General features: G+C 42.7%; 1 protein-coding gene across 1 annotated transcript; it reads left to right on the top strand.

Annotated features, from left to right (window-relative positions):
• Positions 1–23,644: 23,644 nt before the first annotated feature.
• LOC140731858 (cytochrome P450 2D3-like) lies at positions 23,645–61,169 on the top strand. Its single transcript, XM_073053779.1, has 9 exons — positions 23,645–24,022; positions 29,762–29,930; positions 36,343–36,495; positions 40,438–40,598; positions 44,629–44,802; positions 48,351–48,492; positions 48,792–48,979; positions 59,989–60,130; positions 60,896–61,169. Exons 1-9 carry the CDS (start codon positions 23,813–23,815, stop codon positions 61,075–61,077), a joined length of 1,521 nt encoding a protein of 506 aa, XP_072909880.1. The 5' UTR covers positions 23,645–23,812; the 3' UTR covers positions 61,078–61,169.
• Positions 61,170–72,089: the final 10,920 nt, after the last annotated feature.

Below are 72,089 nucleotides of genomic sequence, written 5' to 3'. Positions count from 1 at the left end.
TCTACTACCTGTCCCTCTTCCTGCAATGCTCATATCCTATCCAGCTCAAACTGCCTCTCTTTTTCCATTTTCTCTCTCTGCCTTTCAGCCTCTTCTCTTTGCTTCTCTGCCTCCAGCTTTCTTATTTGGAACTCATGTTCATACTTCATTTTCTCTACCTGAAGCTGAACCTCAGCCTCAGTAAGTGGTTTACACTCAACAAACGTCTCCAGCACTTCCTCATTGAATTTTCCCTTGTCCACATAATGATGTGCTATAAACAGCTGTATCTGAGCCCTCTTCATGTGAGTGGTCACCTTAATCTTTAACTTACAAGCAATTCTCATCAGTACATCCCTCTTACCCTCATCCAACACCTCAGGGGTTGGATCCACCACAACCTTACTAACCTCAAACTGCCTTTATGCTGTTTTTCCACACCAAACTAAATAAGGGAATTTACCCCAATCAATTCAAACAGCCCCCACACAAACTAAGTTCAAATCCCAGATGAGCCCCCGATTTTGTCGTGTACCCTGTGACTGGGTTAAGAACCAGCAAAAATGGAAAACACCTTGGAGTCTGTTATTACTAGTAACTAACAGTGTTTATTAGTAAACTAAGCAATACAGTACTATAAAATGCAAATATATAAAACAGATTAGCAATGATACATACGGAAGTGTGGAAATAGGAACCAAAACCAGGCTCTTTCAGAGCTAGGGGTAAATGGATACAGTCTTCCAATATTATGCAGAGTTCAGTTCAGTTCAGGTCGAGGTAGTTGTTTGAGTATCATTGGAGAGAGAGAGAGCGATGATGACAGGTGATGCCGTTGCCATTGATATTCCCATTGTCTTTTTGTTGTGGTCACCGACTATGACTATATCACGGATGACCGTTCTTCAGTGGTGGACTTGTCACTCAGGCAAGGGTGGACACACAAACAGTTCCCCACCGGTCGCACTTTCTCACACTGTGAGCCACAGATCGATTTCCCCAAATCAATCCTCCAAGACCCCCACCTTCACGTTGGTGCACCAAGCTCGTTCAGAGTCCCGTGGTGTGTCTGCTTGTGTCTTAGCAGACCTGCTTTTTTTTATCTCCCCTTTCAGGGCACCGGCTGTCCATCAACCCAGTCCCGCCTTGCTGTCTCTGCAAGAATCTTACAAGCAGGCAAAAGTGTCCTTGGAGCAAAGGTAAACAATCAACCAAGGAGCCATAATATTAAATCATGTCTCTCTCTCTCTCTCTCTCTCTCTCTCTCTCTCTCTCTCTCTCTCTCTCTCTCTCTCTCTCTCTCTCTCTCTCTCTCTCTCTCTCTCTCTCATCTGTGCGGGATGCCTCCTCCCTCTTCTTCTCTCTCTCATTAGCAGCATAGTTCATGGGGGGGGGTTCAACTCTGGACCCCATCTCAGCTTGGTTTGCTCATCACAGTGGTCACCAGGACCCACAATGGGGTCTACCAGTTCCCCCAGCATGCAGCTGCAACACATCACCTGATCTGCATCCCTATTTGATTTATTTTGTCGTGATTTTGTAACTTATTAGTTATTTAAAACTAATACTACATATCATGAAAAATCTTTTCCTGTTTTTACCTGCTACTCACCTGTGCTTCTGCCTCATCTTGCAGAAGAATCTCAAGCCAAAGCATCAGTTCTCCACTCTAACACTGCCCACAGCAACAATGGCCACTCTGCTTAAACCTCACTTCTTTTAAGTGGCTCGCTCCCAACAAAACTTTGTTGCTTTTAATGGCTCTCACTTAGTACAGATTTTGCTCTCTCTCTCTCTCTCTCTTGCTACTTCAAAGTATGGCAGAGTCCCAATGAGACATTGTTGTTTTTAATGTCTCCCACTCAGCCCAGTTCCCCCTACACCCCCAGACCTTTGTTACTCAGTTTTTTTCCCTCCTCCACCCACTGAACTTGTCCATCACCCACACACATTCCTCCCACAATTCCCATCTGTCCACCTCCCTTATTTGGTCCCAAACTGCACCTTCCTCTCCTAACAGGTGCACCATTGGCAGCTCTCTCTTATACCCACCTATCAGCCTCTGTTGCGATCTCCACTCTTCCCTCCCCTCAACTGCTGTACCCGCTGCTCAGACATGGCCAAGGATCCAAGCTTCACCAGTAACATGGCAGTGGTTGGGCTTAACGACATCAATGATGAGATGGCCTACTGAGAGGAGGAGGAAGAGCTCGAGGCCTGGAGCCAGGCAAATACCCCTTCCTCAATGCCAACAAGACAAAGCGGATGGTTATCGACTTCAGCAAAACTCACACCACTCACACCTTCCTTCACTTCAGTGGCACAGCAGTGGAAACCATGAGCAGTTTCAAACTGCAAGTGGGCACATCTCACACAACCTCTCATAGTCCTAGAACATATCCTCCACAGCCAAGAAAGGTCACCAACACCTCTACTTTCTGAGGAGGCTGAAGAGAGCTGGATCAAGCACATCAATACTCATGACCTTCTTATAGGTGAGAGCATCCTGACATCACTGTTCAAAGACTGTTCCACTCCCATCGGGGAAGAAGCTGCAGAGTATCCATGCTAGGACCACCAAACTCAAACCGAGTTACTTCCTCCAAACGATTAGGCTGGTCAATGGCTCCATCCACTCATCCACTCCACCACAAACCCCACCAGCACTACTTTATGGTTTTCTGTCAGAGACTCATTATGTACAGACACTCCCGTACCTCGCTTCACTTTATGTACGTACATACAGAATAATCAGTTAATTTATATAAACTAATCTTATGTGTTTATAGGTTCCAAGGTCATCAAGCTGAGGAGTGGTAGTGGAGGCAAGCACTACCTCAAAGTGCTCCTCACAGCATGCGTCTCTAATAGCCTCTGACAACCAAGTTCAACTCCTGGCCTTCTCATATGTCTCAGCCTCTAAGCCCAGCGGAACTGTTTCTATTGACAGGGGAAGGGGCGAAGGCAGGTCCTGGCACCTTGAAACCAGTTCTTCGGGTAGATGGAGCTCGTCAGCCTGGGAAGGCAGTCCATCTAAGAGAGGGAAAACTCTGATTTCAAACCTCCGCTGCCTTGCGGCCATACCCACTCATGGGAAAGGCTTCGGGAGTAAACCCTGAGGACAAATCTGGAGCTGGAGTCCCTAAGGCAGTCCGATGTTGCCTTCATCCTCGTTCTGGCAACTCCTGTGCCAACACTGGTGCCAAGCTGTGTTGGCCCTTGCCCTTCCCTTGGACAACATTGGTGGCATGGAGAGGGGAGACTTGCTGCATGGGCAGCTGCTGGTCTTCCATACAATCTTGCCCAGGCCTGCACGCTGGAGAGGACACCCCAGCGTCGCCTCAACACCGAAGGCAGCAGTCTACCAGCTATAAGACTGCACTCGACTGGCATAGAGCAAGGCACCAGGGGTTGCTTTTGATGGAGGGACAGACCATCACATCTCACTGGACAGCTACCGCCCGCTTCATGCTGGGCAGCCCCCAACTGATTGGGCGCTGTCCCATCACAGTCCATCTGCTCCACTGGGTGCGTGGGGCTTAACGATACAAGTAGCCGGAACTGTGGACTGTAAACACTGCACCAGGCACAACAAGAAGACAAAGAAAGAAGCCAGCACTCAGCATAGGAAGCTGGAATATACGAACCATGACCACTGGTATATCCAATGACCTTCGGGAGATCAGCAACACACACAAGACAGCAGTGATTAACAATGAACTGTTGAGACTCCAAGTGGCCATCGCAACACTCCAAGAGACACATCTCACAGAATCGGGAACCCTATGTGAGAGAGACTATACCTTCTTCTGGCAGGGGAAGGGCTCAGACGAGACCAGAGAGCATGGTGTTGGCTTTGCCGTGAAGATCTCGCTGAAGATGGTAGAGCCCAGTGAGAAAGGAACAGAACAGATTTTCTCACTTCCACTCTACACATCCGACGGGTCTGTCAACCTTGTCAGTGTTTATGCCCCAACCCTCTACTCTACACAAGACGCAAAGGACGAGTTCTACAACCAGCTCCCAATGATGACACAGGAGATCCCAAGTCAGGAACAGTTGCTTCTACTTGGCAACTTCAACGCCAGAGTGGGCACCGACCACGACTCCGGGCCAAGCTGCCAGGGGCAGTATGGGATTGGCAGCATGAAGGACAACGGGCAATGACTGCTCGAGCTTTGCACGCTCCTCGAATTGTGTGTCACCAACAACTACTTCCAGACCAAATCTCAGCACAAAGTGTCTTGGCGACATCCCTGCTCCAAACACTGGCACCAGCTAGACCTGATAATCACAGAAACATGCTCCTGACTTGCTCCTTTCAGAGTACCGACTGCGACATGGATCACTCTCTGGTTTGCTGCAAGATCAGACTTCGGCCAAAGAAGATGCACTACGCCAAGCCACCAGGCAAGCAGCGCATCGATGCCGGTAAGACACAACAGCCAGACAAAGCGGTGGAGTTCATCAAGTCACTGGAGGATGCTCTCCTTGCAGGCCCAGCAGAAGGAGATGCTCAGCAGAGATGGGACTCTCTCAGGGACACTATCCACAGCACTGCACTCAAGGCCTTCGGGAAGAAACGGGGCAAGAAACAGGACTGGTTTGAAGTGAGCTATCACCGCTGTCATTGAGCTAAAGAATGTTGCACTCCTAGAACACAAACGCCACCCCGCCCAGGCAACACTGCAAGCACAAAGGACAGCACAAAGCAAGGCCCAGAAAACAGCCAGATGCTGTGCAAATGACTACTGGCTACAACTATGCGAAAGCATTCAGTCATCATTTGACACAGGCAACATCCGTGGAGTGTACGAGGGGTCAAGGAAGCCATTGGTCCAACCCAGAGCAAGACAGCACCATTGAAAGCCGTAACAGGCGAGACCATCAAAGATAATGGTAGAGCATTACTCTGAACTCTTCTCCAGAGAAAATAGCATCTCGGACTCCATGGAATGCCTGCCTGTCATGGAGGAACTTCTGACTGTAGAAATGAGAGACTGTTTTGAGTCTTTGGCTTGAAGACAGCCCCAAGAAGAGAGTATGGCGTGGGTGGTTGGGGTCCTTGATGGTCGATGCTGCTTTCTTTTGGCAGCCATCCTTGTAGATGTGCTCAATGGTTAGAAGGTTTTTCCTCTGAAGGACTGGGCTGTACCCACCACTTACTGTAAATTTGTCTGTTTCTGGGTATGCTGCTTCCATACCAGGCCAGTTCATAATCACAAATGATGTTAGCTCTATGACCCTGTCCGGGAGGCAGAAAATGTAGCTTTTGGTACAATAATCTCCCATGTTTCTTCTTACTATTGTACTGCAAAGAACATTTTCTGTAAGCAGGATATTCAAAACAGTGCAGAATGACTTTTTTGTGTTCTGATACTCTCATTTCCTCACCTTTACAATCAAGGGTAGGAAGTAGCAGTTTCCTGTTTAAGGAATTCAGAATTCCACTGAGAATTACACCCATAATGTTAACTATTAGCCAAACAACTCCAAGCTGCAACAAAAAAAAAACATCCAGTGATCGAGGGAGCAAAAATTTACTGAAATTTATTTAATTTCCACAACACAGAGGAGATGGCAGTATGGAAAGGACCATCTTGGCTCCTGCTTGGATTCCAGATCCATCACGAAGCTTTTCCAAACCAGCACATTTGCCTGGGTTTGGACCAAGGCTGTGATGAGACCTCAAGCTTAATAGTACAGGTGCACCTCACAAGTTGAAAGCTTTTTTTTTTGTAACAGGCAAACATACACAGTGTATAAATGTCATGACATTAAGTAGCAGAATAGTAACTTAAAACATGACAAATAAACTTAAATTATTGTAACTTATGCAATAAAATAAAAACATGTCCACTACTCTGTATACCTTTTGCCTTCCTGTGCATTGGAGTTTTCATGCCAAGCTATGATGCAACCAGTCGGAATGCTTTCTACTGTACATCTGTAGAAATTTGTCAGTCTTCAAAGACTTGCTGAACCTCCTTAAACTTCCTTTAAAAAAACAGAAATGCTGGCATAGCTCCTTCATAATGGATCTCAAGAGAGTGAATTTATTGAATGTCTGCATGATGGCATTTTAAGAGCAGTTTGTCATTGAGCCTACTAGGGGATCAATTATACTGGATAGGGTGTAATGAATCAGGGGTGATTAGGGAGCTTAAGGTAAAGGATCCCTTAGGAGTCAGTGATAACAATATGATTGATTTCAACTTACAATTTGATAGGGAGAAAGTAAAGTCTGACATAACAGTATTTCACTGGAGTACAGGAAATGACTGGAGAGAGGAGTTGGCCAAAGTAAATTGGAAGAAGATGCTGGCAGGGAGGACAGCAGAGCAGCAATGGCTTGAGTTTCTGGGAATAATGAAGAACCTGCAGGATAGATGTACTCCAAAACATAAGAAATGCACAAATGGCAAAATATTACAACATGGCTAACAAGGGAAATCAAAGCTTATGTGAAAGCAAAAGAGAGGGTATACAAAAAAGCAAAAATTAGCAGGAAGATAGAGGATCAGGAAGCTTTTAAACACCTCCAGAAAACAACTAAAATATATATTAGGAGGGGAAAGATGAACTATGAAAGCAAGCAACTAAACAATATCAAGGTGGATAGAAAAATCTTTTTCAAGTATATAAAAAATAAAAAAGAGGTGAGAGTGGATATAGAACCACTAAAAATGAAGCTGGAGAAATAATAATGGGAACAAGGAGATGGCAGATGAACTGAATGAGTATTTTGCATCAGCCTTCAGTGTGAAAGATATCAGCAGTTTGCCAGGTGTTGAAGGGGAGAGAGAAGAGAAATGAGTGCAGTTACTATTACCAGGGAGAAGGTGCTCAAGAAGCTGAAAGACCTAAAGTCACCCAGACCAGATGAACTGCAACCTAGGGTTCTGAAATAAGTAGCAGCAGAGATTGTAGAAGTATTAGGAATGATCTTTCAAGAACCATTGGACTCTAGCATGGTGCCAGAAGACTGGAAAATTGCAAATGTCACTCTGATCTTTAAGAAATTATAGAGCAGTTAGCCTGACCTTGGTGGTTGGGAAGATGTTGAAGTCAATTGTTCAGAATAAGGTTATGGAGTTCTTGGTGACACAGGACAAGTTAGGACAAAGTCAGCATGATTTCCTTAAGGGAAAATCTTGCAGACAAACCTGTTGGAATTCTTTGAGAAGATTACAAGTCAGATAGATAAAGGGGATGCAGTGGATGTTGTGTATTTGTATTTTCAGAAGGTCTTTGATGAGGTGCCACACATAAGACTGCTGATCTAGTTAAGAGCCCATGGTATTACAGGAAAGTTAGTGGCATGGTTGGAGCATTGGCTGATTGGTAGGAGGCAGTGAGTGGGAACAAAAAGGATCCTCTACTGGTTGGCTGCCAATGACTACTGGGGTTCCTCAGTGGTCGGTGTTGAGACCACTTATTTTTATGCTGTATATCAATAAGTTAGATGATGGAATAGATGGCTTTGTTGCCAAGTTTGCAAACGATACAGAGATTGGTGGAGAGGCAGGTAGCGTTGAGGTAACAAGAGGGCTGCAGAAGGACATGGTGGGGGAGTCTAGGACAAGAGTACATAGCCTCAGGATACAGGTGTCCCCCTCCTTTACAAAGGTAGAGCATTCCCACGAAACCTTTTTTAAGCTGAAATGGCATAAAGCGAAGAACCATTAACTTATATGGGAAAAATTTTCGTAAAAGCGAAGATCCTCTTTGTAACACGAAAAAAGATTACTAATGTAGGTCTTTTGTAAAAGCAAAGTGGCGTAAAGCAAACATTCGTAAAGCAGGGACACCTGTACAGAGGAGTCCATTTAAAACAGATATGGAGAAATTTCTTCAGCTTGAATGGGCAAGAAAGTGGAAAATCAAATACCATGCTGGAAAATGCATGGTCATGCACTTTGATAAAAGAAGTAAAAATCCAAAATTCTAAGATGCAAAGGGGCTTGGCAGGTTTTGTGCAGAACACCCTAAAGGGTAACTTGCAGGTTGAGTCAGTGGTGAGGAAGGCAAATGAAATAAAAGCATTAAATTCAAGAGGTCTTGAATATAAGAGCATGGATATGATGCTGAGGTGATATAAGACACTGCCGAGGCCTCACTTTGAGCATTGTGAACCGTTTTGGGCTCCTTATCTGAGAAAAGATGTGCTGGTGTTGGACAGGGTTCAGAGGAGGTACACAAGGATGATTCCAGGAATGAAAGGGTTATCATGCAAGGAACATTTGAAAGCTCGGGGTCTGGACTTGCTGGAATTTAGAAGGATGAGGTGGCATCTTATTGAAACCTTTTGAATGTTGAAAAGCTTAGACAGAGTAGATATGGAAAGGATGTTTCCCATGGTGGGGGAGTCTAGGACAAGCGGGCGTATCCTCAGGGTAGAGGACATCCATTTAAAACAGGCATGCAGTGAAATTTCTTTAGCCAAGTGGTGAACTTGTTACCACAGGCAGCTGTGGAGGTTAGGTTGTTGAGTGTACTTAAGGTGGAAATTGATAGGTTCTTGACTGGCCATGGTATCAAAGGTTATGGGGAGAAGGCCAGGGAGTAGGGTGGAGGAGGGGAAAAAGGGATCAGGCATGATTGAATGGTGGAGCAGACTGGATGGGCCAAATGGCCTATTTCTGCTCCTATGTCTTATGGTCTTATAAGTGAAACTACTGTATGTGCCGAGTCCAGGATACACCATCAAGATACTGACAGCTAGAAGCTGCTTGCACTTTCCTCCTCAGTAAGGATGGTGTGTATTCACCTGAACATCCCCATTCTACACAGAGTCCACACTGAGCTTCAGTGAACAAGGTGTTAATATGCAAGTGCTACTTCATTAAGTTATCAAAGACAAAATGATAGGAAGTGCCTCTGATTAAAAGGCACAAAATACTTGAGGAACTCAACAGGCCTGGCAGGATGTAGGAAGAGGAGAAAAACAATCAACAATCTACTCTTTATTCTTGCCCATAGATGCTGCCTGACCTGCTGAGTTCCTCCAGCATTGTGTGTGTGGTACTCTGGATTTCCAGCATCTGCAGAATCTCTTCAGTTTCTAATACTGATTAATAATAGTCTGTCGGAAATTAGGTGACTTGGATTTATCCCGCAGCTTGCAAGACAGATTTTGGCAGATGTTACCCGGATGTGAAAGTTCTACAACTAAACTAGAACAATTAGTTCTGGAGAACAAATTCTCTTTCTTTTTCGATCTTTTTATTATTATTATTAATATCAACAAAATAAAATTGATACATAGATAATGGGATTACAAACATACACATTTCAACTGAACATTAAAGAATACATAAGCAATGATTACAGTATAAATAAGTATTCCCAAATCATGGACGATACAATTTACAAATAAACAAGGTAAACCTAGGTATATCATAATATATATTTAAAAAAAACGAAAAAAGAAAAAAAATGCAAAAAAAACTAATCTAATAACTAATAAAGAAAAAAAATAAAAAAAAGAAAAAATGGAAAAAATGGAAAAGAAAGGGCAGCTTATAATATCTCACAAAAATACAAAATCATCAGTGTCGTCAACTCCGATCCTCTCAACATATATAAAATCGAAACTGGAAAAACAAATAGGCTTGGAACAGGGTCATATTACATCATATGAAAATATTGAATAAATGGTCTCCGTATCTTTTCAAATTTAATAGAAGTATCAAATACAACACTTCTAATTTGTTCTAAATTTAGACATAACATTGTTTGAGAAAACCAATGAAATATGGTAGGAGGATTAATTTCTTTCCAATTCAACAAAATAGATCTTCTAGCCATTAATGTAAGAAATGCAGTCATTCAACAAGCGGAAGAGGATAAATGGAGTGAGTCCATCATTGGTAAACCAAAAATTGCAGTAAAAGGATGAGGTTGTAAATCAATGTTCAATACCGCAGAAATAATATCAAAAATGTCTTTCCAATATTTTTTCAAAAGCGGACATGACCAGAACATATGAGTTAAAGACGCTATCTCAGAATGACATCTGTCACAAATAGGATTTATATAGGAATAAAAATGAGCCAATTTATCCTTGGACATATGAGCCCTATGCACAACCTTAAACTGTATTAATGAATGTTTAGCACATATAGATGATGTATTAACTAATTGAAGAATTTTATCCCAATTCTCAATAGGGATAGTAAGGTTAAGTTCTCTTTCCCAATCATCGTTAGTCTTATAGAAGGGCTCTGAACGTATCTTCATAATTATATTGTAAAGTTTTGATATTAGCCCTTTCTGAGAAGGATTTAGTTCAAACAAATTCTCCAAAATACCTGAAGACACAAAATTTGGAAAAGTAGGAAGTACAGTATTTAAAAAATTCCTAATCTATAAACATCTAAAAAAATGAAATCTAGGCAAATTATATTTATTAGATAATTGCTCAAAAGACATAAAACAATTATCCAAAAATAAATCAGAAAATCGTAGTAATCCTTTAGTCTTCCAAGCTGAATAAGCTTGGTCTATAATAGAAGGATAAAAAAAGCAATTGGATACAATAGGAATATTTAAAACAAACTGAGTCAACCCAAAACATTTCCAAAATTGAAACCATATACATAAAGTATGTTTAACTATCGGGTTGTCAATTCGTTTCGGCAATTTAGAAAGAGCAAAGGGAAGAGAAGTCACTAAAATAGAACCCATTGCAAATCCTTGTACAGATTTAATTTCCAGGTTCACCCAATGAGGGCTAAAAGATATATCCCAATCCTTTAACCGGCATTTCAAATATCGGATATTAACTGCCCAAAATTAGGCATGCCAATCCACCTTCCTTCCTTGCCTTCTGTAAATAAATTTTACCTAACCTAGGATTTTTATTCTGCCATATATATGAGGAAGTTATTGAATCAACATTAGCAAAAAAAGATTTCGGAATAAAAATTGGTACCGCTTGAAATATATATAAAAACTTGGGTAAAATAACCATCTTAATAGCATTAATCTGACCTATCAGAGATAAAGATAGTGGTGACCACTTAGTAAACAAACATTTAATCTGATCAATTAAGGGTAAAAAATTAACCTTAAATGTCTTTATAATTGTTTGTGATTTTAATCCCTAAGTAAATAAAAGAGTCATTAACTAATTTAAAAGGTAAATTTCCATAAATTGGAACCTGTCTATTTAAAGGAAACTATTCACTCTTATTAAGATTTAATTTATACCCGGAAAAATCACTAAATTGAGCCAACAATGATAAAACTGCAGGAATGGATTTCTCAGGATCAGAAATAAATAATAATAAATCATCTGCATATAATGATAACTTATGTATATCTGTCCCACGATTAATGCCAAAAATGTTCTGTGATTCTCTGATAGCAATTGCCAAGGGTTCTAAAGCAATATCAAATAATAATGGACTAAGAGGACAGCCTTGCCTGGTACCCCGAAATAAATGAAAAAAGGGAGATCTTCAATTGTTAGTAAGCACCGAGGCTACTGGAGTATGATATATCAGTTTAATCCAGGAAATGAATGTCGGACTAAAATTAAACTTCTCAAGCACATTAAATAAGTATGGCCATTCAACTCTATCAAATGCTTTCTCCGCATCTAATGAAATGACACATTCTGAAGTGCTATGTGAAGGAGTATAAACAATATTCAATAATCTCCTAACATTGAAAAAAGAGTACCGATTTTTAATAAAACCAGTTTGATCTTCCGAAATAATTTGGGGTAATACCTTCTCCAGCCTGGATGCCAGTAACTTGGAAAAGATCTTGGAAACTACATTCAATAAAGATATTGGTCTATAGGATGCACAGTCAGTAGGGTCTTTATCTTTCTTCAATAGTGAAGAAATGGAAGCTCTATAAAAAGATTGTGGCAGATTGCCCAATCTAATTGCTTCTTCAAAAACCCTGCATAACCAAGGAGAAAGAGTAGTGGAAAAACATTTTAAAAATTCTACAGTATACCCTGGTGCTTTCCCAGAATTCATAGAGGAAATAACCCCTTTAATTTCTGCATCTGTAATAGGAGTTTCTAATATTGAAAGATCATCTGATGATAATTTTGGAAAATTCAATTTCCCAAGAAAATCACACATGGTATTACGATCATGAGGGAATTCGGAATGATACAGGGAGGTATAAAAATCTTGAAATGATTTGTTTATCTCATCATGGTTAACTGTCAGATCCCCATTCTGCTGACGGACCTTAGTAATTTGACGTTTAACCAAAGCATTCTTCAATTGACTAGCTAACAGTTTACCCAATTTATCACTATGTATATAAAAATCAGATCTAGTTTTCATTAATTGATTTTCAATCAAAGATATAAGTAATAAACTATGTTCCGTTTGAAGTTCAACCCTTTGTTTGTAAAGCTCCTTACTCGGAGTAATTGAATATTTCTTGTCAATCTCTTTAATTTTATCAACCAATAAAAGAGTTTCCTTCTTAATGCGTTTTCTCAGACCAACAGAGTAGGAGATAATCTGTCCACGTATATATGCTTTAAAAGTGTCCCAAAGTGTTCCGCAAGAAATATCATCCATGGAATTAGTTGAAAAGAAGAAATCGATCTGTTCCTTCATAAATTTAATAAAATCCGGATCTTGCAGTAAGGTAGAATTAAATCGCCATTGTCTAGCACTAAAAGCTGTATCCGTAAATTTAATAGAAAGTTTTAATGAAGCATGGTCAGAGATGGCTATAATATCGTAATTACAACCAATTATGGATGGAATAAAACAAGAGTCAATAAAAAAATAATCAATTCTCAAGTAGGAATGATAAACATGGGAGAAAAATGAAAACTCTTTGTCCTTAGAATGCCGAAATCTCCAAATATCAAAAATTCCATTATCAGTAAAAAAAGAGTTAATACAAGTGGCCGACTTATTAGGTAAAGTCTGAGTAGATATAGATTTGTCCATCAAAGGATTTAAACAACAATTAAAGTCACCACCCATTATTAACTTATATTCATTTAGATTAGGTAGAGAAGTAAATAAGGACTTAAAAAAATCTGGACAATCCACATTTGGAGCATAAACATTAACCATAGCAACCTTTTTGTTAAAAAGTAAGCCAGTAATTAACAAAAATCTACCATTCGGATCCAAAAAGATATCATGTTGGACAAATGCAATAGAGGAGTCAATAAAAATTGAAACTCCCTTTACTTTAGCATTCGAATTCGAACGATACTGTTGATCCCTCTAAAACCTAAAAAAGCGATAATTGTCCTCTTTCCTCACATGAGTTTCTTGTACAAAAATAATATGAGCATTAAGTCTTTGGAATACTTTGAAAATCTTTTTCCATTTGATCGGATGGTTTAAGCCATTAGTATTCTAAGAGACAAAATTAATGGTCTGAGCCATATTTCTGAAATCAACCCTTTGGTATATAAAGGGTTAACCAAATTATGAACTCGTGCACCCGGAAGAGGAACAAAAATAAGGGGCGGACCCAGAAATGATGACATCGCGGACATTTTAGCAGTTTAAAATCAGCCCAAATGAAAAAACTAAAAAAAACTGATGTAAGAAACATAAGATTTAGAAAAAGACCTCCCACCCCCCACCCAAGAGGAAAAAAGACCACCCCAGCCAGGGATAGGCTGGGAAAAAGGAAAGATGAAACTAAATCTACCCTCATATCAGCAGAAGACAACTCCGTATATAAAGGATAAAAAAAGATCCACCCAAAACTCTAAAGAAATTATAATCACTATACTAATACCAAACTTCTTAATATAATTGGTAGTAAAAAAACCAAAAAGAATATAATCACTAGTAACTTATAAATCGGGTTAAAACCCAAACAAACCAAAAAAAATTTAAACTGTGATAAGAAAAGCATTATAGGAAGAAGACGAGAGAAAAAAAAATGGCGAAATCAAAAAACACCCAAAAATATTTTAGAGCAGAAACCGCTATCTTAGTAAAAAAAAAATTCACCTTTGAAGGATAAATAATAATGACCAAAGATAAAGTACAGTGGTTGAAGTAAGTAAAATAAAAAGATTAGTATGTCAAAAAAAAGCTTTAACTAGAGTATAAAATATAAAATATAGAATCTACACCAATAGCCAGAAACAAAATCTGGTTTTGGAAATAAAAACCATCTTGTACGATCAAAATCACTCATTTATTAGCGATGAGAATCCGTAGCAGTAGGGAAGTTCTCATTCAGAAAACTTCTCGCTTCAGATGTAGAAAGAAAAACACGCCCTGGTGCATTCGGAGGCCAGATTTTGAGCTTCGCAGGGTATAAGAGCGCAGGTTTTAGATTTTTCTCATAACATTCGGACATCAGAGGTTTAAAAAGAAGCCTTGCCTTCATTACTTCTGGACTAAAATCTTCCACTAATCGATAATTGTGATCTTGAAATTTAACCATCCCTACACACCGAGCCACACGAATAAGTTGCTATTTAACATGCACATAGTGAAATCGGACAATTACAACAGGTGGTTAAGCTGAAGCACTTGGTGATCGACGCATAATTCTGTGAACGCGATCGAGTAACGGAGGACTGTCTGGGAATACAGAAGGGAACGCATCCTTTAAAAGTTGAGCAAAGAACTTCGAGGGGTCCCCATGTTCAATACCTTCCGGGAGACCAAGTATGCGTAGGTTCTGTCTTCTGGACCAATTCTCAAACTCGACACTCTTGGCTATAAGTGTTTCCACCTGTTTAATCATCGAAAGTAAGTTCTGCTCCAGTTTTTCAATTATCAAGTCTCGCTTCCGCGCATCCTCTTGCAAAGTTGCGATTAGAACTTGCTGCTGGTTAACTACTGAATCCGTCTTATCCATATAATCTTGAAAAGCCTTTATATCTTGTTTAAAAATTTGTCGTTGTTCTTCAAATTTTTGATTTAAAACCTCCAATAACATTTCATAAGTCAATTCAGTGCGCTTAGGATCAGTCTTCTTCTTCTTGTTCCCGTTAGGATCCTTCCCAGGTTCTCGCCCTTTAGATCTAAGAGCCATTTCTGTATTCATTTCTTCAAAAATTCACAATAAACTCTTAAAGATAAGTCCAAAAAAGTATCAAGAATCTTTTGGTGTAGGTAAAAATAAGTTAAATAAGGGTGATCATAGGTTAAAAAAAGTTAAGTTTATGGTGCGAATCTCAAACAGTGTTCACTCCATGAGCGTCTCCTGCTGACCTCTGGAGAACAAATTCTCAACGCGACTTCCCTTCTTCACTGATTATGTCCTGTGTCATAGCATCAAATGGCTGTCACTTCAGGTGATGCTCCTAGTACACTCTTCTACCCTCCTGAGAGAACTTGGGATTTGTCTCCTGCCTTGAAGATTCTTCATCATTCTAGTTCACAGCCAAACCACTTGAACTTAGTAGAAGACTAACACTGAAGGAATTTAGGCTTTACAACTCAGCCAGCACAAATTAAATTTATCTTCGCATCTAGCCCTCAGTATGAGTTCCAAATACCAGGGGAAGATCATAAACAGCACCTCATCTGGAACACAATCTATCATCATTACCCACTCTGACCCAAATATACCACCAGATCCATGGAACTGTGATTAACTCTTAACCAACAACTCCCATTTAAAAAAAAATGACCTGCGAAAGTACTTGGTTGTATCATAAGTGAGGAGTATAAAGAGAGAAAAATGGATGGAAAGATTAGCTTTATTTGTCACGTGCATCGAAACATGCAGTGGAATGTGTCCATTTTTCAACTCAAATCAGAGAGATTTAAGCTGACTAGGCCACAAGTGTTATCATTGTTCCAGTGCCAACGTAGCATGTCCACAACTCTGTAACCTTAAATGTACATCTTTGGAATGTGAAAGGAAAATGAAGCACCTGAAGGAAACACACTATGTCACAGGAGAATGTAAAATCTCCTTTTAGACAGTGGTAGCAATCGAACCCTAATCTTACAGATGGTGCTGTAAAAGATCGTGCTGACTGCTAGGCGACTGTGCTGGCTCACCTTCTGTACCTTCTGTACTTAATAAAGTGGTGACTGAGTGTATGTTCATGGTCTTCTGGTGTCGCAGATCTACTTCGAGGTTCAATGTGTTGTGCATTCCTGCAGGTTCTTCTGCACACCATTGTTGTAACACGTGGTTATTCCGGTTACTGTCACAGTGGAGAGCGGCCAGTGAATGAGAGAGCCAGTGAAGGAGTGGTGCATTGAGGCTTTGGCTCGAGAGGTTTTGGCAGTTGAATTGTGCAATCAAATCAATCAAGATTTGAATAGCTCAGACTCAGCAGAAAGCAGCTGATTGGGCAATCGAAAATTGAAAAGCTCAAACAAATAGCGTTTACAGGAAAGATTTACTAGAATGTTACCATGGGTTTCAGCACCTAAGTTACAGAGAAAGGTTGAACAAGTTAGGTCTTTATTCTTTGGAGCGTAGAAGGTTGAGGGGGGACGATAGAGGTATTTAAAATTATGAGGGGGATAGATAGAGTTTACGTGGATAGACATTTTCCATTGAGAGTAGGGGAGATTTGAACAAGAAGAAATGAGTTGAGAGTTAGAGGGCAAAAGTTTAAGGGTAACATGAGGGGGAATTTCTTTACTCGGAGAGTGGCAGCTGTGTGGAATGAGCTTCCAGTAGAAGTGGTAGAGGCAGGTTTGGTATTGTCATTTAAAGTAAAATTGGATAGGTATATGGACAGGAAAGGAATGGAGGGTTATGGGCTGAGTGCGGGTCAGTGGGATTAGGTAGGAGTAAGCATTCAGCATGCACTAGAAGGGCCGAGATGGCCTATTTCCATGCTGTAATTGTTATATGGTTATATAAATAAAAAGAGGGGGCACTCAAGCAGAGTAGCCAGTGAGTGAATGGGCCAGTGAAGGAGTGGAGCTTTGAGGCTTTGGCTCGAGAGGCTTCGGCGAGAAGAGGCGGAGGACGAGCTTGCTCCCAGTGAGGTAAGGCCGGGTAAGTTTCTTTAATTAATTTAATTAACTTAGAAGTTGTTAATGGAGGCAGTGGATAGGGCAGTCCAGAGCTCCGATTGTAGGATGTGGGAAGTCAGGGACAGCACAATTGTCTCTGAGGACTACAGCTGCAAAAGGTACATCCAGCTGCAGCTCCTGTCAAACCGAGTTAGGGAACTGGAGCTGGAGCTGGATAAACTTTGGATCATTCAGGAGGCAGAGGCAGTAATAGATTAGAGTTTCAGGGAGACAGTCACCCCTAAAAGTCAGGAGACAGGAAACTGGGTGACTGTCAGGAGAGGGAAGGGGAATAGACAGAAAGAGCAGAGCACACCTGTGGCTGTTCCCATCAACAGTAGGTACACTGTTTTGGATACTGTTGGCGGGGATGGCCTACCAGGGACAAATTGTAGTGGTCGCGTCTCTGGCACCGAGACTGGACCCTCAGCTCAGAAAGAAAGGAGGGAAAAGAGGAGAGCAGTAGTGATAGGGGATTTGATAGCTAGGGGGACAGATAAGAGGTTCTGTGAGAGAGATTGAGAATCCCAGATGGTCTGTTGCCTCCCTTGTGCTAGGGTCAACAATATCTCCGATCAAGTTCTCGGTCTTCTCAGGAGAGAGGGTGAGCAGACAGATGTCGTGGTCCACGTGGGGACCAATGACATAGATAGGAGTAGGGATGAGGTCCTGAAGAAGGAATATAAGGAGTTAGGAAAGAAATTAAAAAGCAGGATGTCAAAGGTGGTAATCTCGGGATTGCTGCCTGTGCCACGAGACAGAGAGGGTAGGAACAGGAAGTTATGGCAGATGAATGCATGGCTAAAGAGTTGGTGCAGGGGGCAGGGGTTCAGATTTCTGGATCATTGGGATCTCTTCTGGGGAAGGTCTGACCTGTACAAAAAGATGGGCTGCACCTGAACTGGAAAGGGACCAATATCCTGGTGGGCAGGTTTGCTAGAGCTGCTGGGGAGGGTTAAAACTAGTCTGGCAGGGAGGTGGGAATCAGAATGTGAGTGCAGAGATTAGGGTAGAAGGGCAAAGGCAGGATGCTATGTGTTCTGAGTTGTTGAAGAAGGACAGGCAGGGGACAAAACATAAATGTAGCCAGTTAGAGGGGTTGAAATGTGTCTATTTCAGCACTAGGAGTATCAGGAATAAATGGGATAAACTCAGAGCATGGAACAGTATGTGGAACTACGATGTTGTGGCTGTTACTAAAACTTGGCTGGAGGAAGGGCAGGATTGGCTGATGCAGGTCCCAGGGTTCAGGTGTTTTAAAAGGAATAGGATGGGAGGTAGAAAAATGGGGGGAGTAACATTACTGGTGAGGGATAGTATCACGGCTATAGAAAGGGAGGATGCTGCAGAGGGAGTGTCCACTGAGTCAGTCTGGGTGGAAGTCAGAAATAGGAAGGGATCAATCACTGTGCTGGGAGTAGTCTATCGGCCCCAAATAGCCCTCGGGACACCAAGGAGCAGATAAGCAAGCAGATTTTAGAATGGTGCAGGAAATACAGGTTTGTTGTTATGGGTGATTTCAACTTCCTTAATATTGACTGGCACCTCCTGACTGCAAGAGGGATAGATGGGGCTAAATTTGTCAGGTGTGTTCAAGAAGGATTCCTGACACAGTATGTGGACCGGCCAATGAGAGGAGAGGCCATACTGGATCTAGTCTTGGGTAATGAACCTGGTCAGGTGACAGACCTCTTGGTGGTGAAGTATTTTGGTGGAAGTGACCACAACTCCCTTAGCTTCCAGCATAGCTATGGAAAAGGATAAAATCAGACAAAATGGGAAAGTGCTTAACTGGGGAAGGGCTAACAATGAAGGGATGAGGCAGGAACTAGTGAGAGTAAATTGGAAACAGATGTTCAAGGGTGAAAGCACAGAAGTAATGTGGAGGAAGTTTAGGGACCACTTGTGCTGGGTTCAGGATAGGTTTGTCCCACTGAGACAAGGAAAAAAATGATAGGAAAATGGAACCATGGCTGACAAAACACATAAGGCAACTAGTCAAGAGGAAGAAGGAAGCATATGTTAGGTATAAGAAGCAGGAAGCAGGAGGGGCTCATAAGAAATATAGGGTAGCCAGGAAAGAGCTTAAGAAAAGATTTAGGAGGGCTCGAAGGGGGCATGAGAAGGCCTTGGCATGTTGGATTAAGGAGAACCCCAAGGCGTTCTATGCGTACGTGAAGAACAGAAGGATGACAAGCATGAAGGTGGGACCGCTAAAGGATAAAGAGGAGGCAGAGGAGGTTGGGGAGGTCCTAAATGAATACTTTGCTTCAGTATTCACAAGTGAAAAGGACATTGATCAGGGTGAGGTTGAAATAGAACAGGCCTGAGTGCTGGATAATGTGGAGATTAAGGAAGAAGAAGTGTTGGATCTTCTTTAAAAAATCAAGATTGGTAAGTCCCCAGGGCCAGACGTGATATACCCCAGGTTGCTGTGGGAAGTGAGAGAGGAAATCACTGGAGCAGTAGCTATGATCTTTGAATCCTCTTTGGTTGCAGGGGAAGTGCCGGAGGATTGCAGAATGGCAAATGTAGTTCCTTTGTATAAAATAGGTATTACGGAGAACCCTGGGAAATATAGACCGGTTAGACTCGTCTAACTGTACTCCCAGATACTTGTAGGTCTTAACCTGCTCCACACATTCTCCATTAATGATCACAGGCTCCATATGAGGCCTAGGTCTCCTTAAGTCCACCACCATCTCCTTGGTCTTGGTGATATTGAGACGCAGGTAGTTTGAGTTGCACCATATCACAAAGTCCTGTATCAGTTTCCTATACTCCTCCTCCTGTCCATTCCTGACACACCCCACTATGGCCGTGTCATCAGCGAACTTCTGCACATGGCAGGACTCCGAGCTATATTGGAAGTCTGATGTGTACAGGGTGAACAGGACTGAAGATGTTCTATAGGTCAGTTGTGGAGAGCGCCCTCTTCTTTGTGGTGGCGTGTTGGGGAGGCAGCATTAAGAAGAGGGACGCCTCACATCTTAATAAGCTGGTAAGGAAGGCGGGCTCTGTCGTGGGCAAAGTACTGGAGAGTATAACACCGGTAGCTGAGCGAAGGGCGCTGAGTAGGCTACAGTCAATTATGGAAAACCCTGAACATCCTCTACATAGCACCATCCAGAGACAGAGAAGCAGTTTCAGCGACAGGTTGCTATCGATGCAATGCTCCTCAGACAGGATGAAGAGGTCAATACTCCCCAATGCCATTCGGCTTTACAATTCAACCGCCAGGAGTAAGATATGTTAAAGTGCCGGGGTTGATTGTATTTAATGTATCTAAGTAAACTACTTAAGAACTTTTTAAAAGCTATTATTAATGCTTTTTGAGAGAGTGATTTAGATGCATATCATATTTTACTGAGTAATTTTATGTAATTAGTTTTGCTAAAACAAGTGTATGGGACATGGGAAAAAATGTTGAATTTCCCCATGGGGATGAATAAAGTATCTATCTATCTATCTATCTATCTATCTGAGTCTTACATCAGTGGTCTGAAAACTATTGGAAAGGATTCTTAAGGATAGGATTTATGAGCATTTGGAGAAGTACAGTCTAATCAAGGATAGTCAACATTGCTTTGTGAAGGGAAGGTCGTGCCTCACAAGCCTAATTGAGTTTTTTGAAGAGGTAACAAAAGAAATTGATGAGGGTAGGGCAGTAGATGTGGTCTACCTGGATTTTAGCAAGGCATTTGACAAGGTTCCCCACGAGAAAATCATCCAGAAAGTTATGAGGCATGGGATCAGTGGAATCTTGGCTGTTTGGATTTTAAAAAACTGGCTTACAGGAAGAAAGCAGAGGGTAGTAGTGGAAGGAACGTATTCTGCCTGGAGGTCGATGACTAGTGGAGTGCCGCAAGAATCTGTCCTGGGACCCCTGCTCTTTGTGATTTTTATAAATGACCTGGATGAAGAGGCAGAAGGATGGGTGAGTAAGTTTGCGGACGACACGAAGATTGGAGAAGTTGTGGATGGAGCTGTAGGTTGTCGAAGGTTACAGGAGTATATAGGTAGGATGCAGAGTTGGACAGAAAAGTGGCAGATGGAGTTCAATCCGGATAATTGTGAGGTGATGCATTTTGGAAGTTCAAACCAGAAGGCTGAGTACAGGGTTAATGGTCGGTTACTTAAGAGTGTGGATGAACAGAGGGACATTGGGGTTCAAATCCATACATCCCTCAAGGTCACTGCACAGGTTCATAGGATAGTTAAGAAGGCCTATGGGATGCTAGGCTTCATTAACAGGGGGACTGAGTTCAAGAGTAGAGAGGTCATGTTGCAACTCTACAAATCTCTGGTGAGACCACACTTAGAGTATTGTGTTCAGTTCTGGTCACCTCATTATAGGAAGGATGTGGAAGCTATGGAGAGGGTGCAGAGGAGATTTACCAGGATGTTGCCTGCATTGGAAAACAAGTCTTATGAGGCAAGGTTAGCAGAGCTGAGACTTTTTTCTTTGGAGCATAGAAGGATGAGAGGGGACGATAGAGTTCTACAAGATTATGAGAGGCATAGATAGGGTGGCTAGTCAGTACCTGTTTCCCAGGGCACAAATAGCGAACACCAGTGGGCATATGTACAAAGTTAAGGGAGGGAAGTTTAGGGGAGAAATCAGGGGTAAGTTATTACACAGAAGGTTGCGGGTGCCTGGAATAACTTGCCAGGGATGGTGGTGGAGGCTAAATCATTAGGGGTATTTAAGAGCCTCTTGGACAGGCACATGGATGAAAGAAAAATACAGGGTTACGGTGTAGCGTGCGTTTAGTACTTTTTTAAAGGAATATATGGGTCAGCAAAACATCGAGGGCTGAAGGGTCTGTACTGTGCTGTAGTATTCTAGTGTCTAGTGTCTGGCGTGGCTACAATCTCCCAAAAATGGCATCAGGATGTGCTGTTTCATGCCTGTGCATTCCATTACTCATGTCTGGAGTCGGCTTGACACTGCCAGAGGTGGGATGTATGCCTCTGAAAGCTGAAAACTCCCACGGCAGATAAAATGAATGACACCAGATCGCGGGTTGTTCCAGGTCAGGCGAGCAGAACTGGGACGGCAACACCAGGTTTGTACGCCACTAGGAGTTCATCATAAAGCACACTCCATCTCCTCTGCCTTTGAAAGACTCAACAGTCCTAATCTTGGTGGTGTATTGTGAAGCCAGCGAGCAGTATCGCTGTGACTCGGATGGTGGGGGATATCCAAGAATCCGGGAAACAAATAAAAACACACCTGGTCCTAATGTTCCTCTGGTACGGCAATCCACGACAATCGATTTTATTTACCAGAGACTGTACGCTCGCCAGCAAGATAGTTGGCATTGTTAGCCAGAACCGGAGGTACCCAATCAGGGGCCCTAAGACCCATTGCTGAATGGTAATTGGTCCAAGACATGAACAAAAGGTTGGGAACATCCTTAAACATCCTCTCTTCCGCTGTCTTAAAGGGAAGCAAAACTGAGACCGTCCGAGATCAGAATCAGAATCACATTTATTATCACCGGCATGTGACCTGAAATTTCTTAACTTAGCAGCAGCAGTTCAATGCAATACATAATATAGAAGAGAAATAAATAAATATAATAATAATAAATCAATCAATCGATCAATTACAGTATACATGTATTGAATAGATGAAAAAACGGGCAAAATACAGAAACACTGAATATTTAAAAAGTGAGTTAGTGTCCAAGGGTACAATGTCCATTTAGGAATCGGACGGCAGAGGGGAAGAAGCTGTTCCTGAATCGCTGAGTGTGTGTCTTCAGGTTTCTGTATCTCCTACCTGCTGGTAACAGTGAGAAAAGGGCATGCCGTGGGTGCTGGAGGTTTTTAATAATGGACGCTGCCTTTCTGAGAATCCAGTCCCCGAAGATGTCCTGGGTACTTTGTAGGCTAGTGCCCAAGATGGAGCTGACTAGATTTACAACCTTCTGCAGTTTCTTTCGGTCCTGTGCAGTAGCCCCTCCATACCAGACAGTGATGCAGCCTGTCAGAATGCTCCCCACGGTACATCTATAGAAGTTTTTGAGTGTATTTGTTGACATGCCAAATCCCTTCAAACTCCTAAAGAAGTATAGCCGCTGTCTTGCATTCTTTATAACTAAATCGACATGTTGGGACACGGTTAGATCCTCAGAGATCTCGACACCCTCTCTCCACTTCTGATCCCTCTATGAGGACTGGTATTTGTTCCTTTGTCCTACCCTTCCTGAAGTCCACAATCAGCTCTTTCATCTTAGTGGCATTGAGGCCAGATTATTGCTGTGGCACCATTCCACTAGTTGGCATATCTCACTCCTGTACGCCCTCTCGTCACCACCTGAGATTCTACCAACAATAGTTGTATCGGCAGCAAATTTATAGATGGTATTTGAGCTTTGCCTAGCCACACAGTCATGTGTATAGGGAGAGTAGAGCAGAGTTTACTCTGTTTATTCGCTTTCTCTGAGTAGTGATAGATATTTTAATCGCCTGTAAACGACGTTGCTTACTGTTTTGTCCATGGCTGTAGCTGTGGATTTCAGTTCTAGCAATCTAAAGCGGGAATATTTGATTTTTCCATCGGAGCTGCGCGCAAGAGTCGCCTCTCAATGGCGCCTCGGATGTGATCACTTCGATTCTTTCGTTTCGCGTTAAGGGATTGTCCATTTCCCCCCAAACCTGCTCCCTGGCCTGCTGACTTCCCTGGAGTTGCTTTTCTCCTGATCCATATTCCAGCAATACAGTTCCTTGGCTCTGTGATACAAGTATTACATAAGTGTCTGTGTGTGGAGCGTCAGCGTGAACTTCTCCAACAGACTCTTCCCTCCACACCCGTCCCTCACTGACCATGCGCGCATTTTGTTTACAGCCCATTCGCTCTGGAGAACATGGAGTTCTCGGCTCTCCCCCTGCTCTTGTTCAAACTCTTCGACAGGTTCGCGGCGCTGGCCGTGATCTGCACCGTCTTTTGCCTGGTCTTTGACTTCATGAAGAGGCGCAAGACGTGTGGGAACTACCCTCCCGGGCCCCGGGGCTTACCTTTCGTCGGGAACATCCTGCAGGTGGATCTGAGCAACCCTCACCTGTCATTCGCAAAGGTAAAGGCTGAGAGAGAGTGAGACTGTGTGAAGGAGGTGGCTCCCTCACCCCGGGACACCTTTAACCGTTCAGTTTCTTGTATGTTGTTGAGTTCCTCCTTTACACCCTTTCCCCTTGTATCCAGCAGTGTTCTTTCGCTCCCTATTTCACTTCAATATACGAGTTTTTAGTTCTCTGTTTCTTCCTTCGAGCTGGGACGGAATGTGAGGCAACACGAAGTTAAAAACTTGCAGAACCTGCAACGCAAAGAAAAGAGAACGCAGGAAATATTCAGCAGGAGAGGGAGGGGCAGGAGGAGGATATGATTTTTCATCAGAATCTACTCTCCGTTGGTTATCTCTAATTCGATCAATCAATTCTGTGTTTTTCCTATTTCGATTGTTATCCAGGTTGCCTTCTCCAGTTCCATTTTTTTTTCAATTACACCTTTTCCTTACTCTACTGTTACGTACCCCGTAACTGGGTCACTTACCAGCAAAGATAGAGAGGTCCGTTGAAGTCTGATGGTACTATTTTTAACAGTATTTATTGATAAAAATACACAAAAATAACATCGATGCAAGCATACAGATAATATACGTCGTCAATACTAAATCTAAAAGCACGGGTATAATAATAATCAATAAGAAATAGCTCTATCGTTGTCTAGGGGATAATGTATGGTCCGATGGAAATATAAAAGTCACTCAAGTTCATTCAAGCTGCAGGCTGCAGCCTTTGGTTGGAGTCAAGAGAGAGAGTTTAAACTTGCCCATTCCTTTTATGATGTCAATCCCTCGAGAGTCGTTGGGGCTGATTTCTCCTTTGTGTTAGCTAAAGCCGTTCTTCCGTGGCAAGGCCCACCAATTCCGAGGCAAATGGAAAAGGACGTACGTGGACTTTCCACCGGCTTTCGCTATTACGCTGTTACAGGATTTCTAGCGTGTCTTCTGGTGAGTCTGTAGGGGCCGTTCCCCAGACCCTCTTTTATCCCCACTCACGGGGTCTCAGATGTCAATCAGGGTGGAATGATGCCATCCCCCAACCAGCCCACGTTGCCTGAGGGCTTCCACGAAGCACAGTACTCAATACACAATTCCGTCTCCAAGAGACAATGGCCGTTTCCCGTAGCTTCATATCGCCGAGGGGCCAAGACATTCCAAACGCCTCTCTCTCATTTCCTGGGTCTCCTGACCTGAATTAATAGCGATCTTGCGATTCTCAAAAAGGAGGGGGCTACTTTGGGACCCTTCGTCCCCTCAGAGTTGGGCACAGGCATAACACTACATTGCCTAAATGCTGTGAAGCTATCCGAACGTCCAGTTTCTGGGGACGGGTAGGCAGTTTTAATGCCAGTGAGTTCAGGATTCCGTCTGCATGCAGGAGACGATAAATAATTGCGAGGGTCTCAGTCACTAGACCATCAGCTGGGACTCCGTGCACTCTGCAAAGGGGAGGGGGACGGAGATGGAATCCGCTTAACCCCAGATCCGACTGCAGATGGGATTCGGCGTGGATGAAGACAATTTGTAGCTAAGTCACAGTTTTCAATACCGGAAATTGTTCTGTTTTCTTGTCGGGTTGTTTTAATTTTTAACAATTGTATTTTGAATAAATTAATGGCTTAGATATTTTTAAAATTCCTTAAATATTTCTAAATGTTTGATTGTGAGGGAAAAGGAGGAAAATATCACCACCCAGTCATTAAAGCGTCTTGGGCTGAGGACCCTAGGCTCCACTGTGCTTCCTGTCAGATTATCCGAATTTTTCAACTAAAAGCAGGAGTCGGCCATTCAGTCCCTCGATCCTGCTGCACCATTCATTGATGGTGGATCTTTAACCTCAGCAGCTTTGTCCTCTGTTTGATTCCAGCAATCTACAATCTTAGTCTTGACTAATTTGAATAAAGATGTACAATCTCTCTCCGGTGTTGTGGAATTATATGCAGAATTAAAGGGCTAAAACCTACCTGACTTATTGGAAGCTTGACAAGTTGTGCTGTGAGAATAATGTATGAACAAAGAAGTGTTTGTTCCCTAAGAAGCTTCTCGGTATACCCTTATCAAAATATGTGATAACAATGTATATCAGCAGCTCCAAACTGTATTCTGGGCTCACTTGGCTGCAGATTTTCTGAAGCTTGGTGAGCGGAGACTCTGTGTGGCCAACTGAGATGCAAGCTTGCTAATAAACTGTATGTACTTTTGAGTAGACTGTGTTTGACAGTTATTCCTTGAATCGGATTCAATTCATCATAAAAAGTTCCATTGTGTGCTACAGAAAGTTTGATTTAGAATCCCCAAACCCACAGCTATAAACACTGCTTGGTTAATTGTACAGAGATAAAGTACATATGGACACAAACACAAGAGTTCCTCCAGCATTGTGTTTGTCGATAAGATTCTGGAGATGTTTGAAATCAAGAGCAAAACACAAAATGCTGGACAAACTCAGAAAGTCAGGCAGCATCTATGGAGGGGAGTTTCCTGAGAGCCTTCATCAGGATTGGCATTACATAAATAGACAAATGTGGCAAATAAAGAACTTGCCCAAAGTTCATTTCATTAATTGAAACGGGAGCAAATTACCACTGATCGTTTCAAAGGTATACAACCATGCTTAGCCAGGTTTACCTTTGTGATTGTGCTGGGTAATATTGGTCATTATTGTCTTGTGTACCAAGAAACTTATACTGGGACCAGACAGCATCCATCAGAATAGAAGGAGAAGTGAGTATGTGAATATCACGACAGGAGTCAGGTAAGGTTGTGTCTTTTCACCTGACGTATTCAACCTGTATAGTGAAAATATCTTGAGAAGTATCAAAGACATCAAAGGACTCACAATTGGAGGCCATAATATAAATAACATCAGATATGCTGATGACATCGTACTAATAGCTGACTCAGAAACAAAACTGCAAGAACTACTCACTATAGTGGCAGCAGAAAGTAATTGCAGAGGTCTCTCAATCAACACCAAGAAGACAGGAAGCATGGTCATCTCCAGAAAGACAAACATCCCACAATGTGTGATCAAGATCGGAAATACAAACATCAAACAAGTCAACAAATTCAGATACCTTGGCAGCCAAATGACAAGTGATGGCAGGTGTGACACAGATATCAAATACAGAATAGCAATGGCGAAAGAAGCTTTCCGGAAAATGAAGACCATATTAACAGACAGGAAGATGAGCATGTAGACTAAAAACAGAATACTGCAATGCTACATTTATTCTGTCCTGACTTATGGAAGTGAATGCTGGACCATTTCCCCAGCAATGGAAAAGAGACTAGAAGCAGCTGAATTATGGTTCTACAGGAGAATGTTAAAAATATCATGGACCACACACAGCAAATGAAGAAGTTCTCAGAAGAGCCCAAGCAGTTGGATCACTCATACCAACAATAAGAGAAAGACAACTCAGATTCCTAGGACTCATCATGCGGAAAGATGAACTAGAAAAACTCATACTCTCTGGAAAGATCGAGGGGATCAAACCTAGAGGAAGACCTCAGCTTATGTACATCAAAAGCCTAGTCAGGTGGCTACACATCAAGGACATGGAAGTCATCCAAAGAACAAGGGATAGATCTGTATGGAAAGCCATGGTCACCAACGTCCACATTGGATATGGTACCTAGACAGACAGACAGTACCAAGATACAATGAGAAATGTTGTCTGTGTAGCATGCTGACAAATCATGCCATAGATAATTACATCAGGGTAGTAAAAAAACAAATAGAAAATAGAATATAGGCTTAAACAAGTGCAGTGTAGGTAAACAAATGTGAGGTATATTGGCATTCCAGTGTTTATCATTCAATGTATGAGAGTGTCATTCTAGAGTCGAATAACACCAGGATAGAAGCTGTCATTGAGTCTGGCTATTCTCAAGCTTTTGTATCTTCTGCCCGATGGGAGAGGGGAGAAGTGAGAATGAATGGGGTGGGAGGGGCCTGAGATTGTGTTATGTGCTTTCCCGAGGCAGTAGGGAAGTGCAAACAGAATCACTAGGAGTGAAGCTGGTTTAAACAATAAACGGTGGTGTACCCAAAACTCTTAAATATCTTATGTGTATGATTGTTATATCCAGCTGTGATCCATTTGGAATGATGCTTTCTATGATGCATCTGTAAGAATTGGTGAGGGTCTTTGCTGACCTGCTGGATTTTCTTAGCCTTCTGAAGAAGTAGAGGCAGTGACGTGCTTCCTTGACCATGGCATTCACGTGGCAGGATCAGGACAGCTTGTCAGTGATTTTTACAACTAGGAACTTGAAGTTCTCAACCATCTCTATCTCAACACCACTGATACTGACAGAGGTGTGTACTTCGCCATACTTCCTGAAGTCAATGAAGTAAAGGTTGAAACTAATCACCCTCGCAGCTGTGAAAGTATGACAAGGTTTTTGACAAGTAGTCCAGACGGTGGGTTGAAGATTCTGCTTGAACAGTAATAATCCTGTGCAATTCTCAGTGGGCCGTGAAGATGTGAATTTGCCCTTTAGCAGACACTTCACCTTTATTTTCTGGATCATCTTGTTCTATAAGTGCTGTGTACTGGGTGTATTCAGAGTTCACTCTACTTTAAATCTGTAGCATCAAACTCTGATGTAAATATTGCCAAATACCAGCTCGGTTCGAGATTCCTTTTTTAGCCTGTTCCACCTTGAGGCCATGTGTTGGTTTCAAAAAAACATTTCTCTGCATGGTGGATCCCATGGGTAAAGCCAAGAGAGAGGATGTTAGTTACACAACTGGTTTCTTTGCATCAGGTGAGGAGTGGAGTAGTCCTTTGATGAAATCAATATTGAAACAATGCTTTAATACAGAAGGATATCATCGAAAATAAAGTAAGATTCTGCCTTGCATTTCTACATAACTCTTGTATGTCTCTTATGTTTCTGCAGCATATTTACTTTCTTATAATGTTAAAGAGGTTCAGTAAGTGACCAAACACTCTAACAAACTTCTACAGAAACACTTCTGAATGTGCTCTGAATGGTGGCATCATGGTCTGCTACAGCAATTTGAATGTGCTGGGATGTAAGAAGCTGCAGAGGGCAGTAACTCTGCACAGTGAGGCCCTGCCTCAAAAAGTCAGTATCTATCATCAGAGATCCTCACCACCCAGACCGTGCCGTCTTTTTTGCAACTACAATTAGGCAGGAGATACAGAAACCTGAAGTCCCACACCACAAAGTTCAATAACAGTTACTTCCCTTCCTCTATCCAGTTCTTGATTGAACCGGCACAACCCAAATCATTATTCAGTACAGCAACACTGTAACCATTTTTACATGTCACTAGATGGACTTTGGTCTTTGTTATAATTCTGCTATTTCTTGTATAATTTTACAGAAATTATGCTTTATTTGTGAATGCTGTTTCCCTACTGATACATGTCTATGATGTTGCTACAAGTAAGATTTTCATTGCCCTTGTGCATATGTGTCCTTATATACATGACAATATGCTTCAATTTGATTCTGAAGCAGTGCTTTTGTGGCAGGGTTGGGTTTTGCCCATCCAGGGATGGATAATGAGTGGGGAAACAATCGCACAAGGAATCCAGCCCACTTTTTTCGATGGTACAAGGGATGGAGACCAACAGCAACAAGGGTGCAAAATGTGGAGGTGCTGGATCTGACTGAGAACTCAGTGATGGTGCAGTCTCTGTTCTTTTCTGTGTTCGGTTCCTGAGAGTTACAGTAATGGCCTGGTGCTTTCTCCCATCATGTGTCCACTTTTAGCTGTGGAAGAAGTACGGCGATGTGGTGAGTTTAGAGTTTGGATGGAGAAACCTGGTGGTGCTGAGTGGCTACAAGACCCTGAAAGAGGCTCTGGTGAAGAAATCGGAAGATTTTGCAGATCGGCCATACTTTCCGATTTATGAGAAGTTCTTTCGGCAGCATGGTGAAGGTGGGTATGAACCAGGGTCCAGAGACTGACCTGTGCATTAGGTGGGAGGCATTGGGATAATTGGACTTCACATATTTTGGTAGAAGACCTAAACCCCACCACCAGAGCTTTGGGGCGGGGGGGGGGGGTTGTCATTGTGTCCAGTGCACCTCAAGGGCATTTGAAACCACTTCCTCAGGAAGATGAAATATTATTTAATTGGGGATGGGTTGAGGAATTTTGTTTCCCCCCATCAGACACACTAGTCACCAGAAACAATGAGTTCACTGTTAACGCCCAAACAACAAGCACACATTTTTCATTTGTTTAAACAGCTTTACTTTCAACATCTCCATTCAATACCGAATAGTCACCACCTTTATGTCTCATAATCCCGCTCCCTCCGCACCTACATAACAGGGAGAGTGTGTACGTATACAAAGTTGTTCCATTCACCAAATGAGCAGAACTGAACAATCTCCCATCCTTTTTATGTATATATTAAAAAAGCAAACTTGAAAACAAATTTAAAGACAATTCAAATGTCCATTAGGATATGGGAATTAGTTCTAATCCCTGAAGTTAATACAATTCTTAAGGTACCAAATGCCTTCACTAAGTGCCTTTAACAGCACAAGAGCTGGAGCTCCCTTTTTTGTGATACAGTCAGTTGGTTGTTACTTTCTGTGCTTGGACAAGTTCTTTGGTGCTGTTTAACTGTAGGTGAAGCCTCTTCTCTGTAACTGACTTGGTGGATTTGATGGCATGAACCAAAGAGTCATTGTCACAAGTTCTATGTACATTGTCCTCCTTTGGGTCACCATGGAAAAGCTCAGAATAAATTGTGGCCAGACAAACAGCATTGTCAATACCTTCAAACATTGCAAAGGTTCCACCTGCCAGCGTACTCCATACAACTCTTCAGATGCTTTCTGATTGCCAATGGAGAGGTGAAAATCTTCCCTCTTCTCCTGTCAGTACAATAAAATATCCCCCTTGAATTCCTCCGTCAGGGAGATTTCCAACTGAGGCATCACTGAAGACAACGAGCCTTGGTAAGCTATCTTTTTCAAGCTGTGAAAACTTCTAGACTACTTTTTCAGATTGAATTCTGCGCACTATAACTTGTTTGCCACATGTAAAGTTTGTACTGTGGCATTTTTTTGTGTTGGATGCCAAGTTGCAGGTATTACACATGATGTCAGGTCTGCTGTGACTTGCCACCCATAGAACCTGACCATTCTTTGACTCAAGTTGCCCCGCTTCAGCTTCACTGAGGGGTGAATCCCGTTGTGTGGCACATGAGGATTCCAAGCGGATTGTCGGAAGCTTTCTTGTTGCAGTTGTACTGTTCCATCAACAGAAAGGATGTCTATCCCTACATAGAATCTGTCATGTTCCAACCTGAAAGGCTGAATTTAGCTGAAGGATAACTGTTTGGCTAAGTTTTGTCAGTCTCCCTTATGAAGTCATCTACATGACACACAAATTTTCCAATCACATGATATCCTGAATCTTGCCAGTAAAGAATAGCTGGATCCACTTAGACCATAAGGCCATAAGACATAGCAGGAGAATTAGGCCATTCGGCTGAATGAGCCTGCTCCGCCATTTAATCATGGCTGATCTTTCTTTCCCCTTCTCAGCCACCCTCCCAGGCCTTCTCCCCATAACCTCTCAGCAGACCAGGCAAGTTCTATGGAGTTGACTGTTCTTTTTCCACAAAGGCTGCCTGGCTTGCTGAGTTCCTCTAGCATTTTGTGTGTGTTGCTCGTGTTTCCAGCATCTGCAGATTTTCTCCTGTTTGTGTTCCCCATAATCCCTGATGCCATGTCTAATCAAGAACCTAACAAGCTCTGCCTTAAATACACCCCATGACCTGGCCTCCAGAGCTGCCTGTGGTAACAAATTCCACAAATTCACCATCCTCTGGCTAATTTCTCTGTATCTCTGTTTTAAATGGATGCCCCTCTATTCAGAGGCTGTGCCCTCTTGTCCTAGACACCCCACCATGGGAATTATCCTTTCTATATCTACTCTCTCTGGGTCTTTAAACATTTGAAAGTTTTCAATGAGATCTCCCCCACCATCCTTCTAAATTCCAGCAAATACAGACCCAGAGCTATCAAATTTTACTTGCATGATAACCCTTTCTTTCTGAGAATCATCCTTGTGAACCTCCTCTGGACCCTCTCTGGGCCAGCATATCTTTTCTTAGATCAGGAGCCCAAAATTGTTCACAATTCTCAAGGTGAGTCCTCATCAGTGCCTTATAAAGCCTCAGCATCACATCCGGCTCTTGTATTCTAGACATCTTAAAATGAATGCTAACATTGTACTTGCGTTCCTCACCACCAACTCTACCTGCAAGTTAACCTTTAGGGTATTCTTGTGACATCTTTCCACCTGTTTCCAACATAATTTCCTTGACCTTTTTATACCAGTACAGAGATGCATCAGCTAGACCATACACACACTTTTTGAGTTTGCAGGGTATTCCTTTACTTCTGGCCTTAGGGTGGGGGGAGTTTAATGCAAACATCACGTGACAGCTCCACTCCCTGTAAGAATGTGGATTTCATATCCATGCAATGGGGTTGCCAATGCTTTTGACATATCACTGAGAGAAGTAGTCGGAGAGACTCTGATGCACATGTTGGTGAGTTTCTTTGGAGTTCTTCTATGTACGGTTCCTCAAAACCTTTAGCAACCAGATGTTGGTAAAATTCCTGTCATGAATCTTTCAGGGTGCACACCAATATTGCAGATGTTGTATTTTGGCCAATGTCTCTAGCTTCCTCAAACACTACATTATATCTCCAATTTCTCATTTCATCTTGTTTTGTAGATTCAAACGACATCTCTTTAGTTACTTGTACATCTTTGTCTTGATATTTCTCAGATGGCCCAGCCTGATTCAATATGAAGTCTGCCTACACGTGACATGTTGACTGACCTGCAGTGCCAGCAACCGTGACTGGTGCTAGGTAATTCAAGTTGTATCAACTTTTGTCACTCCCAGTGGCTTTGCCTGCTCATACTAAGATTTCAGATTTGTCTGAGATACCAGTGTTTTGGTCTACTAATCTCACAGTTTGTCCTGTTTTAAGACCAAAACTTCCATGTTATCTTTGCACTTGTCATAATTTCTGTTCAAGTAAGTCTGTTGAATTCTCAACTGCACTCTTTTCTGCACTGTCTGTGCCACCGTTGAACAACTCTATTGGGTCCCCAACTGCACTCTCTCCCGTACTGTCTGTGCCACCATTGAACAACTCTGTTGGGTCCCCAACTGCAATCTTTTCCGCACTGTCTGTGCCAGCATTGAACAAGTATATTGAGTCACTAACTGCACTCTCTTCCGCATTGTCTGTGCCACCATTGAACAACTCTATTGGGTCCTTATCTGCACTCTCCTCATCCCTGTCTGTGCAACATGACCATGTGCTAGGTAAGTGCTTTTCATTTTTTGTCATTCTCCGTGGAGTTCTGATGGTCTTCAGTTTATGTTTTTTGTAGTCTGGAATGATGTACTTTCACATATGTATCTCCATGTCTCACGAATACCACAACTTCATCCTGACCAGTGACAACTCCAGGAACTCTCCGTTTTGTACAGTCTGATCTCTTGTAATACACATTGGCCCCTGTGTCATATTTTCCATTTGTAGGATGGACGTGTGCCCTCAGTGCTCTTTGAATTCTCTCTGAACACTCTGCTTCAGTGAAAGTCTTCCTTGATGCATGCAGTGCTGAAATGCGTTTCCCAACTCATTGACTGCTTGCAGTGCAAGTGGTCTGTCAACCAGTACAGAGGGATGTTTTGGATTCTGGCCAAACACCAATTGATGCGGGCTATGGCCGTGTACATTGTGCATGGTATCCTTTGCCTTGAGGACTCAGTCCAGGGCTGTGTTCCAACCACAGCCATTGCTTTTATTTGCCTTTGGCCTTTTCAGTAAGCGTTTGATTGTGTCGCTCCAGAAGTCCATTACTTCAAGGACTATATGCCGTTGTTGTCTTTGTTTCAATGTTAAAGTACTCTGCCATCTCTCTGAATTCATCATTATTAAATTCACCACCATTATCATTGAATACTTTCCGAGGTGGACCGTGCACACTTATCCAGGAATGGATGAAGTGTCTTTACAATCTCTGAGGATCTCTTTGTGTTTACATTGCTACCAGCACTGAAACGTGTGAGCCGATCAGTGATGTGGAGATGTTGCTCCAGTTCATGTAGGTTTATGGCTGCTGTTTTACTGTATTCAGACCAGCCACAGGCTTGGGCAGTCTCACAGCTCCCAATCATCTGCTTTACAATGGAAAAATCATCTGCTTCTTTGTTTCCTGAGCCGTTTCTGAAGTCCATCAGTTGAAGTTTGTCCAAACCGCTTGTGAAGTTTGAGCAACACCTTGCATTTCTTATCTCTGGTCATGTTGTGTGTGACATTTAGTACTTCATTCTCACAGTGTCTTTACCTGGAATGTAATACCCAGAGCTGCTGAGCTCAAGAGCCACCGGCTGTTAAAACATCATTGCCTGGTCATTCTCCATATCCAGTAATGCTCTTGCTTTTGTTGGGGAATATTTACTCAAGAGTAATGGAATGTTCAATAGCAGCATCTCCGTTTCAATGTAACCTTATTTCTGCCCTATTTTTGCAGGAATTTTCACTCTTTTGGTGGAATGTATGATCATTCCATCTCCAAATTTGAATGCTTTGTTATTGAGTGTATCTGTGTTCACCGGTTTCTGCACTTCATTCTGGTCTTGTTCACTTACATAGCTCCCAAGTCATTTTTCTCCACACAATGTGCATGTGCATGCTGTATTAATAACAGCAGATCCTAGAGATTCCATCATCAAAATCTCTGCCTCAGATGTCTCTGCATTAGACCATAAGACATAGGAGCAGAATTAGGCCATTTGGCCCATCGAGTCTGCTCCACCATTCAATCATAGCTGATCCTATTTTTCTCTTCCTCAACCCCATTTGCTGGCCTTCTCCCCGTAACCTTTGCTGCCATGTCCAATCATTAGTAAGTGATTCCTTCACAAACGGTGATATGGCACTGTTCTACATCTTCAGATTTGTTATTTCCTTCAGTTAGCCTAACGTTTTAGCTTCTGCGTGGACGGTTTCTTGCCCAGTGGTAAATACTTTGACATACCACACATTTCGATACCCGTCATACTTGTTTATTGGATTTGTGCCAGGTAATGGTATCCTTGCCTGGTCTCCCTGAGGGCAGTGAAGTATGCCATTTCCTGACTCAAACTAATTCCAACTAGTGGCCTTGTCTCCAAAAATCTTCTTCAGTGCTGATTTCATAGATGCAAATGTAAGTTCTGTGCATTCAGATAACTCGAGCTGTCTGTCCTTTATGTCTAGACACGCAGTGTCCAATAATTTAAAAGCTAATACAGCATCAGGAAATTCCATTTTGTATTTACACATGCAGTGCACTTTGTTCAAAGTCATATTTTCAGCCATATTTTTAGAATTATCTTGATAAATTTTGTCAAAGTCTGAATATGCCTCATAAATTTGATCCTTTTCCATCCTCAAAAAACAGAGTTAAGTGTATCTGGTAGCATATACCCATCACGGTTTCTCTCGTTCTCCCTGAAAGCAACAACGCAACAGCCAAGGCTTGCTTCATCTTCTCTAGTTCCATAACACAAGTCCATATTCCAATTTCATTTTTCCAGCTTTCATAAGGCTCGGTCTATTCAAATGCTGGTGGGATCCTCTTATTGAAAACCATCCTTTGCTGGCACTGTTAATGCCCAAACAACAAGGGCACATTTTTCTTTTGTTTAAACGACTTTACTTTCAATGTCACCCTTCAGTATCTGAGGACTGCCACCTTTACACCCCATAATTCCCCTCCCTCCACACAGAGAGAGTGCACGCATTCTAAATACTTACATAGTCCACACAAACAGAACTCAACATTCAGTACCACTGTGTATACTGTGGTCCCTGGATTTCTGGTTGTAGTTCCCCTGGACACACTGGCTCCCGTCTCACTGAACACACAAAATAATATGGCCCAGAAGGGGCAAGAACTTGTTTCTGTTGATGATATATTACAATAGATTGCAGGTAGGAATGATCTGGGTGATCCACCTTTGCATGTTAATCCAGTCTTGTTACTCCACTCTGCTCAAAATATCATGCTCATTCTTTAGGATCCAGGTGAATATCTAATTGTAAATTAAAATGAATGTCTTAGAAATCAATGAACACAGAAGCAGGCCATTCAGCCCATAATCTCCATGGTGATAATCCATGCTAACCCATTTCCCAGTACTTAGTCTGTAGCCTTCTCTACCTTGCTATTTCAAGTGCTCATTTTGATACTTGTTGAAGGACTGGTTGAAAATGAAGATGAATGAAATGACATTCCTGTTACACCCATCCAGGTATCGTGCTTGCAAAGTACGGAGACTGGTGGAAACAGCAAAGGAAATTTTCACTCTCGACCCTGAAGAACTTTGGGCTCAGAAAGAAGTCCCTTGAATTGCGAATTGTGGAAGAGGCTGAATTTTTAATTCAAGGTTTTGAAAGTGAACAAGGTGGGTGATCCTGAGGAAGCAACTGCTGTTCTTCGATCCTGTGCTACTGTTGGTGTCTGGCACCTTGGTAAACCCAGTGTGTCACAGAAGGACAGCAGGGCAGGGTCGAGCACCTGCAGTTCGGGTAATTGGTTTATTATTGTCACACTCAGATGGTGGTGTGAGTGTGGAACGAGCTGCCAGCAGAAATGAAAGATGTAGTTTCAATTGCAACATTTAAGAGACATTTGCACAGATATATTGATGAGAGGGGTGTGGAGGGCAGAGATCTGATGCGGGTAGATGGACTAGACAGAAGGCCAAATTTCTATGGGTTAGATGGGCTGAATGGCCTGTTTGGGTGCTGTAGTTCTCTATGGGATGTACTAAGATACAGTCTAATGCTTTGTTTTCTTGCCATCCATCCATACAGACCATTTCATCACACCAAGGGAAAATACAACAATGCAGAATGTAGTGTTACTGTGTCAGAGAGTGCAGTGCAGGTAGGCAATAAGGTAGATTGTGAGATGAAGAAATCATCTGATTATACAAGAGGCCCATTCGATAGACACACAACAGTGAGATAGAGGCTGTCATGGAGTCCGGAGGTATGTACTTTCAAGCTTTTAGACCTGCTGCCCTCTCCACTCTCCTCTACATGGGCATTTCAAAGGGATTGACCATTTCAACTCAAATCATCTCCAGTTTCCATGTGTTTTTGCCAATGGAAAGAGGGGCTTTGGAGTCAGAGCTATCACCCAGGATGGAGGATGTGTTAATGTTTAATCTGTCCCTTTAAGGTGTAACAGGCCCTCCTGTAGAGGAATGAAGCTCTGTCAGCAGCTTCTGTTGGTGTTTGGAAGCAACTGGCAACTATTTCTATTGATGTTGCCCTTCCATCAAAGTGAGGTAGCTCCAAACTGCTTCATAGGAGAGTACCTAGACCAAAAACATTGATTTAATCAACAGAGATACATTAGGACATGTGACTGAACACTAGGTCAAAGGTTCCCAGAGGTTCAGAGCTGGAAGCGACCTGGGTGAGTAAATGTGCAGAGAGGGAACAGAAGTATCCCTCCATCTTGGTCAATTTGAACTTTGACTTCTCCCTACAACTTTGGATATCTTTGTTATCAAGAACCTATCGACCTTCACGTTAAATATACTCACTGACTTGGTCTCCACAGCCATCTGTGGCAATGCACTCTACAGATTCATCACACCCTGGTAAAGAAATTCCTCCTCGTCTCTGTTCTAAAACAGTGTCCTTGTATTCCTGGGCTGAGCTCTCTGGTCCTAGACTCTCCACATCCACTCTGTCTAGGCTATTCAATATTCAATAGGTGCCAATTAGATCCACCTTCATTCTTCTAAACTTCAGCAAGCACAAGCCTAGAGCCATCAAACGCTCTTCATATATTAACCCTTTCATTCCTGGGATCATTCTCATGAATCTCCTCAATGTCAGCACATTCTTTCTTAGATAATTGACCCACAGCTACTCTCAAAAGTCCAAGTGCTGCCTGGCCAATGTTTTATAAAGCCTCAACAGCACATTTTTAACTTTTATATTCAAGTTGTCCCAAAATGAATGTTAACATTGCATTTGTTTTCCTTACCACCAACTTAATCTGCAAGTTCACATCCTGCACTAAGACTCCCAAGTCTCTCTGCACATCTGATTTTTGAATTCACTCCCTGTTTAGAAAATTGTCTATGCCTTTATTTGTTCTTCCAAAGTGCAATACCACACACTTCCCTACCCTTCTGTCACTTCTTTGCCCATTCTTACAAACTGTGCAAGTCCCTCTGCAGACTCCCTGCTTCCTCAACACTATTTGCCCCTCCATCTATCTTTGTATCATCCACAAACTTGGCCACTAAGCCATCAATTCCATTATCCAAATCATTGACATATAATGTGAAAGAAAGCAGTCCTAACACTGATCCCTGTGGAACACCAGTATTCACCAATAGCCGACCAAAATCCACTGACTGCTCTGTCAGCCTTCCTGTTATTTTTGCTAAAGAATTCCACAGATTTGTCAGGCAAGATTTTTAAGGAAACCATGCTGATTTCAAAGGTATAGGTAGAGGGAGAGTTCCCAGAGGGAAGGTTGCGTAAAATAATGGATAAAAACAAGTCCCACATCCTTCTACTAATTGATGCAATGGATTAACAAAACAACAGAGTACACAATAATTAAAACAGTAACAAGTCTCACACCCTTCTGCTCATCGAGGACTCTAATTTATGATGACGAGCCTGGAGACTGTTAGAGGCCCTTTGTGCCGATTGCCATTCAGGTCCAAGGACAAATTTCTGATGAATTTGCACACTTAAGTCAGGTCAAGTCAAGTCATTTTTTATTGTCATTTCGACCATAATTGCTGGTACAGTACACAGTAAAAACGACACAATGTTTTTCAGGACCACGGTGCTCCATGAAACAATACAAAAACTACACTGAACTACATAAAAACAACACAGAAAAAACTACACTAGACTGCAGACCTACCCAGGACTGCATAAAATGCACAAAACAGTGCAGGCAATACAATAAATAATAAACAAGACAATAGGCACAGTAGAGGGTAGTAAGTTGGTGTCAGTCCAGGCTCTGGGTTTTAAGGAATCTGATGGCTTGGGGGAAGAAACTGGTATAATTAAGAAAGCCCACATTTTTTAAATCTATGCATACCTGTCAGCTACAATTCTAAAATTAATTAGTTTTTAATGATTGATACAGAGGGAGAATTCTACATTCCCACTGAACAAGTGTCAGTTGTTTTCAAAAATTTTATCAGTGAAGGCTTTCTTTTGCCAACTGAAGTGCTCATCCTTGAGAAAGAAATCAAGTTATCACATTCCCTTAATGGTTTACATTTGTATACTCCAAGGCCTTTGACAAAAAGGTTGAGAATGTTGTGGATAGTGCAAGGGCTGACAGAGGTTACAGCAGGACATCGATAGGATGCAAAACTGGGCTGATAAGTGTGAGGTGGTTCATTTTGGTTGGTCAAGTATATAGTATTAATGGTGAGACTCTTGGCAGTGTGGAGGATCAGAGTGATCTTGGGCTACGCAGGTTGACTTTGTGGTTAAGAAGGCATACAGTGCATTGGTCTCCATCAATCGTGGGTTTGAGTTTAGGAGGTGAGAGGTAATGTTGCAGCTGAATACAGTAGGACCCTGGTCAGACCCCACTTGGAGTACTGTGCTCAGTTCTGGTCACCTCACTTTAGGAAGGATGTGGAAACCATAGAAAGAGTGCAGAGGAGATTTGCAAGGACATTGCCTGGATTAGGGAGCATGCCTTATGAAAATAGGTTGAGTGAACTCGGCCTTTTCTCCTTGGAGAGCGTAAACTTTTAAGGTGCTTGGAAGAAGGTACAGAGGAGATGTCAGGGGTAATTTTTTTTATGCAGAGTGGTGAGTGCATGGAATGGGCTACCGCCAATGGTGGTGGAGGCAGATAGGATAGGGTCTTTTAAGAGTCTCCTGGATAGGTACATGGAGCTTAGAAAAATAGAGGGCTATGGGTAACCGTAGGTAATTTCAAAGTAAGTACATGTTTAGCACAACATTGTGGGCCAAAGGGCCTGTATTGTGCTATAGGTTTTCTATGTTTCTATGCCTCATGGATGAATCAAGACCTTGTGCTGTACTTACCTTTCCAATGGACAGGCTTGTTCATTATGAGTACTGTGAACAGACTGCTCCATTCCAAGTAAAAAGACTTGTTTTAACCCTCTCCTTACACAGTGTCCCAAAATGACTGGAAATGGGAGCTTTCCAATTAGATAACAATGAGCAGCTAGTGCAGGCCTTAATGGAAATGTTTCAATTGCAAAGCTCTTGTTTTCTGTCAGCTGACAAATCTCTTTAAGTAGTCTGTTACCTGTGCAGTTTCAAAATCTGCTTGTTATATTGAAATAACTTTTTTACCATTTATTCAGGTCGTCCTTTTGATCCACATTTTCATTTAACTTATGCAACCTCAAATATTATCTGCTCAATTATCTTCGGCAAACGCTTTGACTACGGTGATGAAAAGCTCCTTCGACTTTTGCACATACTTGAAGAAAGCTTTGTGTTGGAAGGTGGATTTTGGGGTCAGGTAAGGAAGACTGTTCATTCAATAATGAACAAACACTTGTGGACATTGTATGCTTCTGCCTTATTAGTCAGCCTCAAATGTCCAAATGATGGTAGTGGAAAGAGAAGAACTGAGGTGGACAACCTGCAGCTGATCCTACCAGTTCTGATACAAACAGAAGAAGCAAGTTATCTGAAACTGTTGTATTTGATGTTGGGTCCAGAAGGTTGGAACAGGTCTGTATGGAAGATGTTAAGCTAATGGTGGGCCCCATTATAACAGTGCTGGAAGCCACAGATAAATAGTTAGTGCGGGGTCTTAAGCAGTATTTTTTCTAACTCCACTAACACTGCCTGATCAGCTGCACATTTCTTGCAGCTCTACATTTCACATCCTCTGCCTGCCCCTGTTTTCGCTCTTTCTCAGCTCTGAAGTTTTCTGGACATCCAGCACAAAGTCTGCCTTTCTTACAGTGGGTCCTGCCTACTGATTGTTTCTGCATTTTCTGCTTTCACTTCAGATTTCCAGCATTGTGGGTTTTTGATTTTTCAAAATCTGTGTGGTTGGACATCTTGTAAAATATTAGCAAGTGTCAGCAAGGAATTACTTAAAGGAATGACAGCGTGGTTGGAATCTGATTAGACTCTCAGAAGTTGAGATTGTGCTGCTCACAATGAAGAACTGCACCATGTGTCCTGAAGGCAGTGGAGTGGGAGGTCAGTGGTAACTCAAGTTATTCTGGTGTGGGTTCCCATCAGGCTCAGCATTACCTGCATTACAAGCAGGCAGACCCTCTTCCAAGTAAGCATATTCCCGTCCCTTGTGATAATCCTGCCCCACATGAAGGGAGATGGCAGAGAAAGTGCTGCTGCCACTATTGTACAATAATCTTAGTTGTAGGCCCTCATTCCTTGGTTGATCACACCAGGAATATCCCAAACTATCTGATATATTGGAATCCAAACATGCGAAAGTGTTAGAAAAGTATCACAATCCAGGCAATTATTGTAACAATCCTGTGAATCTTGATGATATTTAGAACAACAGTAGTATTTATTCTGAGTAAAGAAATTAAATAGATCATTTAAAAAAAAATAAAAACATAAAATGCTGGCAGAACTCAGCAGGCCAGACAGCATCTATGGGAGGAGGTAGTGACGACGTTGCGGGCCGAAACCCTTCATCAGGAGGGTTTTCACGTCGTCACTACCTCCTCCCATAGATGCTGTCTGGCCTGCTGAGTTCTGCCAGCATTTTGTGTTTTTATTTATTTCCAGCATCTGCAGATTCACTCATGTTGCCTTTGAGATCATTTAAAAATCTGCTTTTGTAATTCTAATGGGGCAATCAGTGACCTGTGTTGTAAGTTCAACCAATCTGGCAAATTAATAGATATATTCTCAAAAAGGCGTAAAGCTTGGTATTATCTGAAAATAATGTTTGCAAACCAATATGTTAGGGTTCATTAATAGATATGATAATTGATATTGATAGTTGGTAATGAAATGGATGTCAGTTGGTAAAACCTTTGCGTTAGTTTTTATTTGTGAAGATGGTTGTCAGTTGTGGGAAATTTCAGATCCATCTCATCACTGAAAAAATTGAGGTAAGAAGGGATGATAGATGGAGGGGGAAGAGTAGGAAAAGCGACAGAGGCTGGGAGGTGATAAGTGGAGGTGACAGATGCTTGAATCTGATGGGAGAGTCAAGTGTAGCAAGGAACTATGTGTGGGAAGTGAGGAGTGGACCAGGGTGACTGTGACTGATGAGTAGATGGATTAGGTGGAATAAGGGAAAGAAACAATGTGAAAGGGCACTATTTCCCCTCTCCCCTCCTCATTCTGCCCATCCCTCACCTGGATCCAGCTAATGTTTGCCAGTTCTTGCTCCACCCCATCACTTCACCTCCTTTACCAGCTATCTTTCAATCCAGATGAAGGGTCTCAATATTAGACCACACACACACACACACACACACGCACACACACGCACACACACTCACACACACACACACACGCTCGCACTCGCACACACACACTCACTCACACACTCACACACACACTCACACACACACACACACGCTCACACTCGCACACACACACTCACACACACACACACTCTCACACACACTCACACACACACTCACACACACACACACACACACACACTCTCACACACACTCACACACACACTCACACACTCACACACACACACGCTCACACTCACACACACACACTCACACACACACTCACACACACTCACACACTCACACACACACACATGCTCACACTCGCACACACACACTCACACACACGCTCACACACACACACACACTCACACACACTCACACTCACTCTCTCAACATTGCAGTTGTTTCAGTCTGTCAACTGAGACTTCATTTTGTCCACAAACTGGGTGCCCTATCTACTCTGGCTTTCTCCCTAAAATGAACTGACTGACAGGACCCAGCTACCCCCTTCCATTTCTTGATTTTTAGTTGTGTTTATCAGACTCCTCTCACTAGGGCAAACATTATGACATGTTCCACGTAGATTGAATTTATTTGTTTATTTATAGAGATACAGTGTGGAATATGCCCTTCCAGTGACTTTGTGCCACACTGCCCAGCAATCTCCTGATTTAATCCTAACCTAATAACGGGACAATTTACAATAGGCAACTCTGCCTATCTTACCCTGCCTTGATTCTGTACCTTAACCTTTCGTTTACTAACTGGTATGTCTTTGCACTGTGGGAGGAATTTTTCTTCTATTTAAATGTGCCAACAATCACTCAGAGAATGATAGAGCCTCCAGGGCCATCTTCCTCTGCTAGGAAACACCAGACTGCCGTGGTAAGGCTGAGCTCACTTACTGACGTCCAGTCACCACGTGAACCCTCTCCTTTGCTGACTGATTGACACAAATGCTGTGGGAGATTTCAGTTTAATGTCCAAACTGTGAAGGTTGAAAACTGCAGTTTTCCTTCTACCTACTTGTTCAACCTCTGAATCAGCTGCTGTTCACCACCTACACTCACCCTTTGGACCAGTTGATCAAAGTTTGCCCTGTCCTGGCTCGGATACAACAAATATTGCCACACAAGCACAGAAGGTTAGATGCTGCACTTTTAGAAAGCCCCCTTAATCTCTCATACTTGCGACTTTGGTGCCAGATTAATTGGTTTTCCCAGCCATGAGATACTTTATAAAATAAATTTGGCACAGTATCTTGTCCAGTGAAGTTTAAAGGGAGTGCAGGAAGTGGATTCAGAGATTCATGGGAACAAAATGCTGTCGGAGGAACCCCATAGGTCAGGCAGCATCTGTGGAGGGAAATGGAAAGTTGTTGTGTCAGGACAAAGTACTACACCTGGTACCTCTCTCCAACTCTTTTGCTGCTATATTGACAACTGCTTTGGTTTATTTCCTGCGCCCATACAGAACTTGTCAACTTCAACAACTTCTCTATCACCCTACCCTTAAATTAACTTGGACTATTTCCTACACCTCTCTATCTGACCCTGATCTGTCTCCATTTCAGGAGAGAAACTATCCACTGATATTGGCTACAAACCCACTGACTAAGAATCTAGTTGAAAGTCTTGACTGGAAATCCCGATTGTCCTTTTCCCTCCATGGATGCCATATAACACATTGAGCTCTCCAGCAGTTTGTTCTTCATTCCTGATTGCAGCATCTGCAGTCTCTTGTGATTTTGCTTTCAATGGAATGAAGGAATCTGGACTCCAGTGAGTTTAACAGACATGGGGGAACTGGGAGCTCCTGTGAGTGGAAGGAACTGTGAAACCAGGGCTCCATTGTATTAGAGGGGTGCTGGCCCAGGGACTGTGGGAATCAGTACCTGGTGAGCCAGAGCCTAAGCCATTGTGTTTACCAATAGATTATTGGATCCAGCTTCACCAGCTCTACCTATCTTACCCTACCTTGTTTCTGTACCTCTGTCAAAATTAGCCTTTCCATTTATCATTTTAAGAAAAGTCAGAGAATTGAAGAGATTGTATCTAATATCTAACCCTGTCTCTGTTGCAGTTGGTGAATGCATTCCCCTTCCTGTATTACCTCCCAGGACCGCAGAACAAAATATTTCAAAATCAGGACAAAATCAGTCAGTTTTTGCAAGAGATAATCATGAGCCATAAGGAAACATGGGATCCAAATGATACCAGGGACTTTATTGATGCTTTCTTAACACAGCAGGAGAAGGTAAGTGATGATTGAAACTTAAAATATTGAACAGTACAGTACACGCCTTTCATTGTGCTGACTTTTGAACCTACTCCAAAATCAATCTAACTCTTCACTGCCACATAGCCTTCCATTTCCTTTCATCCATGTGTCTCTTAAATGTCCCTAATGTTTCTGCCTCTACCACCAACCCTGGAAGTGTGTTTCATACACTTAATACTGTGGAAAATCTACCTCTAACATCCTCCCTATACTTTCCTCCAATCACATTAAAATTGTTCCCTCGTGTTAGCCATTTGGGCCCTGGGGAGAAAATGTTCTGGCTGTCCACTCTATCTATGTCTCTTATCATCTTATATAGTTCTATCAAGTCACCTCTCATCCTCCTTCACTCCAAAGAGAAAAGCCCTAACTCATTTCACGTATTCTCACAAGACATGTACTCTCCATTATTAAGGACCTCCAGCACCCAGGGCATGCCCTTTTCTCATTGTTACCATCAGGTAGGAGATACAGAAGCCTGAAGGCACACACTCAGCGATTCAGGAACAGCTTCTTCCCCTCTGCCATCCAATTTCTAAATGGACTATGAAGCTTTGGACACTAACTCATTTTTTAAAATATATAGTATTTCTGTTTTTGCATGCTTTTTAATCTATTCAATATGTGTAATTGATTTACTTGTTTATTTATTATAATGTTTGATTTTACTTATTATCATGATTATTATTTCTCTCTGCTAGATTATGTATTGTATTGAACTGCTGCTGCTAAGTTAACAAATTTCACGTCACATGCCGGTGATAATACACCTGATTCGGATTCATCCAGGTAGTATCCTGGTAAATCTCCTAAGCACCCTCTCTAAAGCCTCGCCACCTTGCAATAGTGAGGCAACCAGATCTGAATGCACTACTCCCCGTGTCACCTAACCAGAGTTTTATAGAGCTGAGACCTTTCCGCTCAGCTCTTAACCTCAGTCCCCCAACTAGTGAAGGCCAAGGCACCATATGCCTCTTTCACCAGCCTATCAACTTGCACAATGACTTTGAGGGATCTTCTTGTAACCCTCTCACTGTGGCTCGTAACAAACTAGGCTTGTAGCTAACTCTGCTGACAGCCACGTGACTAAGCAACCTTTAATAAGCAACACATGCCTGGGGTCGGTATGATTTGGGTTCAACCAAACAGAATATCTAAGTATGCTCTGCCTTTCTATTGAGTTATCAAAATAGACTTTTCTTATCATGCTGCATCCAGTGCATCCTCACCCATTCACTTCAGATGGTGTTAGCCTTTCCTGGAATGTGTGAGGCTGACAGCTGACGACAGAGAGGTGTATGAAATCACGGGGGGCATAGATGAGGTGAATGGCTTCAATCTTTTTCCCAGGGCAGGGGAGTCTATAAAACTAGATGGCATTGAAGGAAATGTTAAAAGGGATCTGAGGGGCAACTTTTCCACACAGAGGAAAGGATGCAGCTACTCTATCATTTTCACTGCTGACACCTTGACGTGCTTTGTTGATCTTCAGTAATGTGAACAAGAAGACTTCCATTGTAATTGGTTTATCAAGTACCCTGATACAGTGAAACACTTGTATACTGTACATACAGATAAAATCATTCAACAGTGCATTCAGACAGAACAAGGTTAAACACTAACAATGCAGAATAAAGCGTAACAGCTACAGAGAAAGTGCCGTGCAGTGTGCAAGATCATAGGTAGATTGTGAAGTCAAGAGTCTATCTTATCATACTAGGGAACCATTTAATAGTCTTATTACATTGGGGTTAAGACTGTCCTTGAGCCTGGTGACAGAAAGTTGGGATTTTTCTCCTGAAAGCAGAGCGGTTGATAAGGTATTGAATCAAAGTGCCATAAGTGATCAGAAGCCTTGATGGAAAACATTAAAAAGAACTATTTTTCCCACAAAGGAAAGACTGGAGCAGATGTCAGCTGTTTGGCAAAAAAAGGCAAAGGTATTCCGTAATGCGTTAAATGATAGTGGCCTGTGATGCATTGGATGGCAGAATACTGAAAGCAGGTTTGGTGAAAGACTTTCAGACTCTGAGAAAAGAACGAGAGAATGGGACTCGCTCGTTTCTCAGAGCCAGAAAATCTTTCATCAAAGTTCAAAATAAACTTATTATCAAAGTACATGTATGCCACCATTAACAAACCTGAGATTTATTTTCTTGTCATTGTCTAAATCTGCAAATCCTATTTCCAGTATTCTGCTAGCCAATGCATCGCAGGCCCGTTGTGTGGGACGGCCTCTCACCTGAACCAGGATTGGGACTAGGTGGACGGTTCAGTCATTCTGGTCCACAAGGAGACGTCTTCACAGTGAGTCTATACAGAATGTTAGGAAGCAATTCCCCTCCTTCCCTGTTGCTCTATTATTTTTCCTTAAACACATATCCAATTTTCTTTTAAAGTCCCTGATTAATTGTTTCTGTCAATCTTACAGGGCAGGAAATTCAGACTATCAGCACCTGATTTTATCAGGTTCTTCCCCCTTTCACTTGCCCTTCCCTTTGAACCTGAGTGCTTTGGTCTTTGATTCAGCTGCTAATGGGAATAATGTCTCTTCATTTACCCTGTTTTAAGTCCTGATACCCGGTCCGGATTCAGTACATCTCCATCACGTCCCCTCTCAAGCTTCCTCGAGTTCTCATTGTCTAACCTCGTGGCTGAAATCCCACGGTAAATCTTTCTTGCGAGCTCTCAGGACCTTGGCACCTTTCACCGAGTCACATAGTCTGACAGGATGGAAGCAAACCCTTTGGCTCAACTCACTCACTCTGACCAAGATGCATATCTCTGCTAATCCCAATCCCTTTATTCCTTTCCTTTCCTTGTACCTTTCCAGATAGCGTTTGTAATTGTACCCACCTCTACCACCTTCTGGCAGCTTCTCCCATCTTCCCATCAACCTCTGTGTAGAAAACATGCCTGTCAGATCTTCTCACCATAAACCAGTGTCCTGTAGCTTTAGGCTCCCTACTCCAGGGGTGGGGGTTGAACAGTAACTATCCACCTTATTTACATCCCTCATAAACCTCTACAATATCACTCCTCAGACTCCTGTTCTCTTGGGAGAACAGTCCAAGCCTAAACAATCTCTCCTTGTAACTCTGGCCTTCCTTTCCTAGATGCCCTAGCCAGAACTGAATGCTCATTTATCCTCTCACCAGTATGTTACACTGTTTAAAACAGGTCGACTGTCTTCAGCACTGTTCTTTCCCTCCTTACTTTTATTCAGAGATACAGCGCCCTTCCAGCTCGATGAGCCTGTGTTGTCTAATTACACCCATGTGACCAGTTACCCTACAAACCCTTATGTCTTCATCATGTGGAAGGAAACAGAAGCACCCAGAGGAAACCCATGGTGTCCTGTAGAGAATATGTGAACTCCTACCAGACAATGGTGGAATTGAACCAGGGCTAGTGGCCCTCTTATAGTGTAACACTAACTGCTATGCTATCATGCTTCCCCCAATATTCCTGTGATGAATTTTCACTTCTACATATTAACAGTGGATTTCTTAACTGCATCTTAGACAAAGAATGATCCAAACACAAGTTTCCTGGAAGGCAAGATGATTGGGGCAGTAGCTGGCCTGTTTGCTGCAGGTACAGAGACCACATCCACCACCCTAAGCTGGGGCTTGCTCTTCATGGTCTTACATCCAGATATGCAGTGTAAGTATAACAACGTCTCTGCCAGGCACATTACCAGCTGTGCATTGGTGTGAATGGAAGGTGTGGAGAAAGGGTGCAACAGTATGAAACCCCTTGTTTAAGCACTATCAGCCCAGTGTTCCTTTGCTATTATTCGAATGGTTGCTGTACTTCCTAACATACAACAATGACTACATTGACAAAGTTTCCTTTAGTAATAGGACACATTGGGATTTTTAGGTGGATGAAAGATATGAGTAAAACATGAGTTCCTCCTTTCAATCAAACTCTTGAAATTAGTTCTTGTTTTGTTCCTGCAGCTCGGGTTCACGAGGAGATTGACAGAGTGGTTGGGAAGGGTCGAAGGCCAAGGTTGGAAGACCGGGAGGAAATGCCATTCACTAACGCTGTTATCCATGAAACACAACGCTTAGGGAATACTCTTCCAATCTCACTGCCGCATGAAACGTACAGAGACACAACAGTCATGGGTTACACCATCCCTAAGGTACAATCTGGAGTTAATCATAATCGTTCCCTTTCTGACCTTCAATTCTCTGAATGATCTGAAAGCAGTTACCTAAAAATTGGGCTTCAGATGTTGTTGGTGTGCTTAGTGGGAAATAATGCCTGTAGGAGATTCTACAAACAATTGTGAGGTTATCATGAAGTACCTGAAAAGTACTATGCAGTAAAATGAGAACTATTTCACAAGGCACACAACCCACTAAGAGGAATGATATCCACTCTGCTATACATCAACCCCACGAGAACATCAGTCCTCAAAGATACTTTCCCAGTAAGCAGAAACAGCACCCATACGTAGTGACGGGATGAGTCAGTGGTGTGGGAGAGGTACTTCAGTTTAAGGTCCGTAATCACTGACAAATATGTTCTGTGGCAGTGCAAGACATAAACAATACTACAACTTACAAAACATATAAGTGCAAAAGAAAATAATGAGATAGTGTTCAAAGTTTCATGGACCATTCCAAACTCTGATGGTTGAAGAGGAGCAGTTGTTCTTAGAGCATTGAGTGTGATCCTTTAGCCTCTTCTGTCTCTTGGATAATATTATGAAGAGGGCATGTCATGGATAGTGAGAGTCTTTAATGATGGATGCTGCCTTCTTGAGTCATCACCTTTTGAAGAAGTCCTTGATGGCAGAGTGGGTTGTACCTGTGATGAAACTAACTGTGTCTACAATCCTCTGCAGATAGTGCAATTCTCTGCATTGGAGCTTCCATGATAGGTTGTGAGGCACCCAGTCAGAGTGTTCTCCTCCGTACATCTGTAGAAATTTGCAAGATTCTTTGGCGTCATACTAAACCTCCTTAAACTTATAATGAATTAGATTTGCTGGCATGCCTTCGTCGTGATTATATCAGTATGTTGGGTCAAGGATAAATCTTCTGAGATGTGGATGCCCAAGAGCTGGAAGCTGCTCACCCTTTCCACAGATGACCCCTCAATGAGGACCGGTCTGTGCTCTTCTAACTTCCCCTTCTGATTTAGAAACATAAAAACCTAAAGCACAATACAGGCCCTTCGGCCCACAAAGTTGTGCCGTGCATGTCCCTACCTTAGAAATTACTAGACTTTCCCACAGCCCTCTATTTTTCTAAGCTCCATGTACCTATCCAAAAGTATCTTAAAAGACCCTATCGTATCCCCCTCCACCACTGTCACTGGCAGCCCATTCTACACACTCACCACTCTCTGAGTAAAAAACTTACCCCTGACGTCTCCTCTATACCTTCTCCCCAGCACCTTATATCTGTGTCCTCTCGTGGCAACTATTTCAGCCCTGGGAAAAAGCCTTTGACTATTCACACGGTCAATTCCTCTCATCATCTTATGCACCTCTATCAGGTCACCTCTCGTCCTCTGTCGCTCCAAGGAGAAAAGGCCGAGTTCATTCAACCTGTTTTCATGCTCCCCAATCCAGGCAACATCCTTGTAAATCTCCTCTGCACCCTTTCTATGGCTTCCACATCCTTCCTGTAGTGAGGCAACCAGAACTGAGCACAGTACTCCAAGTGGAGTCTGACCAGGGTCCTATATAGCTGCAACATTACCTCTCGGCTCTAAATTCAATTCCACGGTTAATGAAGGCCAATACACTGTACACCTTCTTAATCACAGCGTCAACATGCTCTAGATCTCCCAGTGGTTGAACACCTACGCTCTGTCCACCAGAGAAAGCAGGATCTCCCCGTGGCCGCACATTTGAATTCCACGTCCCATTCCCATTCTGATATGTCTACCCATGGCCTCCTCTACTGTCAAAATGAATCCAAACTCAGGGTGGAGGAACAACACCTTATTTTCCGGCTGGGTAGCCTCCAATCTGATGGCATGAACATTGACTTCTCTAACTTCCATTAATGCCCCTCCTCCCCTTCTTACCCCATCCCTGATATTTTTTTTTGTTTTTTCCCCCTCCCTTGTTTTCTTTCTCTCTCTGCCCATCACTCTGCCTGTTCTCCATCTCCCTCTGGTGCTCCCCTCCCCCTTTCTTTCTCCCTAGGCCTCCCATCCCATGATCCTTTCCCTTCTCTAGCTCTGTATCCCTCTTGCCAATCACCTTTCTAGCTCTCAGCTTCACCCCATCCCCTCCGGTCTTCTCCTATCATTTCGCAATTTCCCCTCCCCCACCTACTTTCAAATCTCTTACTATCTTTCCTTTCAGTTAGTCCTGACGAAGGGTCTTGGCCTAAAACGTTGACAGCGCTTCTCCCTATAGATGCTGCCTGGCCTGCTGCGTTCCACCAGCATTTTGTGTGTGTTGCTTGAATTTCCAGCATCTGTAGATTTCCTCGTGTCAACCTGCGCAGCTACTTTGAGTGTCCTATGGACTCGGACTCCAAGATCCCTCTGATCCTTCACATTGCCAAGAGACTTACCATTACTACTATATTCTGCCATCATACTTGACCTACCAAAATGAACAACTTTACACTTATCTGGGTTGAACTCCATCTGCCACTTCTCGGCCCAGTTTTGCATCCTATGAATGTCCTGCTGTAACCTCTGACAGCCCTCCACACTATCCACAATACTTCCAACCTTTGTGTCATCAGCAAACTTACTAACCCATCCCTCCACTTCCTCAACCAGGTCATTTATAAAAATCATGAAGAGTAAGGGTCCCAGAACAGATCTCTGAGGCACACCACTGGTCACCAACCTCCATGCAGAATATGACCTGTCTACAACCAATCTTGGTCTTCTGTGGGCAAGCCAGTTCTGGATCCACAAAGCAATGTCACCTTGGATCCCATGCCTCCTTACTTTCTCAATAAGCCTTGCATGGGGTACCTTATCAAATGCCTTGCTAAAATCCATATACACTACATCTACTACTCTTCCTTCATCAATGTGTTTAGTATCATCCTCAAAAAATTCAATCGGGCTCGTAAGGCACGACCTGCCCTCGACAAAGCCATGTTGACTATTCTTAATCATATTATACCTCTCCAAATGTTCATAAATCCTGCCCCTCAGGATCTTTTCCATCAACTTACCAACCACTGAAGTCAGACTCACTGGTCTATAAGTTCCTGGGCTATCTCTACTCCGTTTCTTGAATAAAGGAACAACATCTGCAACTCTCCAATCCTCTGGAACCTCTCCTGTCCCCATTGATGATTCAAAGATCATCGCCAAAGGCTCAGCAATCTCCTCCTTTGCCTCCCACAGTAGCCTGGGGTAAATCTCATCTGGGCCTGGCAACCTTCCAACTTGATGCTTTCCAAAAGCTCCAGCACATCTTGGTCTTTCTTGGTCTTGCTGATGTTAAGAGGAAAGTTGTGATAACTTCACTCAACCAGCCTGTCTACCTGTAAGAGAAAGCAGCGTCCATCATCAAGGACCCCCTATCATCAAGGCCATGCTCTTTTCTCACTGCTGCCATCAGGAAGGATGGACAAGAGCCTCACGTCCCATGCCAGCAGTTATTATCCCTCAGCCATCGGGCTCCTGAACCAGAGTGGATAACTTCACTCACCCCAACAATAAACATTGAGGAGGAATTTATTTAGCCAGAGACTGGTGAATCTTTGGAATTCTTTGCACATTGTGTATATTTAAGGTAGAGGTTGATAGATTCTTGATTGTTCAGGGCACAAAGGGAAGAGGACTGGGGCTGAGAGGAAAGTTGGATCTGCCAATGTCAAATAGTGGAAGTGACTCGATGGGCCAAATGGCCTAATTCTGCTCCTATATCTTATGGTGTTATGAACTGATTCCACAACCTATGGACTCACTTTAGGGACTCAGCAACTCGTTCTCAATATTATTTATTACTTATTTATTTGTTATGACTTTGTATTTTTTAGTATTTGCACAATTTGTTATCTTTTGCACATTGATTGTTTGAGTTTGCAGTTTTTATTGATTCTATTGGTTTTTTTTGTATTTACTGTGAATGCCCACAAGGAAATGATTCTCAGGGTAGTATACGGTGATATATATACACATACTTTGATAATAAATTTCCTTTGAATTTTGACTTACATTTACTCTGCTCGATGTACACAGAGGCCTTCTGCTAGATGGCGCCAGTAGGAAGCCAGGAGTGTTGGCGACTGCAACAATTTCTTTATCATACAGTAATGTTACAAGATGTTGTAAACTTTCATCATTTGAGCAGATAATAAGCCATGTAAGGCAACGGAAAGGGATTCTTCATCTTGATTCTGTTTCTCTGTCATGCACAAACAATGGGGCTTCACCTACATCCGCATTTGGTCATTCAGTCTCCTACATCTCCACCTGCTCCCTCACTGTCATTTACATGGCAGTACTCACAGTCCCCGCTCCGGGGTTAAAATGGAATAACAGCAATGGCCCTCTGCCTTCCCCATTTAAGAGGCATCAGTGAAGGGGCACAGGGTGAAAGGAGGACATCTAGGGGAAACACAAGGAGAATAATGAAGCTTTACACACAGCATCATTTTGCCTGATTTGTTCAGCATAGAGAGAGGCTCTTTGGCCCACCAACTCTTCGTCAGCATGATAGCTACTAAAACTAATGCTATACCCCTCTAATCCTATCCATTCAAGTAGCTGGCAAAATATCTCTCTAATGTAATTATAATTCCTGCCTCTGGCAGTTCACTCCAGATACTACGACAGGTTAATTAATGTCCCCTGCAGATCCCCTTTAACCCTCCTCCCTCTCACCTTACAGCAGCGTCACAGGCCACTGCGTCAGGCTGATGAGTTGCTAAGGTGGGCAAGGAATGCCAGATGGAATTTAATCCCAATAAATGGGCTTTTGGAGAACAGAAAAGGTTCCGGTACAGTTATAGGCAGGTTCGGTCTTCACTTCCAGTTGGGGATTGATAAATATTGGAAAGGCCAGAGAATTGAGGAAATTGTGCAGAAGAGGAGATAACACAGAACAGATAGTGGAGAGGTTGTGGAGGCAGAATCGAAAGTCTTAGCGTGGTGTGATTAATGTATATTCCAATGCAAGAAGTAGTATGGGAAAGATAGATGAGCTCAGAGCATGGATCAGCACATGGAATTGTGATATTGTAGCCATTAGTGAGACTTGATTGCAGGATGGGCAGGACTGGCAGCTCAGTATTCCTGGGTTTGGCTGTTTTGGATGTGACAGAGTGGGAGGGATTAAAGGGGGTGGGGGTATGGTGTTACTAGTCAGGGTATATGTCACAGCAGTGTTTCGTCAGGACAGACTGGAGAACTCAGCCCTTGAGGCTTTATGGATGGAATTGAGGAATGACAATGGTATGGCCATGTTGATAGACCCCTCAACAGTCTGCGGGATTTAGAGTAACAAATCTGAAGAGAGATCGGAGATCGCAGACTGTTGCAATAAACATAAGGTTGTTTTAGCAGGTGATTTTAATTGTCCACATATTGAAAGGGACTACAATACTGTAAAAGGACTAGATGGGATAGAAGTTGTCAAATGTGTTCAGGAAAGTTTCCTTAATCAGTATACAGAAGTTCAAACAAGTGTTATGCCCGCAGCCCCCTCCTTTGTGAGAATCGCAAGAGCACTAGTGGGGTGGGTCAGTGGACCCAGGAAATGGGAGAGAGACCTGCCGGATGCCTCGTTCCCCGGCGATGCAAAATAACGCGACATTGGCCATTGTCTCTTGGAGACACATTTGTGGATTGGGGACTAGGCTACGTGCAAGCCCTCGGGCAAAGTGGGCTGGTTGAGAGAGAGATTGCATCACCCCCAACCTGATTGACATCTACTACCCTGCGAGTCAAGATAAAAGAGGGGCTGTAGAGACGGCCCCTCAGATGCACCAGAAGAAACGCTAGCGATCCCGTAATAGCGGGAAGCCATTTGAAGGAAGCCACGTGCGTTCGGTTCCCTTGCCTGGGAGCCGGTGGCTGTTACCACAGAAACGATTTTCTTGAACTAACAACGGGGAACCAACTCCCCCGACTCAACGGATTGGCCTCATCAAAAGACCTGGGCAAGTTTCTTTTCTCAAAAATCTCTCTCTCTCCAACAAGTGAAAACCCAGCGGTCCCCAGAGGCTGAAGCCTGCAGGAACTGAGTGACTTTTATATTTTCATCGGACACTACAGAAACCCCTAGACAAACGATAGAGCTATTTCTTATTGATGATTATTACTATACCCACACTTTTAGATTGAGTATTGACGACGTATATTATCTGAATGTTTGTATTAATCTTATTTTTGTGCCCCTTTATAAATAAAGACTTTTAAAAATAGTACCATCAGATTTCAACGGACCTCTCTATCTTTGCTGGTAAGTGACCCAGTTACGGGGTACGTAACACAAGAGTGAAATACATAATCTGCTAATAGGCAGAGCAGGTGACAGAAGTTTGTGCAGGGGAACGCTTTGAATCTAGTAATCCTAATACCAACAGTTTCAAAGTAAGTATGGAAAATGGTACTTATTAAATTTGCAGATGACACAAAGGTTGGGGGTGTTGTGGATAGTGTGGAGGGCTGTCAGAGGTTACAACAGGACATTGATAGGATGCAAAACTGGGCTGACAAGTAGCAGATGGAGTTCAACCCAGTTAAGTGTGAGGTTGTTCATTTTGGTAGGTCAAATATGATGGCAGAATGTAGTATTAATGGTAAGACTCTTGGCAGTGTGGAGGATCAGAGGGATCTTGGGGTCTGAGTCCATAGTACACTCAAAGCTGCTACGCAGGCTGACTCTGTGGTTAAGAAGGGATAAGCTGCATTGGCCTTTATCAATCATGGGATTGAGTTTATGAGCAGGGAGGTAATGTTGCAGCTATATAGGACACTGGTCAGACCCCACTTGGAGTACTGTGCTCAATTCTGGTTGCCTCGCAAGAGGAAGGACGTGCAAACCATAGAAAGGGTGCAGAGGAGATTTACAAGGATGTTGCCTGGATTGGGGAGCATGCCTTATGAGAATAGGTTGAGTGAACTCGGCCTTTTCTCCTTGAAACGACAGGGGATGAGAGGTGACTTGATTGAGGTGTACAAGATAATGCTGTTGGTGCGTGGCCAAGTGGTTAAGGTGGTCGTCTAGTGATCTGAAGGTCACTAGTTTGAGCCTTGGCTGAGGCTGTGTGTGTGTCCTTGAGCAAGGCACTTAACCACACATTGCTCTGCGACGACACTGGTGCCAAGCTGTATGGGTCCTAATGCCCTTCCCTTGGACAACATCGGTGGCGTGGAGAGGGGAGACCTGCAGCTTGGGCAATTGCCAGTCTTCCATTAAAAAAAACCCTGCCCAGGCTTGCGCCCTGGAAACTTTCCAAGGCACAAATCCGTGGTCTATCGAGACTAATGGAGGCCTACCTACCTACAAGATAATGAGAGGCATTGATCATGTGGATAGTCAGAGGCTTTTCCCCAGGGTTGAATTGTCTAGCGCAAGAGGGCATAGTTTTAAGGTGTTTGGAAGTAGATACAGGGGTAAGTTTTTTTATGCAGAGAGTGATGAGTGCGTAGAATGGGCTGTCGGCTGCGCTGGTGGAGGCGGAAACAATAGGGTCTTTTAAGAGACTCCTGGATGACTACATGGAGCTTAGAAAAATAGAGGGTTATGGGTAAAGCCTAGGTAGTTCTAAGGTAGAGACATATTTGGCACAGCTTTGTGGGTCAAAGGGCCTGTATTGTGCTGTATGTTTTCTGTGTTTCCCTGTTTCTAAGATAGGTCTGGTCCATAGTTTCAGATTCTAAATTGGAAAAAGACCAATTTTGATGGTATCAGAAAGGATCTGGCAAGTGTGGATTTGGAAAGGCTGCTTTCTGACAAAAATAAAATTGGTAATTGTGAAACCTTCAAAGGTGACATTTTGAGAGTACAAAGCATGTATGTGTCTGTCAGAATAAAAGTAAAGATAACCGGTTTTGAGAACCTTGGTTTCCTAGAGATATTGAGACCTTGATTAAAACAAAAAAAAAGAAGCATAGCAGGCATTGGCAGGTAAGAAAATGTACTTATGGAATTTAAGAAATGGAAGAGAACACTTAAGAAAGGAATCAGGAGAGCTGAAAGAAGGCATGATGTTGCCCTAGCAGACAAGGAGAAGGAGAATCACAAGGGATTCTACAGATATGTTAAGAGTAAAAGATTGTAAGGGATAAAGTTAGTCCTCTGGAAGATCAGAATGGTCATCTATGCATGGAGCCAGAAGAGATGGAGGAAATCTTATGTGGATTTTTTGTATCCATATTTATTTGGGAGATGTACAGAGTCTATATAAATGAAACATAGCAGCAACAAGAGAATGGACCTCATACAGATTACAGTGCAGGAGGTGTTTGCTATCTTGAGGAAAATTAGGGTGGATAAATCCCCAAGGCCTGACAAGGTGTTCCGTCGGGCCCTGTGGGAGGCAAGTACAGAAATTACAGGGCCCTAGCGGTGATATATAAATAATCCTTTGCGGCAGGTGAAGTATCGGAGGACTGGAGCATAGCTAATGTTCTTCCACTGTTGAAGAAATGCTCTAATATTAACTAGGAAATTATAGGCCAGTGAGCCCAGCATTATTTCTGGGAAAGTTATTGGAAGCCATTCTAAGGGACTGGATATACTGTTTTTGGACTGATTACGGATAGTCAGCATGGCTTTGTGCATAGTGGGTCATGACTATCCAATCTTAGAGAGTTTTTTGAGGAAGTTACCAGGAAAGTTTATAAACACAAGGCAGTGGCTGTTGTCTACAGCAACTGCATTTTACAAGGTCCCGTAGGGGAGGTAGTAAATTGGGATATACATTGGCTTTGTAGGAGAAGCCAGAGAGTGGTAGCAGATGTTTGCCTGTCTGATTGGAGGCCTGAGACTAGTGGAGTGCCTCAGCAATCAGTGCTGGGTCCTTTGTTGTCTGTCATCTAAATCAATGATCTGAATGATAACATGGTTAACTGGATCAGTGAGGAAGATGATTGAAGCTTGCAGCAGGAACTGGACCGGATGAAAAATTACAGAAGGAATTTAAAGCAGAGAAATGTGAGGTGTTGCACTTCAGGACCAACCAAGGTAGGTCTTGTACAGTGAACTGAGAACAAAGGGATCTGGGAATACAGATCCATAATTGGTGTCACAGGTAGAAGGGCTCGTAAAGAAAGCTTTTAGTACACTTGCCTCCTATATCAAAGTATTGAATATAGGATATCATAAACATGAGAATGACTGCAGATACTGGAAATAAAGGGTCTTGATCCAAAATGTTGATTGTTTGTTCATTTTCCTAGATGCTGTTCGACCTGTTGAGTCCTCCAGCATTTTGTGTATGTTCCATTGAGTACAAGAGATGAGATCTTGTGTTAAAGTTGTAAAAGACATTGTTGAGGCCAAATCTGGAGTATTGTTTGCAGTTTTGGTCACCTACCTACAAGAGAGATGTAAATTAGGCTGAAAGAGTACACAGGAAATTTACAAGGATGTTGCTGAGTTATGATGAAGGACCTGAGTTATGAGAAAAGATTGAATAGGTTAGAAATTTATTTCCTAGAATATGGAAGACTGAGGGGAGATTTGATAGAGGTATACAAAATTGTGAGGGGTATAGATAGAATAAATGCAAACAGGCTTTTCCCAGTGAGGTTGGATGGACTGCAACTAGAGGTCATGGGTTAAGGATCAAATTTGGAAAGTTTATGGGAAACAACTTTACTCAGAGGATTGTGAGCGTGTGGAATAACCTGCCAGTGCAAATGGTGCATGCAAGCTCAATTTTATTATTTAAAAAAGTTTGATTAGGTACATAGATGGTAGGGGTATGGAGGGCTATGTCTTGGTGCAGATTAATAGGGGTAGGCAGTTTAAATGGTTTAGCATGGGTTAGTTGGGCTGAAGAGTCTGTTTCTGTCCTGTATTCATCTATGACTCTATAAGACCTAGGGTAGATCAGTTACGATCAAACTGAATGGTAGGGCAGACATGAGTGGCTGAGTAGCTGACTCCCACTCTACACTCTTATATTCATCGATAACTACCCTTATTCCATATTTTATTCTGGATCTTCCACTTGATTACAGGTAATCCCATGTACTCCCTCTGTTGGATCATGAACAACTTCCTTAGTTGGTGTATTTATCTCATTTCTCCTGCTCAGTCTAGTTGGGAACTGCACTTCCCCTCCAGGTGTTTACTCAATCATCCTTGGAGTCCATCTCCATTCATCTTCTGCTCCACCCAGTTTGCAATAACACCCTCCCCATCTCCTGTAAAGAGTACTGCTCTGCCAGGTGCCTACATTGAACCCCTACCTACTCACTTTTGATCTCCATTACACTCCAACTCCAGAACAATCCCATTCCATCACCCCAACCCCAGGCATGTCATCACTCTGCTCCCTGTCTTGTTATTCCACATCAGATACTCACCTGGACATCAATTGGACCAGGTGAATCAGGGAATCCTCTTAGACCTTTGTACCTGCTCTGTCCAAAGTTACCTTGCTGGCCTCTTGGTCCAGGCTCATTGTCTGCAACAGTGGGACCTGGCTCTAGACAGACTATTGTTCTCATAGACCAACGAGGTGCCGGTCCTGCAGGAGTCACTGGGCAGGTGATGATGAAATCAGTGCATTTGCTTGGAAATTATCCTCATTACTGTAGAAATTAAGCTGTAATGCAGATCACTGTGATGTATTGATGACTGGCACTTGGAGAGGTACATGGATAGGAAAAGGTTCAGAGGGATTTGGGCCAAATGTGGATGAATGGGACTAGTTCAGATGAAAATCTTGGTTAGTACAGGCCAGTTGGGCCGAAGGGCCTATTTTCTGTGCTTTATGACATTTTGAGTGAAGATTGCTCTATTCACTTTGAGCCAACAAACCTCTCAAAGCATTGCCAATGTATCCTAAGTTTGTGGTAGCCGTGAAGATGAAGTGTATTGCAGAATTAAATTGAAAATCTTTTGTCTATGATGACTTACAATCACTGGGCTACAAATCATAGCTTTCAGTCCAAAGACCAGAATATAATTCTCTTCATTGCTCTGTGTGTCTGTTACTAATATTTCCCTAATGTATCTCTTCAATTACTATTTAGGGAACAATGATCATTCCAAACATTTCCTCTGCCTTGCTTGATGAAGATATTTGGTTGACTCCACATCAGTTTAATCCAGGACACTTCCTCGATTCCGATGGGAAGTTTGTGAGGCCAGAAGCTTTCATCCCATTCTCGGCAGGTAATGTAGGGTTTGTGGATTATTACAAAGTTAATAACTGATCTCCTTCTACCTAAGGCCATGAACTTATCAATCACCACTGATGGGTCATTAACTGATGTATTATTAACTTCAAATTTTCTGCATAATCACTCAGAGTTGAACTACATATGCATGTAACGAGAGCTGTACAACTCATCTCTTTCTACCTTAGGCCACAAACTTATCAATCACCCATGCTGTGGAAACTTTCTGGAGGTCCAAGATCCGTATGCTCCACGACCGCTGGAATAAGTGTGTAAATGTAGGAGGGGACTATGTTGAAAAACAAATGTGCTAGGTTTTCTAAAATTGACTCAATCTACCTTAGGCCACGAGCCTATTAATCACCCCTCGTAAATGTACCAACGTTTGCAGCTGTGATTGTGGATATCCAGACTCCAATCTCCCGTGCTCTGGAGAGGGAGGCTGCTGGCTGATTCCTGCATTTGTATTTCTTTATTAACTTCTAAATTTAAGTTAATTCCCAAAAGCCTTTCCCGCCACCCCAGTGCTGAAAGAGAACTTCATGCATTAGCTAACTACAATGAATAGAATAAACACTTGTTTAACTATGATAAAGTCTGGAAGTGTACTACTTCTCTAAGAGATGAGATGGGGTTGGATAAGGCAGAATTATATTCGGACTTCGAGACTATATAGGTAGTCGTTTTTGTTCAGTGTGACCCTGCAGTGATTCTCAGTCTTTTTCTGTGATACTAACCTGTCCTGTCCTGCACCCTACAGGTCATCGTGTGTGTTTGGGGGAGCAACTGGCAAAGATGGAGCTCTTCATCTTCTTCACATCCATGCTCCAAAGATTCACGTTATTTCTCCCGGAAAATGAGCCAAGACCAAGCTACAAGGAAGCTCGGTTTGGAATTACCCTCTGCCCACTGCCATATCGGCTCTGTGTTAAAGCCAGATAGGGATGGATATTCACCATCTGGGGTCAGGAGGCTTTTTGCTAAACTCAGATTCAAAATGCTGAGCAACACACACAAAATGCTGGTGGAACGCAGCAGGTCAGACAGCATCTATAGGAAGAAGCACTGTTGACGTTTTGGGCCGAGACGTCGACAGTGCTTCTTCCTATAGATGCTGCCTGACCTGCTGCGTTCCACCATCATTTTGTGTGTGTTGCTTGAATTTCCAGCATCTGCAGATTTCCTCGTGTTTGCCTTTCAAAATGCTAACTTTTTTTTATTCAAGGTATTTATAGTTAATCTTTAACTAGTACTAATTTACCAGTCCTCTTGATAAACAATCATGTACAAGATTAGGAAACATCATTAACTTAATTGGGACTACGACCTAATCAGAAGAAACAGTGTTGTCTGAGTTAAACTAAGTCTGCTGCAGCCTGACCTGATCAATTCAGTTGTGAAATTACCCCATGCAGATGAGGGCATCACTAGATGACTCATAAGAAAAAGTTTTTTAAACTTTTAAAGGCAGTAAAAGTGCGGAGTTACAAACATGACAAGGAGATCTATCCTCACCCTCGATCTGAGAAGCATCACTTCCCAGGACCAGTCTTTCTGTGTCGCAACTTATTTGTCTGCAACTCATCTAGTTTGTAAGAATTGGACATATGTTTAGAAATCAGTTATAGATCCATAATCTCTATTAGAATTACTCCTCAATATAAATGTGCTCCACTTGTTTAATCTGTTTCATTAGTTGGATGCATCTCCTCCTTAGTTGGGAGGGAGGAATCACTGCTTGAAATAGTGACTATTGACAGCTAAACCCCTTCAGAAATAGATAAGGTAGCTAACTGGTCTTTGCATTATAGGATGATACAGTATAATCTCCGTAAAGTGAGGGTGCATATTGAGGAATGGAGTTGGTGGGCTGTACGGCCTAATTCTGTCCCTATGTATAAAGGTCTTATGTACACCTTACAGGACAACTTCAGTTTAGGACTCTAGAGATTATTGATATATTTATCTTTCAGTTAGAAATAACAGAACAGTAACAGGCCCTGCTTGCCCAGCGATTTAACCCAATCCCAATTACACTGTGACCAATTAACATAGTAACTGACACGTATTTGGAATGTGGAAGGAAACCCGCACAATCACAGGGAGAGGATGCAAACCCCTTTCCGATATTGGTGGGATTGAACCCTGATCACTGGCAGTGTCATAGCATTACGCTAACTGCTGCACTACCGTGACATCCCAGACTTTAAATTGCCAGTGATCAATGTAACAATCGATTGGCCCTTTTTTTAAAGAATGAAAACCTTACTAGTGCACGTTATTTCAATTTATAACAGTGTGATAGAATCTTGTGGTACGCATTTTCAGGCTTTTGTATCTTCTGCCCGATGGGAGGGGTGAACGGTGGGAGGGTCTTCAATTATGTCCGAGAAGGAATGGAAGAATGAGTTCCTGAACTTGGCCAAACTGCCTGAGGAAAGAATAAAGTCTGAATTTGATTTGATTACAATTGTAGGTTCTGCTGACTGCTGAACAACACTAATTTACAGCAGAGTTCATTGTGATAAGATCAAAGAGTACTGTTCTCCTAATGCTAATGAGTGACCCTACGTGTAACAACTTCTTACTGCTATGATAAATAGGAACATTTTGAAGGCACAAGTGTGCAAGAGGTTTTGGTTGAAATTTGCAACTGGACTATACCTTGTTTTGGATGATGGGAACTTAATGGACAACAGGTCAATGAGCAGCGCACTTTCATGTGAAGAGCTTGGGATATTGGTGGATGCTGACAAGAGTGCAGGGAAGACACAGTTAGGTTTAAAAGACATATAAAAAGAAGCAAAAGGACTGATGAGCTGCATGCACGCAAGGGCTCAATGGGTTTATGATGCAGTAGTAATAATTTAAACACAGCTCCAAAAGTACAGGAATAATCACTTAACATTCTTGATCAGGAAAAAAGTGTCAGGTGACAGTGCTGATTCAGGAAAATGTATATAATGCAGAGGCAGAATCTCTTTAAGAGGTCAATGAGTGAGTCCATTCGCTTAAGTGTGAATGAGGTGTTATATGACTGGGAAGGTCTCTGAGGCCACCACGAAGTGAGTGGGAGAAAGAGAGGGAAACCTGCAAGGGTGTTACCAGATTGTAAGGGCTGGTGATACTGAGGGTTCTCTGCTCCCACAGTATGGATTAGAATAACGTTGGAGCTCATCTATGATTCTGTGATCGGCATTTGGTTAGACCAACGAGGAAAGAGCCAAGTGGAATGACTTTCAGAGTAGGAACACTAGGGGAGCACGTTGTAGTTTTCTGTACTCAATTCCATGATTTCTGGTAAATTGATTTTTCTGTATCAGCCAGCTGTCTGTGATATTGCAGAGATGCAAGAGAGACTGCAGGTGCTGGAAATTTGGGTCAACACACACAAAGAGATGCAGTGGGTTAAGAACCAGAGCGCCAGAACAGAGAAGTAGAGAGGTTGTGGAGGCAGATTTTGTTAAGATCTTGGACAAAGCCAGGGATCAGAAAATTGAGCATGGTGCGACTAATGTTCTGAGTTGCATATAGTTCAATGCAAGTAGTATTGTAGGAAAGGCAGATGAGCTCAGGGCATTGGAATTATAATATTGTAGCCATTAGCGAGACTTATTTGTAGGTGGAGCAGGACTGTTGGCTTAACAGCCTGAGGTTCTGTTATTATAGACTGGCCTAGTGGGAGGGATTAAAATGGGGGGGGGGGTGGCATTACCTGTCAGGGAAAATGTCACACAGTGCCCAGTCAGGACAGACTGGAGAACTCATCTAGTGAGCTTTTATGGGTGGAACTGAAGAATAAGAAAACTACGCCCATGTTAATGGGGCTATGTTATAGAACACCCAATAGTCTGTGGGATTTAGAGGAACAAATTTGTAGAGTGATCACAGACAGTTGCAAGAAACATAAGGTTGTTATGGTAGGTAATTTTAACTTTCCACATATAAACTAAGAAACCTATACTGTAAAAGGAATAGATGGGATAGAACTTGTCAAATATGTTCCAGAACGTTTCCTTAGTTAGTATATTGAAATCCCAATGACAGTGTGTACAATACTTGATCTCCTATTAGAGAATGAGACAGGAGAGGTGATAGAAATTTGTGTAGGGGGACACTTCTGCATCTAGTGATTTAATGCCACTAGTTTCAGAGTAAGTATGGAGAAAGATACGTCTGGTCTGCCAGATTGAGATTCTAAGTTGGGAAAAGGCCAATTTTGATGGTATCAGAAAGGATCTGGCAAGTTTACATTGGGGCAAGATGTTGCCAAGCAAAGGTGTACTTAGTAAGTGGGAGGCCTTCAAAAGTGAAACTTTATAAAGTACAAAGCTTGTATGCTGAGAGGTCTGTTTCTGTTCTCTATTTTTCTGTGACTCTAAAACTAGAGAAACTCAGGAGGCCATCCAGCTTCTGTGGAGGAGATTGAACAGTTAGCATTTCAGGCCAAGACACTTCATCAGGACTCCTGAGCATAAGACTATTAACTAAAGTTCAGCCATATTATGACGACTTCAATCACTGTGCACCAAAATGGACATTGTTTTTCTGTTCTACAGAGTCCCTTCTTGTAAAAATTGAGAGTTATGTTTATGTTTTTCCGATAAATGTGGCCTATATGATGCTATGTAAGTATGATGCAGCTGCAACTAAGTTTTTTGCAGATGTGTATTTGTGCATTTGACAATAAACTTGACTTTGGCTTTGAGATGCCGTGTGATGAATTGTCACCAAGCCCTTGCAGACAAGTGCAATCAGATCTGGAGTGGAGGTCTTGGTCTCCCACTTCTGCACAACCCCCTGTGAGAGAATGGGGCTCGACTCCACCTCATTCCCTGCAGGCTGTACAGTGCCAGTTTCAATATCACTTCATCACTGTCATTCCTCTCCCTCCTGCTCCTTATCCGACAGCATCTCGTCCTGCTGTTCCATCAAGTGGGAAGCAGGGAGCCTCTCCTCATTCCCCACAAAGACAAAACAAACGAGTTAGGACAAGTGATGGAAGTGTGTGTAGGGGAACACCTTGGATCTAGTGATCATAAAGCCATTAGTTTCAACTTGGTCATGGATAAAGACAGATCTGGTCCTCGGGTTGAGGTACTAAACTGGAAAAAAGCCAAATCTGAAGAAATGAGAAAGGATTTAAAAAGTATGGATTGAGACAGGTTTTCGAGGGATACTGGAACTCTGATAAAGAAGAAGAAAGAGATGTATGATAGGTATAGGAAACAGGGAGCAAATAAGGTGTTTGGAGAGTACAAAAAGTGCAAGAAAATACTTAAGAAAGAAATCAGGAGGGCTAAAAGAAGACATATGAGGTTGCTTCGGCAGTCAAGGTGAAGGATAATCCTAAGAGCTTCTACAGGTATATTAAGAGCAAAAGGATAGTAAGGGATAAAATTGGTCCTCTTGAAGATCAGAGTGGTCGGCTATGTATGGAACCAAAAGAAATGCGGGAGATCTTAAATGGGTTTTTTGCATCCGTATTTACTAAGGAAACTGGCAAGGAGTCTATTGAAATAAGGCAAGCAAGTAGTGAGGTCAGGGAACCTACACAGATTAAAGAGGAGGAGGTGCTTGCTGTCTTGAAGCAAATCAGAGTAGATAAATCCCCAGGACCTGACAGAGTATCCCTTTGGATCTTGAAGGAGATTAGTGTTGAAATTGCAGGGGCCCTGGCAGATATATTTAAAATGTCGGTATCCATGGGTGAGGTGCCGGAGGATTGAAGGATAGCTCATGTTGTTCCGTTGTTTAAAGAAGGCTCTAAAAGTAATCTGGGAAAAATCAGTAGTAGGTAAATTATTGGAAGGAGTACCAAGAGATAGGATCTACAAGTATTTGGATAGACAGGGGCTTAATTAGGGAGAGTCAACATGGCTTTGTGCGTGGTAGGTCATGTTTAACCAAGGTCAAGTTTTTCGAGGAGGTTACCAGGAAAGTGGATGAAGGGAAGGCAGTGGATGTTGTCTACATGGACTTTAGTAATGCCTTTGACAAGGTCCCGCATGGGAGGTTAGTTAGGAAGATGAAGTCGCTAGGTATACATGGTGAGGTAGTAAACTGGATTAGACAGTGGCTCAATGGAAGAAGCCAGAGAGTGGTAGTGGAGGATTGCTTCTTTGAGTGGAGACCTGTGACTAGTGGTGTGCCACAGGGATCAGTGCTGGGTCCATTGTTATTTGTCATCTATATCAATGATCTGGATGATAATGTGGTAAACTGGATCAGCAAATATGCTGCTGATACAAAGATTGGAGGTGTAGTGGTCAGTGAGGAAGGTTTTCAAAGCTTGCAGAGGGATTTGGACCAGCTGGAAAATTGGGCTGAAAAATGGCAGTTGGAGTTTAATGCAGACAAGTGTGAGGTGTTGCACTTTGTAAGGACAAACCAAGGTAGAACATACAAGGTAAATGGTAGGACACTGAGGAGTGCAGTAGGACAGAGGGATTTGGGAATACAGATACAGAATTGCCTAAAAGTGGTGTCACAGGGTCATAAAGAGAGCTTTTGGCACATTGGCCTTTATAAATCAAAGTATTGAGCATAAGAGTTGGAATGTTATGTTGGGGTTGTATAAGACATTAGTGAGGCCGAATTTGGAGTGTTATGTACAGTCTTGGTCACCTAATTACAGGAAGGATATTAATAAGGTTGAAAGAGTGCAGAGAAGATTTACAAGGATGTTACCAGGACTTGAGAAACTGAGTTACAGAGAAAGGTCGAATAGGTTAGGACTTTATTCCCTGGAGCATAGAAGAATGAGGGAGATTTGATAGAGGTGAAAAAAATTATGATGGGTATAGATAGAGTGAATGCAAGCAGGCTTTTTCCACTGAGGCTAGGGAAGCAAAAAACCAGAGGACATGGGTTAAGGGTAAAAAGGGAAAAGTTTAAAGGGAACATTAGGGGGTGCTTCTTCACGCAGAGAGTGGTGGGAGTGTGGAATGAGCTGCCAGATGAAGTGGTGAATGCGGGCTCATTTTTGATATTTAAGTAAAACTTGGACAGGCACATGGATGAGAGGTGTATGGACGGATATGGTCTAGGTGCAGGTCAGTGGGACTACACAGAAAAATGGTTCGGCACAGCCAAGAAGGGCCAAAAGGCCTGTTTCTACGCTGTAATGTTCTATGGAGAAACTGAGGGGCTCTGAATGATCCTTGCAGGATGCATCATCTTGTGGAGAGGGAGTGAGAGAAGACCATCGGTGAGAAGAAAAGGGGCATTGGATGGTGTGGATGAAATCACAATTTGTGTGATTAACACAGTGCAAGTAAGTGTGTGTGAGAAAGGAATACCTTCCTCTATCTCACCTTGGCATCCCTGGGGAGATCATGAAATTCCTGAAAGGATTGATTAATGCAGCAAGGATTCTCATTCCTGAAGGAGAGAATTCCTCCTCCTCATGGGTTTCTGTCTTACCTGCATGTCTGTGACTGGTGAACAACTCAATTTCCCTTTCTGTATCTCTCTCTCTGCCCACTGCAATCTCTCTCACCTCCATGGCAGAACTGCTTCCCCGGGCAGTTGCTTTACTGGGCAGCGCTGTGGTGCAGGAGGTAGAACAGCTGCCTCCGGCTCCAGAGACTCTGGTTCAATCCTGACCTCTGGTGCTGTCTGTGGGGAGTTTGCACGTTCCCCACAAGCATCGGTTTTCTGCCACAATCCCAAAACCAGGGGACTTCTAGTTAATTGGTCACTGGAAACTGTCCTTAGGATGGAGGGGATTGGTAGAATATGGGATGAGTTGATGGGAATGTGAGGAGAATGAAAAAGTAGGATTAATGTAAATGTGTCGGTGCAGACTTGACACATTTATGCTGGAGGAACTCAGCAGGCCAGGCAGCAGCTATGCAAAAAGAGTACAGTCAACATTTCAGGCTGAGACCCTGCTGAAGGACCCATTTTTTATGTAAAGGGGCTGCCCCAATGTCCCTTTTAAATATCTGACCTCTGATCTTAAGCCGATGTTCCATGTTGTTAGCTTCCCCTCCCAGGGAAAAGAGAATGCATTCACCCTGTCTATGCCCCTCTTGGTCTTGTACACCTTAATCAGCTTAGCCCCCAAGCTTCTAAATTCCAGGGAATAAAGTCCTGGGTGGTGTCATTCCTTTACTTGACGTTAAGTAGTTATCATTCCATTTAAAAAATTAAAGTAAATAGTTTCCTGGAGTTTTAATAAAGCGTTTAACTAATTTTTGACTTTGTGCTCCCATGTTCTGAAACTCAAAACCTACCTCTCTGGGTTTTCAGTGATCAGTGATCCGTTTGCTTGGTTTTTGTGTGGGAGGAGGGATTTGGGGGATTGAAGAGCCTGATCTGTTTTGTTCGGCAAAGCTTCAGCATGTGTTCACCAGAAGTGAGCTCATCATTACTGCCTCAGGGGCCTCTTGGAGGGCTTAGACGGAGGCCTCTACGGAGTATCAGCATGGGAGGCAGGATGGTGAGAAATCAGAAGCATTGAGGTAGAAAGCCTTGCGTATTATGAATAGGTCTGGGCTCCTCATCTAAGAAAAGATGTGCTGGCATTGGAGAGGATTCAGAGGTGGTTCAGAAGGATGATTCCGGGTATGAAAGAGCTATCATAGAAGGAATGTTTGATGGGTCTGGGTCTGTACTCACTGGCATTTAGAAGGATGGGGGCGGGGGAATCTCATTGAAGCCTTTCGAATGTTGAAAGGCCTAGACATGGTAGTTGTGGAAAGGATGTTTCCCATGGAGGAAGGGTCTAGGACAAGAGGGCACAGCCTCAGGATAGAGGGCTGTCCATTTGAAACAGAGATGTGGAGAAATTTCTTTAGCTAGTGGGTGATGAACTTGTGGAATTTGTTACTACAGGCAGCTGTGGAGGCCAGGTTGTTGGGTGTATTTAAGGCAGAGCTTGGTAGGTTCTTGATCGGACATGGCATCAGAGGTTACGGGGAGAAGGCCAGAGAGTGGGGCTGAGCAGGGAAAATAAAGAAGGGTCAGCTATGATTGAATGGCGGAGCAGACTCGATGGGCCAAATAGCCTAATTCCACTCTTAGGGAAAAGCCAATGCAGAAGTGAACGTGATTGAGGTCTTGATATCTAATATTGTAACAAATACAAAATGGTTGCTAGGAGATACTCACCTGTGTTTTATGTTAACAAATAGTATTCAGAATAGGTAATCAAACAGATTTGAGAAACAGAATGTGAGAGCAAATGAGTTTCAAACCAATTTGTAAAATAATACACTAGAAATAATAGTGAATAATTTGAGGATATTAAGTACAGCTAAATGAAGGGTTTGGGAGAATATATTGTTTCATAAATGTGAACAGCTGATTATACATATGTTCATTCTTTTCTTATTTGTGGTGCATGCCCCAAGATACAGTGCAGAGCTCGGACGGTTACGGGCTGAACTCAGGCAACTGGGACGAGCAGGGAGGTTGCTGTGGTCAGCCTGGACTATTTGGGCCAAAGAGCCCGATTTAGGCAGGATATTGGAATGCTCCTCTTGCAGGATGTGGGAAGTCAGGGAGACCTCTGGTGTCCCTGACAACGATACCTGCAAGAAGTGCAGCCAGCTGTAGCTCCTAACAGACCGCGTTAGAGAACTGGAGCAGGAGCTGGATGACCTCCGGATCATTCGGGAGAAAGAGGAGTTTATAGATAGTAGCTTCCGGGAAGTAGTTACACCTAAGGAACAGGGCACAGGTAATTGGGTTACCATCAGTCGAGGGAAGGGGAAAAGGCAGATAGTGCAGGGATCCCCTGTGGCCATTCCCCTCCAGAACAGGTGTACCGATTTGGATACTGTTGGGGGGGGGGGTGGCTTACTCGGGACAAGCTGCGGCAGCCGGACCTCTGGCACTGAGTCTGGTTCTACAGTGCAGAAGGGAAGGAGGAAGAAGAGGAGAGCGGTAGTGATAGGGGACTCCATTGTCAGGGGTACAGACAGGAGATTCTGTGGTCGTAACAGAGACTCCGGATGGTTTGTTGCCTCCCGGGTGCCAGGGTCAGGGATGTCTCTGATTGCGTGCACAGCATTCTGTGGAAGGGCGATCAGCCAGATGTCATGGTACACATCGGTACCAATGACATAGGTAGAAAGAATCAGGAGGTCTTGAAGAGTGAGTACAGAGAGCTTGGTAGGAAGTTGAAAAACAGGACCTCAAGGGTAGTAATCTCCGGATTGCTGCCTGTGCCACGTGCCAGTGAGGGTAAGAGTAGGATGCTCTGGCAGATAAACATGTGGCTGAGAAACTGGTGTAGGGGGCAGGGTTTCAGATTTCTAGATCATTGGGGCCTCTTCTGGGGCAGGTGGGACCTGTACAAGAGAGACGGGTTACACCTGAACTACAAGGGGACCAATATACTTGCAGGGAGGCTTGCTAGTGTTATTGGGGAGGGTTTAAACTAGATATGCAGGGGGATGGGAATCAAAGTGCCAGAGTAGATAGTGGAATGGGGGTAAAAGTAAATGATGTTAGTAGTTCATGCAAAGTCACAAATAGTAAGGTTGTGTGTGGTGGTAATAATCTTCTGAGGTGTGTATATTTCAATGCGAGGAGTATTGTGGGAAAGGCAGACGAGCTAAGTGACCTGGATTGACACATGGAATTATGACATCATAGCCATTACTGAAACTTGGCTACAGGAGGGGCAAGACTGGCAGCTCAATGTTCCAGGGTTCCGATGTTTCAGACGTGATAGAGACAGAGGGATGAAGGGGGGGGGGGGGGTGGTAGCTTGGCTAGTCAGGGAAAATATTACAGCAGTGCTTCGGCTGGACAGATTAGAGGGCTTGTCTACCGAGGCCATATAGGTGGAGCTGAGAAACAGGAAAAGTATGACCACATTAATAGGGTTGTATTATAGACAAACTCTATAGTCAGCGAGAATTAGAGGAGCAAATCTGCAGAGAGATAACAGACAACTGCAGGAGGCAGAAAATTGTGAATGTAGGGGATTTTAATTTACCACACATTGATTGGGATTCCCATACTGTTAAAGGTCTAGATGGGTTAGAGTTTGTGAAATGTGTTCAGGAAAGTTTTCTAAATCAATATATAGATGTACCAACTAGGGAGGATGCAATATTAGATCTCTTATTAGGAAATGAGTTAGGGCAGATGACAGAAGTGTGTGTAGGGGAACACTTTGATTCCAGTGATCATAACATCATTAGTTTCAACTTGATCATGGATAAAGATAGATCTGGTCCTTGGGTTGAAGTTCTAAACTGGAAAAAGGCCAAATTTGAAGAAATGAGAAAGGATCTAAAAATTGTAGATTGGGACAGGTTGTTCTCTGGCAAGGATGTGATTGGTAAGTGGGAAGCCTTCAAAGGAGAAATTTTGAGAGTGCAGAGTTCGTATGTTCCTGTCAGGGTTAAAGGCAAAATGAATAAGAATAAGGAACCTTGGTTCTCGAAGGATATTGGAACTCTGATAAAGAAGAAGAGAGAGATGTATAACATGTATAGGGAACAGGGAGGAAGTAAGATGTTTGAGGAGTATAAAAAGAGTAAGAAAATACTTAAGAAAGAAATCAGGAGGGCTAAAAGAAGACATGAGGTTGCTTTGGCAGTCAGGGTGAAGGATAAACCTAAGAGCTTCTACAGATATGTTAAGGGCAAAGGATAGTAAGGGATAAAGTTGGTCCTCTTGAAGATCAGAGTGGTCAGCTATGTATGGAACCAAAAGAAATGGGAGAAATATTAAATGTGTTTTTTGCATCTGTATTTACTAAGGAAACTGTAATGGAGTCTATGGAAACAAGGCAAACAAGTAGGGAGGTCATGGAACTTATACAGTTTAAAGAGGAGGAGGTGCTTGCTGTCTTGAGGCAAATCAGAGTTGATAAATCCCCAGGACCTGACAGGGTATTCCCTCGGACCTTGAAGGAGACTAGTGTTGAAATTGCAGGGGCCCTGGCAGAAATATTTAAAATGTCGATATCCATGGGTGAGGTGCCGGAG

Source organism: Hemitrygon akajei, chromosome 8 (genome assembly GCF_048418815.1).
Source record: "Hemitrygon akajei chromosome 8, sHemAka1.3, whole genome shotgun sequence".
In the NCBI taxonomy this organism is placed as follows: domain Eukaryota; kingdom Metazoa; phylum Chordata; class Chondrichthyes; order Myliobatiformes; family Dasyatidae; genus Hemitrygon; species Hemitrygon akajei.
The sequence above is the reverse complement of the archived record's forward strand: the minus strand, read 5'-3'. Positions and strand labels throughout refer to the sequence as shown.

Coding starts and splice junctions, on each gene's coding strand:
- LOC140731858 (XM_073053779.1), top strand. CDS start 23,813: ATGGAGTTCTCGGCTCTCCCCCTGCTCTTGTTCAAACTCTTCGACAGG. Junction 29,931..36,342: donor CTTTCGGCAGCATGGTGAAG/GTGGGTATGAAC, acceptor ACACCCATCCAG/GTATCGTGCTTGCAAAGTAC. Junction 40,599..44,628: donor AAGGTGGATTTTGGGGTCAG/GTAAGGAAGACT, acceptor TCTCTGTTGCAG/TTGGTGAATGCATTCCCCTT.